General features: G+C 42.7%; 1 protein-coding gene across 1 annotated transcript; it reads left to right on the forward strand.

The window, feature by feature from the left end:
• The first annotated feature begins 23215 nt into the window (after positions 1–23215).
• eef1e1 (eukaryotic translation elongation factor 1 epsilon 1) lies at positions 23216–49803 on the forward strand. Its single transcript, XM_041189140.1, has 4 exons — positions 23216–23328; positions 35431–35631; positions 37305–37400; positions 48664–49803. The coding sequence occupies exons 1-4, from the start codon at positions 23233–23235 to the stop codon at positions 48802–48804; spliced, it is 534 nt and encodes a 177-aa protein (XP_041045074.1). The 5' UTR covers positions 23216–23232; the 3' UTR covers positions 48805–49803.
• Positions 49804–67301: the final 17498 nt, after the last annotated feature.

Raw genomic sequence — 67301 nt, forward strand, 5'->3', positions numbered from 1 at the left:
TGAAACATTTTCTCAACATCTATCCTATGGCCCTCTCTGGTCATTTTATTGCACTTGATTCTTACACTTATCGCAATTAGTTTCAACTGTGGCCCTTGATGTTTGAAACCATCACTAGAATAAATAGTTTGCCTGGATCTAAATCTGTCAATCCCTTCATAATCTAGAAAGCCACCATTAGATCATCTTCGTGTTGCTTCTGGTTTTAAACACACTGGCCCATACACTGCGGTTATGCTTTCAGTGAATGATGCCGCTACCATTTTCACAGTAGGCTATAAGGCAAGAATGGCACCACACCATGCCAAAGGTTGAAGGGTGTATGACTAAAAATCCAGGCAAGTTTCTTCTTTTTTAGACAAAATATATAGAAAACCAGGACAATAATTGTTGCAAAACCTGCCAAATGCCCAGAACCAAGAAAGTTGCAGGTCTGCACAGGAATAAAATTATACCCATCATAACTTATCTCATTCACCCTTGCTGTCTCATTGACTTTTTAATCTTCTATTTCCATTCAATTGTCAGCCTATGACCTTTACGTGAACCCATGAATAAAAACTTAAGACTGACAATAACCATAAGTGATTGTTTCGGACAGTTAGAGTGGTATTTTGAGACTAATAACTGCAGAGGAATCATACGTTTTCTATCCAATCTGTCGTGATGGGGCCAGGATGGCAGACAGCAGTGAGTCAGGCAAAAAACAGATTGTGTTTGTAAACTTTTAGTCATTTTTTTTTCAACGTGGATCAACCTTTCATTTCCCCGCATAAATAAGATGACATTTGAGAGTATCTCCCATACCCTGTAGAAAACTAGGATTTCAAAAAATAAAACCTCGACTTTGTAATGATGTTGAGAATATACTTTGGAACTGAGGCCAACACAGACTGCCGCTGAGAATCTAAACAAAATGGAAATTAACATCAGTGAGCTCCGGTGCTGGCTGCGTCCGGATCCAAGCTAGACATTGTGTCCGTGCCGCTTCACATAGGCTATTTGTCAAAATACCACACACTGTTTATTAACTTAATGAAGAAGGAAGACCAGTCTTGCCATACAGGCTGATGCTTTCCTTTGACAGCCTATCAGAAATACTTCAAAACGTGTTATGGACCTTCCACAAGTACATATGGAAGCACATGGGGAATATACAAAGGCCTGTGGTAAGGTTTATGTAATTTATAATAATGTAGCGTGGGTTTTATTTCTTATGGCTTGAGGGGGAAACTCTGGAATGGAAAGCAACAAAAAGTGATCACTTGGAGCTATTAAAATGACTTGAGTATTGTTAGTGCACAATGCAATTAGGTCTGAAATTGTCATCCTGGATCCTCTTCAATTCTATATCAAGAATTTGCAGTATGTTTACAATTTATCCCACAGAATTCTGACATATTTTTGGAATATGTATTTTGTGATATTTATCCATAAACTGATGTATTCAAAGCGAGCAGTTGGCTTTCTGTGTGGTTAAGGAAAAAAATGTGTACATTGCTTGAACTATTTCCTGCCAGTTAATGTCAAAGTGCTTTAATCAACAAGGATCAAATTAAAAGTTACTGCCCTCTGGCCTCCTGTAACAGAGAGCATAGCTGGCATTCTACTGCTGCCCTGGTCAGCCAGCAATCTATCCAGCCATTGAAGTGGATGGGTCAAAGACCATGAAGTGCGCAAGTTGAAAGTCCAGCCTCACTGCACACATATCACTACACCGGGCAGCTTGCATCAAAAGGGGAGGCCTTGTTTCAATATCCTCCCATTTTTACTGAGTGGAAAGATATAGCAAGCTACTTAAATGGGTGAATTTCTTGTTTCTTTTTACCCATTCATAACTTAAAGCATTACAAAGGTATCTTTTGGTGCTTATACATTCAGGGTGAAAGCTGAGTGGTTTCAACTGGCAAAATAGAAGTCCGGGAACTTATAAGTGGATTACCAAGAAAACCCGATGCACTACATCGGAAATGATTGAATTCAGCTTTTTGCACTAGGCAATAGAAGCCATCCTCTACCTATAACCCATTCGTTCACTCGTCTCACCCTCTCCACCACCCACCACCCCCGCCCACCTAACTATAGCAAAACAGTGTTTTAGTGAAGGAAAGTTTTTTTTTTACACAGAAGTGTTAAAGAAGCTTTCAGTGTGTACCTCTTTTCCCAAGCGTCAAAACTAATCAATCAGATTAACAATGCCACGGCACTTTAATTGTTGCTTTCAGTATTTCTAGCAGGCTGCACTCACATTACCCCATAAGTAAGGAATCCTTGCACTCGGCAATTTGGAATAATTGACGGCTAAGGTTACAGTCGGAGTTAAGGTGAGATTGTTTGTAACCCGGACCCTCTATCAGTCAGCATTGACAAGTGGGGATGCAACCAGACAGGGAGGCTTGTCATGATCCTGACTCTGTGACTGGCAACTGGCAGCAGGTGTGTTTTTACAAAAAAGTATCTTTTTCCCAATCTGCAAAGTTATCGGAGATGAAAATTATTTGTTGCGTGAAGGAATGCCTCCGATAAGCCCCTTGGACTCAAGGATGAAAATTAAAGAGCACTGGAGTTTCCTCACTTATGTTCTGTCTTTCACTTCCCCCGTTTTCCTCAAGATGTGAGATAAGCATCAAGTGCTGAGACTTCAGTGAAAACCTCGAAAGAAAAAAAAATGATTTGTATCATGAGACGTTAAACTAATTCAAATGATGCCAAACAGAAATGTAGCCCAGAGATGGCAAACAGTTAAAGCGGCTAAAGTCACAATGTGTAATCTTTGCAATGAAATGCAGATTTTTTTATACGATATCAGGGCTGGGTATAACATCACTGAACTTTGAACAAGCTACAGCTCAGCTTCATGTTTTTTTAGTGTCATGCATTTGGCCCAGAGGCTGATTTACACACCACCATCTCCCAACACCACCCCCCATCACCCACACAACCCCCACCCCAACTCCCTCCCTGTCCTGTCTTTGTACGGCCTGTGAAATAAGTCAAAGCATTATTTAGCATGAGCATAGAAGCACCAGAAAGTACAGAACTATAACAAAAAGTTCACATGCGGCCAGTCTCCTCTCAATTACACCCTCCCCTAAACATCTATTCATTGCTACACTCTCTGCCTTTATGATGTCCCACGCATTCAACACGCCCTACCTCAAATTAAATATGAACAATCCCCCTTCTAACCTGACCCCTGGTCCTGTGGGTTTGTGCCAGTCTCTAACATATTAGTTTATCTATTCTCCTAAGAGATTTGAATGCTTAATTGAGCACTTCCCTGAATCACCTTTTCTCCGGAGTGAATAATTGCAAGTCATCCAATCCCTACTCACTGCCTCAGATGCAGTTAGCTGCTTTTCAGGTTGGGTTAGACTTTTTTCTGCACTGAGGTCCCCCGAGCCTGGATATCCTTACTGTAGCACCACAGTGGCAGACAGTACTGTGATGGGGCCGAATACCTCCTCCTGTATCATAAATGACTCTATGTGGTAATACTGGAGTCCACACTCATCAGGGTTGACATTCGCCTGGGGTGACACACAAAATGGACGATATCAAATTGACTGCCCTACCATACACTCTGTACGATTTTCCATTCCATTAGGTCAGGCAGGGTGTACAATAACTGGCCCATACAATACTGCCCATATTGCACCACATGCCCCAGGCAACTTTCCACTACATTGTTATCTCCTGGGATCATTTTTTTTCTTGATCATACCCAATGTCTCTGGCTAATGTTTCCATGATTCAGTTAACTTCCCACGTGCCGCTGCAGACCACTGTACTGTTGGGATGAAATCATGACAGCCGGAAGGATTTGGACAGGTTGGGAGAATGGGCAAAGAAGTGGCAGATGGAATACAATGTGGGGAAGTGTGAGGTCATGCACTTTGGTAGGAAGAATAGAGGCATAGACTATTTTCTAAATAGGGAGAGAATTCAGAAATCTGGAGTGCAAAGGGACTTAGGAGTCCTAGTCCAGGATTCTCTTAAAGTTAACTTGCAGGTTGAGTCAGTAGTTAGGAAGGCAAATGCAATGTTGGCATTTATTTCAAGAGGACTAGAATATAAAAGCAGGGATGTGCTGCTGAGGCTTTATAAGGCTCTGGTCAGACCACATTTAGAATATCGTGGGCAATTTTGGGCCCAGTATCTCAGGAAGGATGTGCTGGCCCTGGAGAGGGTCCAGAGGAGGTTCACGAGAATGATCCCAGGAATGAAAGGCTTAACATATGAGGAACGTTTGAGGACTCTGGGTCTATACTTGATAGAGTTTAGAAGGTTGAGGGGGAATTGAAATTTACAGAATACTGAAAGGCCTGGATAGAGTGGATGTGGGGAAGATGTTTCCATTAGTAGGAAAGACTAGGACCTGAGGGCACAGCCTCAGAGTAAAGGGAAGATCTTTTAGGATAGAGATAAGGAGAAACTTCTTTAGCCAGAAAGTGGTGAATCTATGGAATTCATTGCCACAGAAGGCAGTGGAGGCCAAGTCATTGAGTGTATTTAAGACCGAAATAGATAGGCTCTTGACTGGTAAGGGGATCAAAGGTTACGGAGAGAAGGCGGGAGAATGGGGTTGAGAAACTTATCAGCCATGATTGAATGGCGGAGCAGACTCGATCGGCTGAATGGCCTAATTTCTGCTCCTATGTCTTATGGTCTTATGGGTTTCCCAAGGCCTGCAAAACCAACACCCCACAGGCCTCAGAGAGCAGGCTGGCTACCTGCCCCTTGTCCTGCCTCCCTGAAACCTGGAAGTGGGAAGGATGGAGCCAGGTTCCAGATTTTTAAGGCTTTTGCGTTTCACCCAACATCAACCCAGCCAGAGGTTAAGATTCAGCCCTGGCAATTGTTTGACAGCCTCCACAGCCCTCTCCTGCCATCTCGAAGCTGCTGTGGGGAACAAAATGTTTGCAGTTCCATAGATAAAATTAAGAGTTCAACAATTATTTGAAATCAGCCTGAAAAAAAAATCCTTTGCGGTTCTTGAGTGACCAATCCCTGTTGTGATCAGATTATACTTGCCGATGCCATTCCTGTACTTGTGACATTATCTGACTCCGTGTATAACCCTGTCGATTTGATTGTCTGAGTTGTAACCTCTCTGTACAGCTCACATATGCACTTGCATATGGAGTTAGACAGCCATGCATTGAGCCATATTGTCCTGGACCTGTATCATAATGTGACCCATCTGATCAACCTAGCTCCTCATTAATCAACAGTGCATGCTCGGTTGGCAGTGGCTTATAGGGATATTGGTTCCTCATAGTGGCATGTAAATGAGGGAAGGGATATGATTGCCTCGATAGACTAGGACCTTTTGGGTACATTCAGTGCCAACAAGAACGGTGCATTAGACAGCGTGCAGCTTTAGGGGCAGCCAATAAAATAAATAAGAGTATTTTTTCAGCAAATCCTTAGCAGCGAGCAATGTCCAAGTTCATCTCCTGAAAATATCGAAGTTAATAAGCGAGTTTCTATCTGACGGCTTGAATAATGGTTACTGTTAAAGTCTTGCCAGCAAACAGGAGGGAAAGTAAGCAATGAGGACCTACTGCTGGGGTATTATAAGACCTGTATTTCTAGAGCGTCTTTCACAACCTCAGGATGCCCCAAAGCTCTTGTGGAAAACGCGGGAAGCCAGATTGCACGCGAGATCCCGCAAACAGCAGCGAGCAGGTCATCTGCGCTTCAGTGATGTTAGCTGAGGGATACACGTTTGGCGCAGGGCACCAGGAAGAACTTGCCTGCCCTTCCTCAAAAGAGGTCATCGATTGGGCTACCCCTCAACGCACTGGCCAACTGCTGCCTGTTGAATTGTGACGTGAAGGGTTAAATAAACTTAAATTCGTTCAGAAAAGTGCCCGAGAACAAATAAACCCTTTGCCGCATTATAAATGAGACTTGAAACAACTGAGATTGGAAAGGGTAAATAAAAAGATGAGGCGACCTATGCCTAGGAGTTAGCATTTGATTTTGGATACAAACTGCGCAAAACTCGCAGGAAATTTGTGCTATGAACACAATGACTAGAAAGATATCAAATTGGTCTAAATTCTTGTTAATTTTAATGCCTTTCAAATTTGCCCCATTACAGGTCTCAGTGCCCCACTTGGGGCCTAGCCATGTGGGTGCACCAAACATTTCTCACTCCTGGGTTAGGTTCGGGGAATGGATCATAAATAATGCTTTTTAACACGGTGCGAGTGTATTTTCTGTCATAATGCACATCTGACGTTTTAATTAATTTAATTTGCAAAATGTTGCTCCTACCAAACACTTACAATTTTCCCTCAGCTTGTTTTAATTGTGTGTATGATCAGGTTTAGTAAATTCTCGTCTATACATAAAAGGCTGTAATAATGAAAGATATGATAAATAAGATGATTAATTAGCCTGCATCCATCATTTGATTGTTTTAATTAATTTAAGATGTATTCTCGTGTACCAAAATTAAAATATGTTCTTCTACAAACTTGTCGTTGCTGTTTTTCACAATTATCTATCTGATCCCCTTCCACCACACGCCCCCAACCCACCGTTTATTTCCCTGCTTTATTTTGTTCAGTATGTATGTTTGTCTGATACCACAGTGACATCCATTGGCTTTATTGTGTATTGCAACCCTGATTAAATATTCACAATCTCAAAGCCAGGTCAGTAAAATTACTGATTCTATGTACTGGCCATTTTTCGACAAGGGGAAGAAAGACCCAGTGTTGCCGAAGCCAAAATCTTTGGAAAACATTTGCCCTCTCCTGAAACACACAGGAAAAAGTTACATTTTCTCCAAAAGAGAGACGACTCACAAGATTGCATCTTTTAAGTTAATAAAACAGTCAAAGGGGAAATAATAAAAAAGAATCATTGAACAGCTCTGCCAATAAGGCATCACAGGCCTGATGGGTCGAATGGCCTCCTCTCATGCTGTCTCCGTGACTCTCGTTTATGGTTGCCGGCTCTGGTTGTATGTACTCCTGATGGCTTCATCACAAGACCTCCAGCCTCCAACTGCCCCCCCACTTTTGGCCATCTGATCTGTCCATCTCAGCGCTGTCCCACTTTCCCAGGCCAAGTGCAGTGGTTTCCCACCTTTCATTTGGTTAAGGGATCCTATAATATATATTGAGAAATTCTGTGGAACCCCAACCCCCTCTCCCTCCTCCCCTATAGGTAGTGTTCCCACGCATCTGCCTCCCTTGTCCTTCTAGGTGGTAGAGGTTGCGGGTTTGGAAGGTGCTGTCGAAGGACCCTTGGTGAGTTGCTGCAGTGCATTTTGTAAATGACACACATTGCTGCCACCGTGCACTGGTGGTGGAGGGAGTGAATGTTGAAGGTGGTAGATGAGATATCGATCAAGCGGGCTGGACGGTGTCAAGCTTCTTGAGTGCTGTTGGAGCTGCACTTATCCAGGCAAAACACTCCTGACTTGTGGCTTGTAGATGGCAGACAGGCTTTGGGGAGTCAGGAGATGAGTTACTCGCTGCAGAATTCCCAGCCTCTGACCTGCTCCTGTAACCACAGCATTTATACGGCTGGTCCAGTTCGGTTTCTGGTCAATGGTAATCCCCAGGATGTTGATAGTGGGGAATTCGGCAATGGGAATGCCATTGAATGTCAAGGGGGGTGGTTGGATTCTCTTTGTTTAAGGTGGGCATTGTCTGGCACCTGTGTGGCACAAATCTTACTCACCACTTATCAGCCCAATGTTGCACAGTTTCAGTCAATATGAGGAGTTTTTCAACTGTCCAGTGAGACAAATTCTGCAGTAACTTTAAAGCCCTGGGTGAACTGAATGACATCAGGGACAGAGTTCTGCTGGTGAGTGGTGAGGTCACTTTATTTAGCTTTCACACCAACTGCAATATAACTGCAGTGTTAAAAAATCTTAGGGAGAGAATAGCCAGAAAGCATATTTAGAAACATTGCTGTTGCAAGGACAATTAAGCAAGCATCTTATACAGGATTGATTGTGCAACATTAATTTAGGGATGTCTTCATTATCTGACACAGAATAAATAATGGGCGGACTTGCCCCAGATTTACATTTTACCCACCAGCCACAATGGCTGCTTCTCACGCCGTATCATCCCAAACCCACTGCATTAATTATGCATTCCCAGGAAACATGCCGTTTCCATGGTGGGTGGGCTCTCATTCGCCCACCATGCCATCGCTTCATCACACCGGGCACCATGTTTAAAGTCCAGCCGCGCGCACACACATCTCAGTGCTTCCAGCCCACCACTGCTGCAAAGAAGACATGGCCCTGAAAGGCAAGAGGATTGCAGGCCCCAGGTTCAATGTTGCGTCCCTCGAGCGCCTTTTGGATGCAGTGGAAGCTCACCGTGATGTCCTCTACCCCCCGTTCTGGCTGCAGGATGGGCAGCAACATTACTATTCTGGCTTGGGAGATGGTGGCAGCGGTGGTCAGTGCCAATGTCCTGCAAAAGAGGACACACACCCAATGCTGCAAAAGAATGAATGACCTCTTCCATTCCACCCGGGTAAGTAACTCTTCTCAACACTCTCATCACAGCTCTCACACTCACAAACCCATCACACATCCACAGGGCCCTCACTCACTGTCAGTTCAAGGAACATCACCTTTCACTCTCTCACACACAACTTCACTGTCCTCATCCTGTCCATGGGACCACTCACCACCCACACTTGCCAAGCATACTTATCATCTGGCCTGGCAGGCATCCTGCTTACATTCTCCCCATCACTATTTATGCAGGACAAGCTGGCACATAACAACAGGGAGAGGTTGCAGACGGACGGAGGAATGCCTGAAATCAAGGTCCCCACGGATTTAAAAACAGAGCCATCCAGCTGGCCAGTGAGGATCTGGACCGGTCCTGTGCTGACGATGAGGTCATCGGTGCTCTACTAAGTGAGGATCCAACAGTGCAACATCCATCAGACAACCATGCTGTGAGTGGTGTGTACTCTTTCACAGCCAACTGCCATGCACTAATTATCTCTCCTTGTTTTCAAAGGCACTTCTGCCAAACAGCCAACAAAGTCCATGACCCAGGGCCTCCAATCAAACCCCAAAGAAACCTCTGAAGAGAAACCTGGAGGCACCCTCCCTGAAGTCCCGCCACAGCGTTCACCCACACCCTCCACCAGCGCAGAGACACACACCTCGGTGGGACCTAGCTTTACTGTAGCCTTGGGATCACAATCTGGTGAGAACATCGCACATTCTGATACACAGCAGACGGTGGCAGGGACTTCCCAGGATTGTGGATTTGGAGGACTGCTGGATACCAGAAATTTGCTGAGTCCGAGTCAGATGATGAGCCTCTGGACCTCAGTTGCTGGACCTGCAAAGGCAAGCTTGGGAACACCAGGAAGGGATGTCCGCACTCCTCAGATTGCAAAGCATGATGGAGGAGTCCGTCTGCCTTCAGGCTGAGGCGATAGCACCAGCATTGCAATGCATCGAGGTCATCACTAGTAGGATGGTGGCCGCCAAGGAGACCTTGGTCTAGAACGTCACTCCTGCATTGCTGCGCAGACTGAACTCTATCGCTGACACCATGTTTGGCCTCCAACAGTGTGTAAACAAGAGGGATGCGGGGCAACTCGATCTCACTCCAGCTACCCCTTCTCCTCAAGGAGTCAGCCAGAGGCCCTGGGGCATCCATGGGGGAAAGATCAGCAGGTGCACATCCCAGGGCCATCTACCGGGGTGACACCAAATCCCCTCTTCCTGTGACCTCAGCAGCTTCAGCTCCACAGGCTGAGGAGGGCGCCACTGCCACACAGCAGGACCTGAAAGCAAGCAAGAGCCCTTCAGGTCTCTGCCCTCCAGACGATGCCCGACATGGTCATCACAGACAGGACATAGCAGTCAGCAGGCAGTCTCCACCTCCACTATGGATGTCCAGGGAGCACCAAGATATAGAGGCAGGGTTAGGAAGGTTAAGAAGATGTAATTGCACAGCCTGGGCATGGGTGTTCATCACTTGTACATAATATTCACTATTGTCAATAAACTCCCAAGAATGTCTCCCTGCCTATTGCTCCTTGTTCTGATGAGCAGTGTTCTTATCAGTCAGATATGAAATCTTTCTACACAAGATAAAGCAGGTGTCTCAGTCCAGGGCCTCTCCCCCTCTGCTTCGTGCAGCCTTCAGACCAAAGTGATGGTCCAGCCTCACACTCACTGGACATATTTGTGATGCCTGCACCTCTACAATGCTGGTCATTACTGCCAGAAAGTCATGTGCAGGCGTTACAGGGTTCCATCATTCTCTCTGTGTGCTCTCAGCACCTTTAAGGTGGGTCTGGCCCTCATCTCTTCAGCATCTGTGACCAGTGATACTGTGCACCACCTCCTGAAGGGCTCAGGTGCTGAAGGCAGACAAAGGATCAAGTGCATTTAATGTTTCATGGCTGCATCTCTATGATATGACCCTGAACACAGAGCACAAGTGAGCTGCCCTCAGCCAGACAGGAGTCAGACATTCTCAGAGGCCATGTGAAGATCTATGGAGTGTCTTCACTGCATGTTGTCATCATCCTCCTGCAACTGAGCAACTATTAGTGTCTCCAATTCATCTACATGACAGGAGCATTATCACAGAGGGTATGTGTGCTGCCATCAGCCAGACTGGAGTCAAACGTTCACAGATGCAATGTGAGGATCAATGGTGCCTCCTCACTGCAAGTTGCCATCATCCTCCACAAATCTAGCAGCTATGAGGGCCTCCTAAGCCCGCTTGCCTCATCTGGCCAGTGCCAGGGCCTCATCGCCGTCATCGTCGTCATCGTCACTTTCAGGGACCTCCTCACCCTCATCCTCGGCTTCTCCATCTCCTCCTCAGCCAACTCCTCTTCCCATTGCAGCGCCAGGTTGTAAAGGGTGCAGCAGGCGGCTACGATGCTTGACACCCTCTGTGGAATGTATTGCAGGGCTCCACCAGACCGGTCCAGGCACCGGAACCTCATTTTCAGCATCCCAATGGTTTGCTCCACCAAGTTGCGAGTTGCAGCAAGAGTCTCATTATACCCTCGCTCTTCTGCAGTCTGAGGCTGCCGCATGGATGTCATCAGCCACATCCTCTTCTGATAGCCCTTGTCGCCAAGGAGCCAACCCTACAGCTTCTGTGTACCCTGGAAGACAGCAGAGATCTGTGACCAACTGAGAATGTTGGAATCATGCACACTGTCTAGGAACCATTGCAGTGGTCGCACACCAGCTTCACATTCAGTGAATGGAAGATCCTGCATTGACATAGTTGATCACATGTTGCGACGGAGATCTGAAAACCACCTGAACGCAGTCGATGGCAGCCTACACCTGTGGGAAACCCAAGATCTGGGCAAATCCAATCGCTCTTTCGTTCAGGCTATGGTGAGAGGCAAGTTTGGTCAAAGGAGTGTGAAAATAATACTAGCAGGTCCTCCCAGTAGGAAAGTATCATAAAGCATCAAATACCTTGTGCAAATTCCTAAAACATTGTCAAAATATTCATTCAACCAAAACCATAGCCAATGCTGATTTTTGTTCCGCCATCTATTTGACTCTGTGTGCTGTAAATATTGTACTGAAGAAATAAAATAAATTGCATATTTAGTCTTCATCACATTATTTCATTTACTTATAAATTTGCTTTAAAATTGTAATTACTGGAATTGCAATAATCATAATTCTGGTACAGTTTAATCACAAGACAAATGCAATAATCAAAAGAGCTTTCTCTCTCTTTCTTGGATGCATTAATCTGGTGATTTGGGGTCTGGGTTGACACTAAGGGGTCTAAATTTATTTGCTATTGTGGCTAATTCAAGCAGCAGAATGGAGAGGCCCAGAGCACTATCCTAAATTCATCCTCAGGGCTCCAGCCTTGTAATTTATGTGTGGCTGACTGGATCGGGGCCTGATCATTTTTTAACTGGTTCTAATGCCTACAAGTATCTGAGAGATGAGGAGACAATGTGAAGGAGGGACCAAGGGCTAAACCATGGTTGGTTTATGGACCCAGGAGGAGCAGCCTGCGCTCTTACCAAAAAGATTTTCCAAATGTTTTGAGGCCAATTTTTGAACCAATGCCACTTCAGGAAGTAGAGGCCAGCCTTTCTGATAATGCACCATCACTCAATCAGAACCTCTGCAAGCACCAGGTCAGAGATTGGCACCACATGTACTTGAGAGGGTGGACTAGAGGGTAAGTCTTCACACGGTATCATCACTGGCCACCAGTGTTATGGAGTTGGGGTAGAGAGTAGTAGTCAACTCGCTGCAGGGCAAGATCACAGAACTCAGAAACTAATTTTAAGGGCCAGAGTGTTGAAGAAAGTTGAAATGGATACACATTGATTCTCTGAGCAGCCTGCCTCCAGCTGGTGAACAAAGTCACTGAGAATGGAGGAGTCCAGTGCCAATTTGTGTCGAGGTTTACGCAGAGTAGGAAGACCATCCTGTCCAACATATGAAAGTTGTCAGATCCATGAACACAACAGTGGCTTCCACCATTGAAGCCTCTGGTGACAGCTTATGTACATATAACGCTGCTGCCTTGGATGCCCAGACTGCTGCCATCTTGGCTTTGGGAACCTGCATTGAAAAAGCATTATATTACTCCTGCACTCAGTTCGTGTGCAGGATGGTAAGAATGCTGAAACACAGTTTCAGGAGAGTGTCTAGGTGTAAGGTACCTGCTGCCCTTTCCTAGGATGGCAGCATGCTTGCTCTGGTGACACCTATCTCCCTTCTTAGTGCCACACTCTGGCCTAGACGAGATGCTTTAGCCTGGACCTCACCCCTCAAGACCCAGAGTTGCTCTCAGATCCACACAGCAGTCATTTGAAGTATCTGTGAAGTTGTTGCAACAGAAACAGTTATATATTCAGCCAGAGACATTTGGAATTAGAACTGCATGAGCTGTTAAACATGGATCCTTTATTATCTGTTCCCAGAGACTCCCTCTGCTGGTACATGTGTTTGGGGGAGCTTCAAGTAGACAAAATGCACATTGCAATTTTCCATACGCTAGCGTCCTGAATGAAAACTCAGCTACTTTCCTCTTCCCAAGCTGTAGCCATTGGGTAAACACTTAGTAGGAGCTGTAGGATAAATAAACAAGTACACTAGATGGGCAGTAAGGATTTGCAAAAGGCTGAGTCACAATTGTTTCTATTAGATAGGGATGGAATTGCGTTTTAGATCAATTTGTTTTTTGATCCAGATTTGGTGTTGCTGTTTTATATTTGTGGTGAAGTTCAATGAAGACCCATTTGCATGTAGCAGATGGCCACAAATCTGGATACCCAGAGCTTGACTGTGAAACTTTCCCCTAACAGTCCAGGCAATGGCAACTATGATTGAGCATGACCAATTTCCTGCTCATTGACATTTTTGCTGGCAGATTAGTGAGGGACAATGTCAGCCACTCTCCCTGTGCATGACCATTATTCAATCACCTGGAGAGTGCAGGGCGAGAATCAACAGCTCAGAACATTGATTGGGCATGGGGGGAGAGGAGCGGGGGGGTTGGTTGATGGCTCAGTGGCAATGTCACACAAAAATAATGTAGATGCCCCAGGTTAATGCTCTGGGGGCATGGGTTCAACTCCCACCACAGTAGCTGGTGGAATTTAAATTCAATGAATAAAAATCTGAAATTGAAAGCTAGTCTCAGTAATAGTGAGCATGAAACTATTATCAATTGTTGTAAAAACCCATCTGGTTCACGAATGTCCTTGAGGGAAGGAAAGCTGCCATCCTTACCTGGTCTGGCATACACGTGACTCTAGACCCATGATAATGTGATTGACTCTTAACTGCCCTCTGAAATAGCCCAGTGAGCCACTCAATTTAAGAGTAATTAGGGATGAGCAACAAATGCTGACCTTGCTGTGACATTCACATACTATGAAAGAACAAAAGAAAATTGAAGATATATAAACCAGTACATGAATTCACTTTTCTCTCAGCTCACACAGGAGATCGATTGTCCATTCTGGGAGACAGCCTGGCTATCCAGGAGGATTGGTACCCCTGGGATACAGGATTGGTGAATGATTAGACGTGGGAGGAAAGCGAGATCTGGAATATAGAAACTTAGAAGCTACAGGAAGAATTTTGAGCACTCTGGTGCAATAGGCCAAGCAGAGTGGGTGAGGCAGGGTTGGGGGAGGAAAATAGAATGGGGTTCAGGGGCCGAGGTTCGTGGTGTTAGAAAAATTAAAATCATCAGCTATATAGATTTAGTCTATTTTAATTATTTGTTGTTAATTTCATATATCACATATATTCTGTGCATTTATATTGATTAGCGTTAGCTAAGGGATGGCTCACCACACTAAGAGTTGGGGTTGGCAGGGCAACAGGGCAGGATGTGGTATTGGCGAAGGTGGCCATATTGGGAGCAAGAGTCACAATCATGGACGAAGCAAGGAGCAGGTTTGAGGGGATAGAGAAAAAAAAGGGAAAATGGCAGAGATGATGTTATGCATATTTCACCTCAGTGTATATTATCCATATTTCATCGAGTTGATTACACAAGACCTTGTGGGAAAATCACTCTCAGGGTGATGTTTTGGCAGGAGTCGACCACTCATGGATTATTTCCTTTTCCACGCCTGTTGGTTATGCCTCTTCTTCCCCTCTGCAAGAAGGAACTTATATCTTCAGCATCTAACTGTCTCCAGCACCCATCTCAGATTTTCCAGGATTGTCCCATAATTCGGCTTTACATCCTGTGTCCCAGGGTCAGCACTTCCCGGTAATGGGTTCTGGCCCGGATTTCTTACGTACCTGCAGGCATTATTTCTGCCTATGCATTGACCATGCCAGGTCGATGCATTGTGTTCAGCGCTGTCCAGCGGCTGTCCAGAGGGGATGGGATCAGAACCAGCGTAATCAGACACGGGGCAGGAGCGACAGTGGTCATCTCCTGCACAAGTCAAGGACCGATTCCTCCTCACCCGCCACTCCCAAAGTCTCGCCAGCATTTCCCCCCAACTCCCAACCACTGCTCCCAAAGTCTTGCTGCAGCCATTTTGACCACTGCCAGGTCCAATCTGTGATTGGACAGGAAAGCCGGAATCAGAATGGCAAGGCCAGGACTCAGTTAAACTTTTAACACTTTAACGATCGGGTTCCGGACCCTTTGCCTGGATTCCCTCCAACTGCAAGTGGTTCAGTTCAAATAAAATTCCATCCCATCTATCTAATGGCCCCTTCTCTCTTCCAGTGATCAAAAAAAGGCATGCATCTCCTAGGATTCCTTCAAGCATCTTCCCTCTGATGGATTTCAGGCTGATAGGCCTGTTAGTCCCCTGGCATTTGTCCCCTTTTTATATAAGCTGCCTCATGCAGAAATTACTGTATGCAATATGAACTCCTAGCATGTATGTGTGACCTCCTTTTTTGCCTTATTTTAAAGGGTAGGGTAATCTCATGAACATGCTAAACATTTGTGTTATAATATTCATGCCACTTCTAAGTCTACGTATAACCTCAGCGGTTGTTGAATTAATTGCTTACAATTTATCTGTATATTTTCTGAATAAATTAGACTGCATTCAGTAAGCAGTTTATTTTCCTTGTTGCTTAAAAGCCTAATAGTTTAATAGATTAGATTTTACTTGTTGATAGTACAAATGCTGCAAATTGAGTTTTTTTTTTGCAGCCTTCAGCCATTTAATTGCCAAATAATCATATTGAGTTTCATCTAAATTTGGATTTCTATATTGCTGCGATAAATGAACAGGAGAGCTGATTCGTGCTGCTATGGAGCATAGAAACCAATTACCCCAAACCATGTTTTCATTTTTAAAGTAATTTTTGGTAGAATTGATTTTCTGAAAACGCCATAGATACTGTTCAACATACCTGTAATTGAAAAGACAAGCAAGAATTAAAACATTGCACGCAATACAAAATACATTTCGCCACTGAAGGGTTTTGTTGGCCTTGTGGATCTAATATTTCCACGCAAAGGCACATTTAGATTCTTAATCACGAGATCAGTGGTGGTTATCTTCATTGCAATGTGAAAAGAAGGGGAATAGAGACTAATGTTTTTTGCCCTGATAGTGCTACTGCAAATGATACACAGCATAGTGGTTATGTTACTGGCTTAGTAAGCCAGAAGCCTGAGTTAATGTGCTATGCTATGCATTCAAATCCCATCAGGCCAGGTTTTAAATTTAATTATATAAACCTGGAATAAAAAGTGAACATAAGAGCATAAGAAATTGGAGCAAGGCTTGGCCATACAGTTCCTTAAGCCTGTTCCCTCACTCAATACAATCATGGCTGATCTTCTGCCTCAACCCCATTTTCCCACCCTCTCCCCATATCACTTCATTCAGTGACCATCAATCCGTCTGTCTCAGCGTTGAATATACCCAATGGTGGAACATTCACAACCCTCTGGGGTAAAGAGTTCCAAAGATTCGCAACCCTTTGAAGAAATTTTCTTTTCATCTCAGTCCTAAATCATCGGTCCTTCAAACTGTGCCCCGATGTTCTAGGTTCACCAACCAGGGGAAACAGTGTCTCTGTATCTACCCTGTCAGGCCCCTTCAGAATCTACTGTGTTTCAATAAGGTTACCTTTCATTCTTAAAAACTCTGAAGAGTATAGACCCAACTTACACAGCCTTTCATCACAGGACAACCCTTTGCCCCTAAAGCAAGTTTATCGTGACTTAAATATGGAGTCCAAAACCGTGCACATTCCTCCACATGTGGTCTCATCAACACCCTGTACAAGTCTAGCAAGACTTCCTTCTTCCTGTACATCTACCTCTTGCAATAAAGGCCAACATGCTATTTGCCTTCCTAATTGCTCGCTGTGCTAGCATACTAACTTTCTATATACCTTGTACAAGTAAACTAAAGTCCCTCTGAACATCAACATTTAAGTTTCAAGCCTTTTAAAAAATATTCTGCTTTTCTATTCTTACTACCGAAGTGAATAACCTCATACTTCCCTATATTATCCACTATCTGCCACCTGGTTGCCCACTTAACTTATCAATATTTCTTTGCAACCTCTTTGTGTCCTCCTCACAACCTACCTAGCTTTGTATCACCAGCAAACTTAGTTACTTTACCCTCTATTTCTACTATCAAGCCATTAATACTATCAGGCCACAGCACTGATCCTTACAGCACTCCACTAGGCACAGCCTGCTGATTTGAAAATGCTCTATTTATCCCTACTATTTGTTTTGTGTCTGTTTACCAATCCTCTTTCCATGCTAAAATATTACCCCCAACTCCATGAGTCCTTATCTTGCATATTATCCTTTTGTGTGGAACTTTATTGAATGCCTTTTGGAAATCCAAATATACGACATACAGTCTCCCTCCTTTCTTGAATAGTGGTGTTACATTTGCTAACTTCCAATCTGCTGTGACCATTCTAGAGCCCTGGGGAATTTTGGAAAATCCTAATTAGTGCATCCACTATCTCTGCAGCTACTTATCTTAAACCCCTAGGGTGCAGGCAAACAAGACGTGGGGATTTGTTGGCTTTTAGTCCCTATGTTTCTCCAATATCCTTTCCTCACCTGAAATGTTTGTTCTTACCTGCATGCACAATTCTTTTCCCCTTTGGGGAATAGCAGGGAAATGATGGAAGGGTTAGCAGGCTAATTATCAACCAGTTTGAACCACATCATGAACATTCTTTCCATGATTAACAAGTCCTGGAGCGGGACTTGAACCTGAAGCTTCTGGTTCAGAGCCATGAGACCTCCTCAACTGAAATTAATTACCTCGTTAGCCCGTAAGTTGCTCTCCATTTGCGCTATGTAATTTGTGTCTTCCTATGTGAAGATAGAAACCAAATATTTGTTCAATGTCTCTGCCATTTTCTTATTCTCATGATAATTTCCCCTGTCCCTGTCTCTTTTCTTTCCAACATTATAATCTTTTAATCTAATATTATGCTTAATCTTTTAATCTAATATTATGCTTAATTTCCCTAGTAAACCAGGGATGGATCTTTCTTTGTTTTCTAATGGAGTGCATTTTTGTTGAACATTTCGAATTGTTTCTTTAAATGTTTATTGTCATACCTTTTAATCTGTTTACACAATCAACCTTAATCAACTCTCCCCTCATACCATGTAATTGGCTTTGTTTAAATTTAGGATTCATATTTGGGATGGGAGTACATCACTTTCAAACTTAATATGGAATTCAATTGTATTATGATCACTATTTTCAAGTGGATCTTTTACTATGACATTACTAATTAACCCTGCCTTATTGCACAATACCAGATCTAAAGTAGTTTTATCTCCACAATGCATTGTTCCAGGAAAAGCATTTAACAAACTCAGCTTTCAGACCACCTTTGCCAATTTGATTGGTCCATTCTTTATGAATTAAAGTGCCACCCCCCCCCCCCCCAATTATTACATTGTCTTTGTTACAAGGTCCAATTATTTCTTGCTTAATGCTCTGTCCAATAGTATAACTACTATTAGGAAGTTTACAAATTTCTACCATCAGCATTTTCTGACCCTTGATATTCCTAATCTCCACCCATGCTGATTCTACTCAAAAAAAAAACAGAAACAGAAATACCTGGAAAAACTCAGCAGGTCTGGCAGCATCGGCGGAGAAGAGCACAGTTGACATTTCGAATCCTCATGACCCTTTAACAGAACTAAGTAAAACTAGGAGAGGGGTGAAATATAAGCTGGTTTAAGGGGGTGGGGAGAGAAGGGGGTGTGGTGGTTGTTGGGACAAGCAAGCAGTGATAGGAGGAGATAACCAAAAGATGTCACAGACAAAAGAACAAAGAGGTGTTGAAGATGGTGATATTATCTAAAAGAATGTGCTAATTAAGAGTGGAGAGCGGGACAAGCAAGGTACAGATAGCTCTAGTAGGGGTGGGGTGAAATGAGACTAAAAAGGCATAAAAGGTATCGATAAATGATGGATGGAATACATTTAAAAATAACGGAAGTAGGTGGGAAAAGAAAAATCTATATAAATTATTGGAAAAAACAAAGAGGAGGGTGAAGAAATGGAAAGGGGGTGGGGATGGAGGAGAGAGTTCATGATCTAAAATTGTTGAACTCAATATTCAGTCCGGAAGGCTGTAAAGTGCCTAGTCGGAAGATGAGGTGCTGTTCCTCCAGTTTGCGTTGAGCTTCACTGGAACAATGCAGCAAGCCAAGGACAGACATGTGCGCAAGAGAGCAGGGTGGAGTGTTAAAATAGCAAGCGACAGGGAGGTCTGGGTGATGCTTGCAGACAGACCAAAGGTGTTCTGCAAAGCGGTCACCCAGTCTGCATTTGGTCTCTCCAATGTAGAGGAAACCGCATTGGGAGCAACGAATGCAGTAGACTAAGTTGAGGGAAGTTCAAGTGAAATGCTGCTTCACTTGAAAGGAGTGTTTGAGTCCTTGGACGGTGAGGAGAGAGGAAATGAAGGGGCAGGTGTTGCATATCTTGCAACACTGATTCTACTTCAAGATCTTCTGAGCCAAGGTCCTTTACTCACTACTGTCTATATGTCACTCTTTATTATGTTTGTCTTTTCGAAATGTTGCATACCCTGGAATATTTATTCGCCAAACCTGGTCACTTTGTGACCCTGTCTCATCCCATGAATGATTTTTTAATAATATGATGGTAAAACTATTTTTGTTAATTATGCCCATTAAAATGAAATTTCTGTGAAGATCGATGTTTTGAATATTATGATTAACGACTACCTTGGCAAAGAAACATGTTTTGTTTTCGATGCCAAGGCTATATTTTAACTAGTTATGCCTTATCCTGTTAAACCTTTCCACCCTGTTTGAGGACTATCACTTTTGTTTGATGTATTTGTCAACATTCTCACTTAAACTTTGTTGTTATAAAGGAACACTAACAACAACAGCAACAACTTGTATTTATGTAGGGCCTTTAATGTGGTAAAATGCTCCAGGGCTCTATCAAAATTTTAGCTCACGTTTAGGGAGGGTGAGTGGTGGGAGGGCAGTAAGGAGAGCATTGGAATAGTCGGTTCTGGGGGCTACAGTGACACAAATGAGGGGTGAAGACACACAATGCTACAGAGATACATGCAGGTGACCCTGGTGAGGGGGCGGATATGAGGTCGAAAGCTCTTCTTGGGGTCAAACGTAGCAGCAAGGTTATATCTTAACTAGCTACACCTTATCCTGTTAAACCTTTCCTCCGTGTTTGAGGACTATCACTTTTGTTTAATGTATTCATCTATATTCTCACTAAACTTTGTTGTTACAGTCAGGTTCAGCCTCAGATAGTTGCCAAAGAGAGGGATTGATTTGGTAGCTAAGGAATAAAATTTGTCACAGGGGCCGGAAGCAATGGCTTCAATTTAGTTGGAGGAAATTTCTACTCATCCAATACTGGATGACAGACAAGCAGTGTGACAACTCAGAGGTTGCAGAGGGGCTGAGGTGGAGGTGGTCAAGTAGAGCTGGATGGCGCCTGCTTGCAGGTGGAACCTGACATGCACTTACAGATGATGATGTCACCAAGGGGCATCATGGAGATAAGTAATGATACCCTTACTTTCCCTTCAGCTGCCCTGGCCTTTCTCCTATGGTTTATACATTAGGGAGCTCTTCCAGGGTTGGATGAACACTGTAACAACATCATTCGTTCTTAGTACAGTTGATAATTCATGGGGCCCACAGAATTGGCAAGGCACAGTAAGCACATTAATAGCCACTTCCAGCAGGATAGATGTTACTGAGTTATTTCATTAGAGAGTCACAGAAAGCTTCAGGTTCTTTATGATCCTAACACCAGGTGCTTGCCAAAGGGGAAACTTGCACAAAATGGAAGCATTATGATCACTTAAAGGTGAGCAGCCTGCAAAGGTTGAGAGAGGAAAAAGTTAGAGATAATTTTTAACAGATAGAAATTTCCTCCTGTGTATGTTTCAGCCTTTGCAAATGTTGATGAGGGTGTAAAAGGTGTCAGGAAAAAACCCAAACCTTTATAATAAATATGGAAGCAGGGTCTGGGGTCTGTGGAAAAGCAATGGAATGTTGCAGTACCAAAACTCCCTTCTCCCCGGGGAAGGGGGAGATGCTATTGCATGAGGTGAAGACAGGAACTATCGGCCTAACTGGCACTCCAAGCCACTCTGCCAAAATGATAACAGTGCCGTATGCTTGACAGGAGATGATGGCAAAGAATTTGAGGGAAGAGGTGACCTTGACTGTCACTGGCATGCCGCCCGTAACAGTACAGGTTGTCAGGAAGTGTGCTTGCAGCAGACAATAAAGAAGGGGAAAAAAAGACTTGCATTCATATGGCGCCTCTCATGTCCCAAATTGCTTTCCAGCAAAAAAGTACTTTTGAAGCATAGTTACTGCTGGGATGTGTCAACAACAGCAGCCAAATTTCACACAGCAAGCTCCCACAATGTGATAGTGACCAGATAATCTGTTTCTTTATGCTAATTGAGGGATAAATATCAGCCAGAACTCCTCTGGTTCAAATAGTGTCATGAGATCTTTCACGTCTATCTGAAAGGGCAGACTTAGATTAACATCTCATCTTGAAAGAGGACACCACCAACAGGTCAGCACCTCCTCAATGTTGCAGTAGAACATCAGCCTAGATTTTGTGCTCCGGTCTGCAGAGTAGAGCTTGAACCCAAACTTTCTGACTCAGAAGCATGAACTCTGCCATCTGAGCCACAGGTAACACTCTAAACAGGAGGTGGAGTCTGTTCCATATGGTTATTGGCAAATGTGTGTGCCTGATCTGCAAATAAGAATGGTGGCACAATGATAGATAAAGATGATCCGGCTCCGATGATTGCAGATCTCCTTGGCATGCCTCCTTCCATCTTGGATCACTTCAACTTTGTGTATTTACATACATGGATTGTGATCCTGTCTTTGCATTCTCCGTAGTCCACCTTAGTCCACTCCTTTCTAATATTTCTCTATAACCGCTCAACACTCTCGGCTTTTGCACCCTAGTCCTCCTTTCTACTTCTAAATGCTGGTGGCTATCCCCCTGACAACTTAGTTTTAACGCTTCCCAAAGTACAGCAAAGAAAATATAAGGATAAAGAGTTTTGGGCCCTCATGAATCTTAATGGCCCATTCCAAATGTGCAAAGTACATCCAACTATGACTGAAGTAGATAGAAATTTATGGGTGGTTTTGTTTCGAAACAAATTGATATTAAAACAAAATTGTAGCCAAACTAAAATATCTGCTGTAAAATCATGTTTTGCAAGAAAATGGTGTAGCAGGTCACATAACAGATTTTCTTCCCCTCCAAGTGTCTATTCTAATCAGGTGCTGCTGGATTTATGGCCAGAACATCCACCCTACTAAGCAAAAAGGTCTCAGCTATGATAGCTCAACTGATCCAAACCAGAGGAACGTTAATATGCAATAATTGGCCTCAGTACCACTGAGCTCATTAATGGGGTAAGGATCCATGGTTCAAGAGCTTGGTCAAAGAGGTAGGCATTATAGAGAGAATTCAGCAAAGGAGATAGACAGATGGGGACATTCGGGAGGAGGAATGCCAGCGTTTAGGGCCTAGGCCAATACTTATCCCTCAATCAGCATCATGAAACAGATTATCTGGCCATTACTATTTTGCTGTTTGTGGGAGTTTGCTGTGTGCAAATTGGTTGCTGCAGTTCCTACATTACAGCAGTGACTACACTTCAAAAATACTTCGTTGGCTGTAAAGCACTTTGAGATATGGGGGGGGGTGGGGGTTGTGAAGCTTTGCTCAGTTGGTAGCATCATGAAGCTGAGACAAGATTCTCGAAATTATGGGGTATATGATCAGGCTGAAGGGTGTCCTCTCCCTCTTTCCACTGTCTTTAAACCTCTTATCTTTCTTCAGTTCTGATGAAAGGTCATCGACCTGAAACGTCAGCTCTGCTTTTCGCCATGGATACTGCCTGACCTGCTGATTTTTCTTTCCAGCTTTTTCCTTTTGTTCTTACTTCAGGTGTCCTGCACTTGTGATCACTATGGGAGGGGGATGGTTTTTCCTTAAGTCAGTGAGTGGGTGCACTTCCAGCTCTGTCCGCTGGCGGTGGTGTCGGTGCACTGGGCCCCTCCCCCTCCCCCCGCCCCCCCCTCCCCCCCCCAAGACCAGGAGGCAGGGGGCGGAGCCTATCCCCAGGCGGGCCAATCGCGGGCGCCGTTTGATGCCGGTCCGCGGAAAGCTGCGAGCCAATGGGAGCGGCGCTCTGTCAGAGCGGCAAAGATGGCGGCGGCGCCGCTGCTGGAGTTGGAGTCGCTGGAGAAGACGCTGGGGCTGCGGGGACGGAGCAAACTGGGGCACGGCCAGAGCGGTAGCACGGTGAGTCAGCGATCAGCCCCGGGCAGGCGCCGTGTGTGAGGGGGGGGAGAGCTGGGCCGTCGGGAAAGCGGCTTAAACCTGGAGGAGGGGCTCGAGTTCGCCTGGTGGCCGTGGCGAGTGACGGCGGTTAAATCGGGCGGGGTTCACGCCCGCCCGGCGTGAGCAGCAATCTCGCTGCACCTGCCTTCAGCTCAAATACACGTGTCCATGCGGGAAGGGGAGGCCTGAAGGAAACTATTATTTTCATTTGTGAGCTATTTTTAGGATAGTCGTTGCCTCCAAGTGATTATTTGTGAACCTCACATTGGCATAAAATGTGGGAGATAATTGGCATTGATATTGGGGCCTGATAAATCCCCATAAAATACTTCCTGGCCTCTGAGGGCAGCCAGCCAAGAATGGAAATGGGTGGAGAAAGATTGTTCATCGTGCGGGCAAAGTGAGATGAAAGGCAGACAACGCCCACCTTCACATGTTGGCTAAAACCTTTAGTGGTCCAAGAAACTAGAAACAATCCTCGTGTCCTTTATTAAGGAAGAAATAGCAGGACATTTAGAAACCCGCCGTGTTCATTCTTTGGCTGTGGGCCTGACTGCCAAGGTCGTCATCATTCATTGCTCTTGAAATGCCTTGCTAGAGCATTTCAGCGCCCCCTCCCCCCCTCTCATTTAAAAGTCAATTATGTTGTTGCGGGTCTAGGAGGCACATATGGGTCAGACCAGGTCAGGATGGCAGATTTCCTTCTCTGAAGGGCATTAGCGAGCCAGATGGGATTTTACATCAATCTGGGAACTTTCATGCCACCCCCCCCCCCCCCCAATATTAATACTACATTTTTTACTTCTGATTTATTTCATTAACTGAAGTTAAATTCATCTGCTGAGGTGGGATTTGAACTCATCTCCCTGGTTCGTTAGTCCAGGCCTCTGGATTACTGGTCAAGTAATATAATAACTAGGCTACTTATCACTTGGATGATGTTTGACTAATTAAAATAAATTAATTTTATGCAGCTAAATCATAAATTCTATCAACTGTTCCCTTATCTTTCTGCAGTTCTCACTCATCAGAAACTTTGAAGTTTGTAGCACAGGAGGTCATTCACCCACTGTTTTTGTGCGATGCAATGATCTGTGCCACAACCAACAAAAAAAGTGAAGTTTGAATTCTGAATTTTTTTTTTTTACCCCAAGTCAGCTAGTGTGGAGACCCATCACTGACTCTCCAACCCAAGCAACTGATCAGTTCACAGAAATAAAATGTCTGATGAAAGATTGTTGACCTGAAATGTTAACTTGGCTCTCTCTCCACTGATGCTGCCAGACTTGCTGAGTATTTCCAGCATTTTCTGTCTTTTTCAGATTTCCAACATCCACAATGTTTTGCTTTTGTAACATTTCTGTTTGTCTGCTGCAAAGTGATATTCTTTCTCTGCTTACCCAAGTGCTTAAGTTTCCATTGGCCAAACACAACTTAGGGGTGCCCTGCCCTGCCCCCCACTGAAAGTGTATTGCTGGTGTTTAATAAAAATTGAGAAGTGTCAGTGTCTTGAAACAAAAAGGAGCTCTTCTGGACCAATCTTTTATTTCATTACCTGTTCTGTTATCATCTCCCGTTGCCTTGTAGCATCATCCCTTTTGTCATTTAATCACTCCTGCCTTCCACTGTATCACATTCCTTCCCTCATTTTCTGTTTATATTTCAGATTTTCAGCATCTGCAATATTTTGCCTTTTTTTCAATTGATGTTTATAGGGATAATTATAGACTTCATACGTCTCAGGACACAATGATTCTGTGCTGCTGGGAGTGAGGATATTTCTTTGAGCAGATCAAATGGGTTAAGTAGGCTCCGTAAAAGGAAAAATGCTGCATGGCCGGTGAAGCACTGAGGCTGATGGGCATTGTTCGGTGTTTTTTGTGTGTGGTTAACTCACCACCTCGATGCTACATGTTCATTGTGAATAGAAGTAAGGTTACATGTTGTAGACAGAGAGAAGTGGCGTCACTAAACAAATGAGAAAACCCTGGATCATTTACTAGCAGAAAATCAGTTCCAGGTCACATAACAAATTGCACCCCACTCCCATATATTGTACAGCTGCAAGCAGCAGAGTGTTATTTCTTTGTATGGAAAGAGTTGTCAGCACTTAAGACTTAAAGAAAAAAAGAACCACTTTTTGAAGATGATTTTAAGGCTGTATTTAATTTGGGTATTCTCCAAACAGGAGCAAAGTTTGAGCAGCTCATCATCTGAACCGGCAGACAGTTGTCTTGTAATTTCTAGAAGGGGTTCATTATCTCCTCCATACTGTTTAAGATGGACTGTGATTGTCCAAAAATCTGTAAATGATTCCCACATCCACCTTAATGAGAAGTAGGCTGAGAAGTGGTTGGGACCAATCATGAATGAATGAATCTTCCCCCCCCACCCCCACCACCAATGATATTGAAAACGTTTTCCATCAGAGAAGATTTTTTTGTTGTTATTGAAAGTGACAATCCCATTTGTACCCAGCCAGAGCATGTTTTTCACACCTGGAGTAGTGTGCGTCATTTTGGTCTCCTTACCCAAGGAAAGATGTACTTGCCATAGAGAGAATGCAACAAAGGTTCACTAAATTAATTTGTGGGATGGGAGGAATTGTCCTAGGAGGGGCGATTAAATAGACTGGGCCTTTATTCTCTAGATTTGAGAAGAATGAGAGGTGATCGCATTCAAACATGCAAAATTCTTACAGGACTCGACAGGGTAGGCGCAGGAAGGATGTTTCCCCTGGCTATGGGGGCAGGGGGTTTCAAGAGCCAGGGGGATACAGTCTCAGAATAAGGGCCTAGTTACTTCGGACTGAGATGAGGAGGAATTTTTTTCACTCGGAGAATGGTGAATCTGAAATTATCTGCCCCAGGGGGCTCTGGAGGTTCAATCTTTGAATATGTTCAAGACTGAGATCAATAGATTTCTACATATTAAAAACATCAAGGGATATGGGGATAAATGCAGGAAAATGATGATAAAGTAGAAGATCAGCCATGGTTTCATTGAATGGTGGAGCAGGCTCAGTGGGCTGCTTGGCCTACTCCTAATTGTTATGTTCAAAACCCCTTCATTGGCCTTCCAGAAGGTGGGCATCACTGCCCACATTACAATCGGTGGTCTCATTCTGGGGAGTAACAAAGTATCCTCTTGTCTGTGAAATCATCAAAGAAGCAGCAGCAATGGTTTGTCGGTTGGGGGGAGGAGCGGGTAAAGATTTGACAAACTGAGCTAAGTATGTCCATATACATAACAGGGCACTATTAGGGAGGGAGTTCCAGGATGAATTCTCTTCTCCTCCCCCATTCCTCATGACTTCCCTTCCCCTTTAGTGCTGCCTTGAAACAGTTAAAATAATGTAAAAGTTCCTGTGTGTGCTCCTTTAATTAACACTTAATTCGAAGTTCCCCGTCTAATGTTTCATCCTTGCAGTGTAATGGTCAGTGAGGTTTTCCAGTGTAATTGAGTTTGGTGTAAATAAATCACACAGCTTAAGTTTTAGGTGCATAACTTCTGAAAGAATTGTTATTGAAATAAATATAACATCTATAATTAATGAAATATAAAATACAGGTACAGCAATTCCTCACTGAGCATCCTAGTTGTGTTCCTGACAAGTGCAACTTTAAGTGAAACATTGTTAAGCAAATCAGATTTTCCCATAAGAACTAACCTATAAACTAGAGTAAGGTTCTTTTAAATGCTTTAATGGTATGTGAGCATTGCTGGCTAGGCCAGCATTTGTTGCTCATCTCTAATTGCCTTTGAGAAGGTGAGCCACCTTCTTAAATGCTGCAGTCCACGTGGTGTAGGTACACCCACAGTACTATTAGGGAGGGAGTTCCAGGATTTTGATCCCATGGCTGTGAAGGAATGACGACATAGTTCCAAGTCACGATGGTGTGTGGCTTGGGGAGGAACTTCAGCTGCTGGTGTTCCCAAGCGTCTGCTAACCTCGTCTTTCCAGGCAGTGGAGATCATGGGTTTGGAAGGTGCTGTCGAAGGAACTTTGAGTTGCTGCAGTGCACCTTGTAGATGGTACACACTGCTGCCATTGTGTGTTGGTGATGAAAGTAGTGAATGTTTAAGGTGGATAAAAACATAAGAAATAGGAGTAGACCATTCAGCCCCCTCGAGCCTACTCCACCATTCAATAAGACCATGGCTGATCATCTTGTATTTCGATTTCCACATTCCCAACTAACCTCGATGAGTTTTGATTCCCTTAACAAGAATCTATCTACCTCTGCCTTAAACATATTCACTGACCCCGCTTCCAACTACTTCTGAGGCAGAGTTCCAAAGTCACACAACCCTCTGAGTGAAAAAAGTTCTCATCTCTGTCCTAAAAGGGCGACCCCTAATTTTAAAACAGTGGACGGAGGACTAATCAAGTGAGCTGCATTGTTCAGGATGGCATTGAGCTTCATGAGTGTTGTTGGAGCTGCACTCCAGGCAAGTGGAGAATTTTGGGGAGATGGTGGCATAGTGGTAATCAGACATCCAGGTTAAAACTCTGGGGCCATGGGTTCAAATCCCACCACAGCAGCTGGTGGAATTTCAATTCAATTCCAATTTCAATCAGTTGAATCTGGAATTGAGAGCTAGTATCAGTAATGGTGACCATGAAACTATTGTTGATTGTTATAAAAACCCATCTGGATCACTAATGTCCTTTAGGGAAGGAAATCTGCCGTCCTTGCCTGGCCTACATGTGACTCCGGATCCACACCAGTGTGGTTGACACTAAACTCTCTAGAGCAATTGGAGATGGGCAACAAATGCTGGCCTTACCAGTGACACCCACAATCCAGGAAAGAATATCAAAGGGTATTCCATCACACTCCTCACTTGTCCCTTGGAGGTGGTGGGCAGGGGTCACCAACATGTCGATTGTGAGTGACTGGTAGCTTGTCGCCTGCCAATGAGTAGCTCACATTAAGATTTGCCCATTACAGGATTCAAGTCACATAATTATTTTTCCGCCGCAAGCTAACTCGTTTTCCAACTTCTGTAAATGACACTGGTGTAAGTGTGGGTCCGACTGCCGTAAGTAATAAAATGGGTGTAGTTGTGACTTGTGTGGTGGAGGACCGACATAAGTCGAGGACCATCTGTACTAGCACAACTCTGCTAGCTAGCATGCGGCAGGAAAAATAAGCTGCTCTTGTTGACATCATGGATGCAGAGGCAGGTCCACCCCAAAAAAAGGCAGAAGACATACTATTTCCATCAAGAGTGGGAGAATGATTATTTTGTTTCAGCATTAAGGACAAGTGTGTCTGTTTAATCTGCAGTGTCAGAGTTGCAGTGGGGAAAAAAAGTGTAATGTCGAGAGGCATTTTGGAACAGTGCGCAAGCATTTTGAGAGGAATTTTCCCACAAGAAGCAGTCTGCGGTCACAAAAAGTAAGTGAACTAAAAGCTGCAGTGCAGAGACAACAATCTTTTTTTTACAAAACTAATCAAGAAAGCTAATGCAGCAACAGAGGCATCTTTCAAAATTGCTCATTATTTGACCAAAAACAAGGCAACGTTTACAGACTCAAGGGCGCAATGACTCTGGCCAAGTCCCAATTCAGAGATTTCAAAAACAGCCCTGAAATTGTCTGCCATTTCAGGCCTGTAGTTAGGAGCAAACGCCATGGCAAGAATGGTATCTGCATTATCAGCCGATGTGCTGGAGCAGCTAGGGATTAAAATACATGTAAGTGGTTTTCTATTCAATGTGATGAATCGGCTGACACAAGCAGTCATGGTAGTGTTCATTCGAATGGTGTTTGAAGACTTCACCATTAAAGAGGAATTGCCACTGAAATCCACAACCAGGGGAGTTGATATCTACAACGAGGTCAAGAATTATTTCAGAAAGAAGAACGTGCCACTGGAGAAACTAGTGGCAAGAACGACCGATGGCGCGCCAGCAGTGACTGGGCGTCATACCAGGTTTGTTGCAAGTTGTAAAGCAGACCCCGATTTCCCTCGTTTCTTGATTGCATCATCCATCAACAGGCAATTAGTGACAAAGTAATGGGGTTTGATCATGTTATGTCTCCTGTTATTAGAATTATTAATTCAATTTGTGCAAAAGCCAAACTTCAAGTCATTTCTCGATGAACTCTCAGCCGAGTATGACCATCTTTTGCTGCACATTGAAAACCGGTGGCTTAGCAGGGGAAAAATACTGCATCGATTTCTTTCACTTTTTGCAAGAAACCAAAGCTTTCATCGACTCAAGAAATGAAGATACTGCAAAGTTATCAAACGTTGCGTGGCTGCTTGATTTGGCATTTCTAACTGATGTGACAGAGAAATTGAACACCCTGAACTATGATTCGCAAGAGAAAGAAAAGACAGTTGCCGACATGATTAGTGCAGTGAAAGCTTTCAAAGTTAAACCTTAACCTTTTGGTACAGCAAGTGCAGAAGAGGAAAATGCAACATTTTCCTTCTGTGCTCCAAACACTGGCAGAAAATGAAGCTGCTGCTGGGCTCCTGGACATGACGAGTACAGTGACTTCCTGACCAGGCTTGGCCCAAGAGTTCAACGACAGATTTAGTGATTTTGAGCAGCTGGAGGCCTGCATCATGTTTACGTCAAACCCCTCCACGGAAGTAGATGTTGGTGACATTTCTGAACAAATTAGTGTACTGTTAACCTTGATTACGTAACTGTGGAAATGGAGATTGGCAGCCTTCAAGATGATATTCAGTTAAAATTAAGGCAACCTGCCACTAATCTCTGGAGTCTCGGGGGATCCGAGAAGCACAGTAACATCCGCACTGCAGCAATGAAAGTGGCTTCCCTGTTTGGTTCCACCTATCTTTGCAAATCTACCTTTTCTGGCATGAGCTTCATCAAATCCAAATTTCAGACGCACCTGACCGATGAACATCTGAATGACCCCGTCAGATTTGCCCCCTCAGGATACATACCAGATTACATAGCACTGGCGGACGCCATGCAGTGTCAAGTTTCACATTGGAAATGAGGGTTAAGAATCAGTTTTCTTCATTTTCAATATATATTTTTGTAATGCAACTGTAATAACTTAATGCGTACCCTTATCAATCAATATATTTTCAGTATATGTTTTAGTAGCTCGTATTATGACGCAGCGGACGGTAAAGGCTGAATTGTCCAAATCCCAGGGGGAAACTTGAAATAATGTCATAACCTATTTTTGCAATTTGTGTGTTTCGAGAGGCTTTGAATTCAGTAGTAATAAGACACCGAGTCTTTATTATAAAACTAAATTAAACATTTATTAATAAAAGATTGTAAACACATGTCTACAAAATTACTACTATAATAACTACAAATGCCCCCTAATTAATCTGACTCTCAGTTACACCCCCGTTATGACAACAGTAAAACATACAGATTTAAGCAGACCCCTGGCAAAGCACACCCTGGACAGTCACATTCAAAATGAGTTTCTTTCAGCTCAGGTCCTTGCCTACAGACTTGTGGCTTACAGGTTGGAGACTTTAGATCTTGGAATCCCTCCTCCTTTTACCCAATAGCCTTCTCTTGCTTATGTATATTTTCCCTTTTGAATGTAAACTCTCATTGTCACTAAGTTTTTTTTAAACTTTAAATATTCTTACAATAAAGCCCTTTCACAATACCCACTTTACTAGTAAGCTTTGAAAAAAAGTAAACACATTGTTTCTGAGCTTCACCTGGTTAGGTGTAATATTTCACCCGCTCTTTTGAATGGTCTATTTAAAAATGCAAATTGCCCCCTTTACACCTCACCTATTTCTCTGTTTACCTAATTACCATTTCAAACCTACTTCCCTTCTAAACATAAAAGCTTCTAGACCAGCTGGCTTTAATCCAATTAGACACCCTTAAATTCTATTAAAATAATATCCAATAATATTATTATCTTTTTGACACTCGGGATAGTTTTCATTAATCAGAAGTAGTTCTCGTTAAAGAAAAGGTTGGTGACCCCTGTTTTAGGTAGTAAGGTGAGTTACTTGCTTCAACTGCCAGCCTCTGATCTTGTAGCATTCTTCTTAGTACTTATACGGCTGGCCCAATTCAGTTTCTGGTCAATGGTAACCCTTAGGATTTGATTCAGCAATTGTAATGCCATTGAATGTCATGGGGAGATGGTTAGATTCTCTCTTGTTGGAGTAGATCATTGCCTGGCACTCGTGTGTTGTGAAAGTTACTTGCTTTTTATTAGCCCAAGCCTGAATGTTGTCAGGTCTTGCTGCATATGGACATGAGCTGCTTCAGTTTCTGAGGAGTCGTGAATGGTGCTGAACATTGTGCAATGATCAAAGAACATCCCCACTTCTAACCATATGATTGAGGGAAGGTCATTGATGAAGCGGTGGCAGGTTGGGCCTAGGACACTACCCTGAGGAACTTCTGCAGCCATGTTCTGGAATGGAGATGATTGACCTCTAACAATCACAACCATCGTCCTTTGTGCTAGGTATGACTCCAACCAGTGGAGAGTTTTCCCCCGGTTCCCATTGGCTTCAATTTTGGTAGGGCTTCTTGGTGCACACTTGGTCAAATGCTACCTTGATGTCAAGGGCAGTCACTCACTTCACCTCTGGAGTTGAGCTCTTTTGTCCATGTTTGAACCAAGGCTGTGACGAGGTCAGGAACTAAGTGGCCCTGGCGAAACCCAAATTGAGCATCAATGAGTAGGCTATTGCTGTGTAAATGCCATTTGATAGCACTGTCGACGACCTCTTCCATCACTCTGCTGATGACGATTGAGAGTGGACTGATGGGGCAGGTTGGATTTGCCCTGCCTTTTGTGTAAAAGACACACCTGGACAATTTTCCACATTGCCAGATAGATGCCAGTGTTGCAGCTGTTCTGGAGCAACTTGGCTAGGGGCGGAGCTAGTTCTGGAGCACGAGTCTTCAGTACTATTGCCAGAATGTTGTCACGGCCCATAAGTCCTTGCAATATTCAGTGTCTTCAACTGTTTCTTGATATGGAGTGAATCAAATTGGCTGAAGACTGGCATCCTTGATGCTGGGGATATCAGGAGGAAACAGAATTGGATCATTTACCTGGCACTTCTGACTGAAGATGGTTGCAAATCCTTCAGCCTTGCCTTTTGCACTGTGATGGGCTCCCCCATCTTTTGAGGATAGGGATATTTGTGGTGTCTGCTCCTCCAGTGAGTTGTTTAATTGCTCAACACCAATCATGACCAGATGTGGCAAGATTGCAGAGTTTTGATCTGACCCTTTGGTTATGCGATAGCTTAGCTCTGTCTATCACAGGCTGCTTCCACTGTTTAGCATGCAAATAGTCCTTTGTTGTAGCTTCACATGGTTGACACCTCTTTCAGGTATGCCTGTGCAACTTGAGGGATGGAAGGAGCAGGAAGGACAGACAGAGATGGAGAGTGCACGAAACAGTGGCATGAAAAATTCACCATGCCAAAGTGTTCAGAACAATATGATAAACTGGGACAGTTGAAGTTATTAGGTAGTGGTCTGTTTGGGTGGGTTTTATTGTTGGCCTCCATCTGTGTTTATCCCTGTCAGCTCCTTAGTCTGTTTTGCAGGAAGTCCCTTTTCACTTACAGACTGAATAAATAAAAGTACTAGAATCAGTTATTCATTGGTCATTCATGATTTAAATACAATGTTTTAAAATCTCGGTGATGACTGAATTCAATAAAGTGAGGCTGGTTTCGTCAATACGTTTAAATTCTCCTCAATGTGGCCTGCTGGCAAGTGGTGTAATAGTGAACTTTGCAAAGTTTAAGGGATATATGTTGCCTATTGTAGACATTATAACGAAACAATGTTAAGCGAGGAATCCCTGTTATTTGCCTATCGTTATAAGTCCAAGTCTTGGCAATTAGTTGATGTTTATGAACAGCTTCAACTCTTTACTGATGGTTCCTGAGCTGTTCTAAACCCCTCCGATTAGATTACACCAGTTATCTCTGAAGTACATGCACTTTCAAAAGGCAATTGATAAAACACCAAACACAAGACTTATTTGGAAAATAAACGTCTACGGAATTAAAGATTCTGAAGGATTCTGGATGATGTGAAAGGGTTAGTCTGGAATTGAATCAGAAAGGGGAAGCTATGCTAAATGGAACAGTGGGAGAGTACTCATCAGGATTGAAATCCAGCAATTGTAGTGAATAATTAAACCACCAGAGTACTTGGCCTCATAAGCACAGTGTTGGTTTTGTAAAGGGATAAAATGCAAAGGAAATGAGATGTTGTTAAGGCTTTGGTCAGACCATACACAGGGAGCTGTGTGCAGCCCTGGTTGCAAATCATGGCAGCAGTATTACTGCCCTTGGAAAAAGACACAGAGGAGCATCAAAGGTTAAGAATGTTGGGCTGTTTTCTTTAGAAAGGAGTAGATTTAAGTGATCTAATTGTTTTTAAAGCTAATTTATTTTTCCTAATTGTGAAGGGATTAGGTAAAGTTAATCCAAGATGGTATAATTGGGTGAATCAAAGAAATCGCCTCTTATACTAAGAGACAGTTGGATGCATTTCAAAGCAGCTTGAACTTCGGGAGAAGAACAAAAAGAAAGAGGAGATTTATGTCGTCCTTTGCCCCCAAAAAAATTGTGTATCTTTGCAATCATTGTAATCATTTAGAGTTTAGTTCTAAGTTCCTATTCTAGAACTGGCTACCGACATTTGGGATATGTGGGTGGAGTTTACTCGAGGCAGCTGTGGTAGAGACAGTGACTTTTCTCCCCACACAACCTTGTTTTCATGGCTACACAATCTCATTGGTAGAACTGAAAATACAGGTATATGCCAAATCATAGAAATCTGTACTGTGTGACAATGCACAAACAGCATCTTGTCTCTTGCTGGTACACGTTCTTCTTACAAGTTATTTAACTAGGTTTGGAAACAGCAGAGTGCTTTGACTCACGTACTGACTTCATTCATTCCGTGAAGATGAATAAGAGAAGTACATTCCAATAGTTATATTAGCAGATGCAGAAGACACCTGTTGTACCACAGACTCCTGTGGCTAACCTGGAAACTGAGTTTCTGTGGTGCCTTTTTTTCCCCTTTCCCTCCCTTCACCAGAAACTAAGCCTGTCTGAACCCCACCCAAGAAAAAATGTGACAACATCCATTCTATTTCCTACGTTGTGGCACTACTCGAGCAAGAAGAAAAATAAATTGCCTGCTTTCCAGTAACAGTCTCTGTTTGTCTCTCTCCTCCCTGTCACATAGGCACACTTACACTGACATTCAAATTTATAATTCTGTATTCTGTCCAATTATATGTGAAGGGCAGATTGTAGCCTTGAAATGGTTGGTATTTTTAAAGAAATAATGCATGTATACTGTTCCTATTTTGTGTTTCTCATCCATGAGCTGCTATCTTTTAAATGATCTGAAACCCATGCAGTACTAAATGCTGTTTAAGTATGATTTTAATGACTTAATAGTTCTCGAGTAAGCGCTGAAACAATGATTAAGCACTGAAGAATCTCAAGTCATTCATGATATATAGCTTGTTCACTGAATTGGTGCTATCTCTAGAGTTTCATAAAAACCAATCTTAGCCATGTAAAGTTTCTTGAACTATTTTTTTTAAAGCCCAATATTACAATTACAGCTTTTGTCTTTCTTAGGGCGAAATATTGATGGCATGAGAAATTTGAGGTGATGCCTTATTAAACCATTTCATTTCTTCCCTTTTCCACCACACCCCCAGCAAAAAATTGCATATAGTTCCAGAATATAATAGAAAGAAGTTGTTATCCAGTGTTTTAAGTCTAATTTTGTTCTTCCATTAGTATTTTGATATGAAGGTGATCAATAAACCCTAGTGGCACCAATGAATATATTAAATTCAATGTCCTATGTGGTTCAACAGGCACCTATTCCTAAAAGATTGGTTTGATCTTTTCACTATAAATTATCCACCTGATTTCTATATCAGCTGTCATTGTCTTGAGACATTTTGTGGTGATTTACTTGACTCTAAACCTTCCTTTTTACTTTCATTTCTAAATGGTTGTTCTATTATTGCACAGTAGGAAGATCCTTCATTACCTGTTCTTTCTAACTTCACAGATCCCTGTGCTACAGACCAATAATGGACCTAGTTTAGTGGGGTTGACTACCATAGCATCCCATCTCGTAAAAGTGGCCAAAAAGGAGGCCCTCTTGGGAAGTACGGCAGAGAAGAGCGCTATAGTTCATCAATGGCTCGAATATAGAATCACTCAAATAGATAGGTGTAATAGTCAAGAGGATGCAAGGATGGTTTTAAAGGTAAGGTTAACTTCATTTCTGAAGACCTGGCTGTAAATGAAATATTTCTGAGGGTTCTGTTTAATTTGTAAGATATTTTGACTGCCTCATTGGACTCGCTGAGCCACAAGTCATTTGTACCCATGAGGTCAACTGATCTAACCAAGATCTGACTGAGTCTGTAGCCACTTGGGAATAATGGCCTGAGTTTGACTATCCCCTCTTCCTCATATTACCTTCCATACTAGCAACCTTTACTCAGTGCTGTCTATGGACCATAATTTGGTAACTGGTACCTGACTCCTAAACTTGGGGGTAAATCAAACAAAATACTGTGCTGCTGCTGTGCACTCTACTGTGTTAAACTTAGCGTAATATGATTTCCCTTTTCTCTTGGAACCAGCAGACTGTGCACCACAATGTTATATGACTAGTTTTGCAACAAACTTGTTAGAGTAGAGTAAATGTTGGTGAAAAGACAATGTAGCCACTTTTAGTAAATACCCAAATAATGGGATGGTGCATCCCATTATCTGCATATTGCGGTTTATTTAATCCATTCCTTTGCAGGAGAAAAGCGGTGTTTTATTTGGCTAATTATGTTATGGGTCGAATATTGCACTGATGACTCAGTTTCTAAACCACTCTTTGCTCTGTAGTTTCCTTAAGAAAGCCCAGATAACTCGTGCCTTTGCTGTGAGACTAGCTAAATCCTAACTAAGGATCTTGCATTTAGCTGCCGTCCAACCAAAATATTTACTGCTTTTTGCAGATGAGCTTTCTCTTGTTTTAAGGCACTTTGTTCTTGACTATGCAGAATTCATTATGGGGGTGCGGGAGAGGTTGGGGAAGTCATTCTGATGCTGGAATTTGACATGGGTTGTTCTAGATAATAAATCTGTGCCAGTGTGTATTACTGAGGTGACCTCAACCTACCAGATATAACAGGATTACTGTTATCATTAAATGATTTAGCAGAACTGTTCTGAGGAAAAACTACAAAATTTTAGACGTGCCTTAACTGAACCTAATTTTTTATTTTACTCTTCCTCCATAACAATTCTTCAGTATTTATGTTGATCTAAGGCCTACGCAGCTATTATATTTTGCAATATTTGCACAGTACAGCTGCTGCTGATGTGAATGCCATGGTTGTTATACTGTTAAGGCCCTGTTGGGGGAACTGCAGTGCTATTTCATGGTCATAATTCTAAGCAGCAACAGCACCACCAGCGCAAACTTGCAGACTGGGATTCCAAATATTTAGATGCTTTTACATTGCAACCAGAGCAATTTTTAACCCCAGTTTTATTTGATCCATCCCTTAGAACGGTTCTTAATTTTGTCAACATAGTGTTGCATGGCCAGGCCACACCAGTGAGGAGCTACTGTAATCCTTCTCTGGCTTGGGTGACTAAGTGAAGTTCAAAAGGGTTCACTGCTAACTGTTGGAGATTGTCATGTATGTAGAATCATGGAATTGTTACGGTATAAAAGGAGGCCATTCAGCCCATCGTGTCTGCACCGGCTCTGAGCATTTTAACTTAGTGCCAATCTCCTGCCTTTTCACCATGATCCAGCGCATGGTTTCTATTTAAATAATCATCCAAAGCTCTCTTGACTGTCTCAATTGAACCTGCCTCCATCACATCAATCATACCTCGCTACACTCCAATTTCTTTTTGTTTATCTAGGAACTCAATTGCTACCTTGAAGATAAAGTATACCTGGCTGGAAACAGTTTGACGTTAGCAGATATCATGGTGTACAATGGTCTTCATCATATTGTGGTGAGTGATTTGTAGAACCTTAGAAACTTGACTCTTAGAATCATAGAATGGTTACACACAAGAAGGCCATTCAGCTCATCGAGTCTGTGCTGGCTCTCTAGAAGAATAATTCACTTAATGTCATTCCCCTGCCTTCTCCTTATAGTCCTGTATATTATTCCTTTACAGAGAGCACCCAATTTCGTCATGAATGCCTCAATTGAACCTGCCTCCACCACACTCTCAGGCAATGCATTCAGCCCCTAACCACTCAGTGGGTAAAAAATGCTTTTCCTCATTTCGTTATTGCCTTTTCTTTCTCTTGTACTAAACTCCCTGAGTGAAAGATTATAAGGATTCTGCTTAACTATTGTAGAATATTGAATTATTTTAACAAAATTCAGTCATTTAAAAAAAATCTACATGGGATCATAAGGAATAGGAACAGAAGGAGGCCATTCAGCCCATTGAGCCTGCTCAGCAATTCAATAAGATCAGGGTTGATCTGTTTGTGACCATAACTCCACTTTTCTGCCTGCCCGTATAACCCTTGACTCCCTTATTGTGCACTCTTGTTTTGCACTGTAAATGTTAAATATTTACACAACTTCAAGCATTTTAATGCACTAAAAACATCCAGGAACCCTTATCTCGGCCCAGTTAAAATGGTGGAATCTGACTGGACGTGATCAGTGACCTCCATTTCACATTTTGAATGCTTTCTGCTGTCACTTGATTTGGAATCCAGCATTGTTATCGAACTGTGGTTTTAAAAATCTCCAGGCAAACGCGCTGTGAATATTAACATTCCCAGGGCCCACTGTTCTAACTTCAAACAGCAGTGTCACTGCAGGAAAAGCCTCCACATGTCACAACTAAAGTAGCACACTATGAATTATAGAAATCTGATGTTGCAACGATCTTTCTGCAACCCCTCCAGTTAAATCACTTAGCTGACTACGCCCTTGTTTTAACCATTTGTAGACCCACCCCTGCAGGTACAGCTGATAATATATCCATAATACGGACTGCAGTGGATCAAGAAGGCAGCTTACCCCACCACCTCCTCAAGGGCAATGAGGGATGGGTGATAAATGCTTACCTAGCCAGTGACACCTCAATCCCTTGAGAGAATAAATAAAAATATGCTCTACGGGTTAATTATACCACCGATTGTGTACGCTAGAGGAATGTGGAACAGTTTATCCAAAACATAGCTATGTGTATTGGTTACCTGTGTAGATGTGAAATGTGAAGGTGTCATTTAGCTGAAAGTTTTCAAATTATCTTGAGGCTACCTTGTACAGCAAACTATATCAGGTTCGATATGTTGTATTAACAACAAGACAAAATTGGAAGATATATGTTTATATACTCAAAGTTGGATTCCCCTCCAGTGGATTTACCTCAAGACATTATCAGAGAATCTATGCGTAAAATGAATATCCATACATCATAAGAGGAGGTTATACCTTTAGATAGTATTGGTATAACATGGAGGCAGCTTGTAGCCTATAGTACTGGAATGTCTCAAATTTTTAATACATTGCAGTATTTTATACTCTTTATCAAGTATTTTGAAGCTTGAAGTATGAGCAGCGCTTAATTTTATTAATGACACACTTCTTTGTTCTAAATATTATACAGTAGAATTAAATACCTGTGCAGAACCATGAAATGCTTCATTTACAGGATTCCTGGCATTAAAAATAAGTCATCCTGTTCAAATTTTGATTTTCCTTAGGTAGAATTAGGCCACTTCCCATTTTCCACATTGGGGCTATCCTAGAGATCCAGTTGGGATTGACAATTTAGTGGCGGTTAGCTTTGAGTTATGGGGCAGCTGTGCTTCTGTGCAACTTTAACCACAAGGGATGAGGGACTTCAGTTACGTGGATAAATTGGAGAAGTGGGCTGGTTCTTTTAGGTGATTGGCAAAAAAACGAAAGACGTGGAGGGAAAATAACTTTTATGCAGCAAATGGTTAGGATCTGGATTGCACTGGCTCAGAGGGTGGTGGCGGTAGATTCAACTGTGGTTTGCAAAAAGGAATTGGATAATTATCTGAAGAGAGAGAACTTGCAGGGCTATAGGGAAAGGGCCAATGTGTTGTCCCTAGCAAAATTGCTCTTGCAGTTTAGATTGGTGGAATGATGACTGTTTGTTTGTGCTGTAGTCACACTCAAATTCTAAGAGCCTGATAGTTACACTCAGCTGATAGAAACAGGAGCCGTTCAAACGCCTGCTTGATAGTACACTTTAGAGCCTGTGAGCAGTGGTTAATCAAGTGGCAGCAGCCACACCCATAAACGTTGGTGACATGAGAAAATAGTAACTATGACACAAGTGGTTTTTATTTAAGAATCGTTAAATTTAGTTTTCATCGCCAATTTTAAAATTCTTTTTAGAGGGTTTCTTCTGTTTAAAAATGATGAAGAAATGGGGTGGGTAAATTCAAAGAAAAGCAGTGTTTAATTTGGAGCTTAACTCAAGGAAACAAAAAGGGACTAAATAGACAAGCCAAGTGACAACCCATCATAGGTTGTGTAGTTAACATACCCTCTCTTTCTGGGCCACAAACACAGTTTAGAAAGTTCAAGAAGCATCAGTGAGGTTAACCATTTACCAAGATATGTTTGTCTAGAATGCTGTGCACAGCTGAGTCGGTTTTCTTGGCATCGTTTGGGACTTTGACAATGTGCAAAATTCTCTCTCGTGTCCCTTTTTCCAAAACTTAATAGATGTGTTATTGTCTGGAGCCGACATGGCCAGACGTGTGTGCAGTTCACCTTTTAATTTTGCTGTGGCTTCATCTTAAAAGACAAAATCACACAAATACTCAGTGAATTCAGCAGATGGGACCAGAATGGGAATCAAACACCTTCCACAATTAGTATTTCAATGTTGAGCACAGTTTCATTCCACTTTTGATTTCTAACAATCAGGCTGCAATTCTCATTTTTTTCTCTCTCACAGCACATGAAAAATGTTCATTCTGGAATTTGTGCAGTTCTGCGATGGTGTCTTGAGTTCAGCCGAGCCTTTGATAGAATGCAATAAATGTGTTTGTGAGCATTGTGTCTACAGAGGAAGGAGGGGATTCCAGTACCTAATGCATCACGAGCCCAAGCTTCCAGTCACCTGCCTTTCTAATTCTCTGCTCCACTCCCCCTCTAACCCCACTGTCCTCACTCGAGGCACAGCACCTCATCTTTCTTTTGGGCACTTTAGAGCCTTCTGGATCAAACATTGAGTTCAACTTCAGATCACAGCCCCTGCCAATATATTTCAGATGGTAACTGCTTGTGATGATTCTGCTGTTCCTACTAACGTCTCTAGAGTCATCTTTTGTTTCTTTTACTTGTCCTTTATTTACCATCTCCTTTTGCCTTGCACCATCATCCCCTTTGTCGTTTATAGAGTGATAGAGTTTTACAGCCCATCATGTCTGTACCAGTCATCAAGCCCCTATCTACCCTAATACTATTTTCCAGCACTTGACCCGAGGCTTGTATGCAGTGGCGTTTTAAGTGTTCATCTAAATACTCCTTAAATGTTGAGGGTTTCCACTTCTACCACCCTCTCAGGCATTAAGTTCCAGATACCCGCCCCATCCTCTAGGTGAAAAAAAAATTTCTCAAATCCTCTCTAAACCTCCTGCCCCTTTCCTTAAATCTATGCCGCCTAGTTATTGACCCCTCCACTGAAGGGAAAAGTTTCTTCCTACCGACCCTATCAATTCCCCTCATAATTTTGTATTCCTCAATCAGGTACCCCCTCAGCCTTCTCTGCTCTAAGGAAAACACTCCAGCCTATCCAGTCTCTCTTCATAGCTGAAACCTCCAGCCCAGGCAACGCCTTGGTGAATCTCCTCTGGACTCTCTCCAGTGTAGTCACATCCTTCCTATAGAGTGGCGACCTGAACTGCACACACTACTCCAGATGTGGCCTAACTAACACTTTATACAGCTCTATCATAACCTCCTTACTTTTGTGTTCAACGCCTCGACTAATTAAGGCAAGTATCCCATATGCCGCCTTAACCACCTTATCTACTTGTCCTGCTGCCTTCAAGGATCTATGGACATGCACGCCAAGGCCCCTCTGATCCTCTGTACTTCCTAGGGTCCTACCATTCATCGTGTACTCCCTTGTCTTGTTAGTCCTCCCAAAATGCATCACCTCACATTTTTCAGGATTAACTTCCATTTGCCACTGTTTTGCCCATCTGACCAGCCGGTCTAGATCGTCCTGTAGTCTAAGGCTTTCCTCCCCTCTATTTACCACACCACCAATTTTCGTGGCAGCTGCGAACTTACTGATCGTACCTCCTACATTCATGTCTGGATCATTAGTGTACACTACAAACAGCAAGGGACCCAGCACCAAACCCTGCAGTACTTTACTGGACAGAGGCTTCCAGTGACAATAACAACCTTCGACCATCACCCTCTGCCTCCTGCCACTAAGCCAATTTTGGATCCAGTTTACCAAATTGCCCTGGATCCCATGGGCTCATACCTCCTTGACCAGTCTCCCATGCAAGTCCATGTAGACTAGATCAACTGCACTACCCTCATCTACACACCTAGTTACCTCCTCGAAAAATTCAATCAAATTTGTTAGACACGATCTCTCTCTGACAAAGCCATGCTGACTATCTTTGATTAATCCTTGCCTCTCCAAGTGGAGATTAATTCTGCCCTTAGTTTTTTTCCAAAAGTTTCCCTACCACTGATGTTAAACGCACTGGCCTTTAATTACCCTTTTGTTCTTACCACCACTTTCCCTGCCTTTGTACTTAAAACCTGTTAAATCTGTAACATTTTCCAGTTCTGAAGGGTCATTAACGTAATTTTTTTTGAAGGATGAAGGTCTACCAATGAGACAAGGTCAGCACTCCAAGAACATACTCAACGGTCTCCAACAGGGCTGTGTCCTGGCACCCACGCTTTTTAACATCTACGTTAGCGACATGACCGCCACATTATCACAAAAATGCATTTATATCGACACTAAACCTTGATAAGTCAGGCAAAATCTTTCTGGGATATGGAAGCCTCACTAAATTCTGATTGGTCAAAAATGGCTGAATATTTCCAAAAGTAGAATCTGCTGCCAAGTCCATTGTATCTACATTCCAGTTTGAAAACTGCAAGGCACACAACACCCTAAATGTCACCTTCCGTGGAGAAAAAATGCAGTATGACCTATCTTCCAGTGACTGTTGCCTGCTCCTTAACCTATCATCACCACCTCCAAAAGACTGCCAAAAAGACCAAAACACAAGAGAATATCATCCACAAGCTGGGTTGCAAAATCTTCCATCCTTCACACTCCTCCTATAGCTGAGTACTGTGCACCAGTATAGGCCTCAAGTCATCACACCAAACTCATTGACACACTACCTCACTCAGTAATAGGATAATCTCTGGAACTCTGAGTGCAGTTGCAACCCAGTGGTTACCAGTCCTCAAAAGTATCGCCCCTCCCTCCATTTGGTGGAATGCAGGAACACGCAGGGAACATATTAGCAGGAATTTGGACTTCCCCGTGCACAGAGACCTTCAAGACCCTCCCAACTTGCCACTTGGCTCTGCAAAACCCCCTCTGGACGTGAATTGAACATCTCCAACTCCATAAGGATCTGAAGGCAATAGGTGCTGCAAAGGTTATGGGCCCTGACAACATTCCAGCAATAGTACTGAAGACTTGTGCTCCAGAACTAGCCACGCTCCTAGCCAAATTGCAATTGCAACACTGGCATCCACCCAGCAATGTGGAAAATTGCCCATGTATGTCCTGTGCACAAAAAAGCAGGACAAGTCCAAAACGGCCAATTACCACTTTCTACTTTTGATAATCAGTAAAGTGATGGATAGTGTCAACGACAGTGCTTTCAAGCAGTATTTACTCAGCAATAACCTGCTCAGTTTGGATTCTGCCAGGGTCACTCAGTTCCTGACCTCATTACAGCCTTGGTTCAAACATGGACAAAAAGAGCTGCATTCAAGAATGATTGTCCTTAACATCAAGGCAGTATTTGAGTGAGTATGGCAATAAGGAGCCCTGTCAAAACTGGAGTCAATGGGGTTAAGAGGGAAAGCTTTCCACTGGTTGGAGTCATAGCTAGCACAAAGGAAGATGGTTGTGGCTGTTGGAGGTCTCAGTCCTAGGACATCACTGCAGGAGTTCTCAGGGTAGTGCCCTAGGCCCAATCATCAGCTGCTTCATCAATGACCTTCCCTCCATCATAAGGTCAGAAGTGGGGATGCTCGCTGATTGTGCAGTGTTCACCATTCTTGACTCCTCAGATACTGAAGCAGTCCATGACCATATGCAGCAAAACCTGGACAACATTCAAGCTTAGGGTGATAAGCGGCAAGCAACATTCGTGCCACACAAGTGCCAGGCAATGACCATCTCTAACAAGAATCTGGTTGGACTTGTCCTGCTTTTTGTGGACAGGACACACCTGGGCAATTTTCCCCATTGCTGGGTAGATGCCTGTGTGGTGACTGTACTGAAACAACGTGCCAAAGAGCACAGTTAGTTCTGGAGCACAAGTCAGCACTATTGTCGGGATGTTGTCAGGGCCCAGAACCTTGATATTCAATGGCATTACCATCACTGAATCCCTCAGTAACAACATTCTGGGGTTACCATTGACCAGAAACTGAACTGGATACAGCCATATAAATACTGTGGCTACAAGAGCAGGTCAGAGGCTAGGAATTTTGCGGAGAGTAACTCAAGTCCTGACTCCTCAAAGCCTGCCACTATCTACAAGGCACAAGTCAGGAGCATGATGGAATATTCTTCACTTGCATAGATGAGTGCAACTTCAACAACATTCAAGAAGCTCGATAGTATTTCAGGACAAAGCAGCCCGCTGGATTGGCACCACATCCATCACCTTCCACATCCAGTCCCTCCACCACTGACACACAGTAACAGCAGTGTGTACCATCTACAAGATGAATTGCAGAAACTCACCAAAGCTCTTCTGACAGCACCTTCCAAACCAAACCCGCAACCTCTACCACCTAGAAGAATAAGGGCAACTGATGCATGGAACACCACCACCTACAAGTTCCCCTCCAAGCCACACATCATCTCGCCTTGGAAATATATCACCGTTCTTTCACTATTGCTTGGTCAAAATGCTGGAACTCCCTAACAGCACTGTGGGTGTACCTACACCACATAGACTGCAGTGGTTCAAGGCAGCAGCTTATCAGCACCACCTCAAGGGCAATTAGGGATGGGCAATAAATGTTGGCCTAGCTAGCGATGCCCAAATCTCATGAAAGGAATTTAAAGAAAAAACACAAACCTGGAGGAAGACTTGGGAAGAAAACACCCTTCCAAATATACACGTTGTCTTCGACCCAACATCTCAACAACCAGGCTTCAGTCCCCCCTGGAGCATTTGGACAATCCTCAATAGAATACAGACTGGACATGTCCAATGTGGCCACTATGCCTGACTGTGACTGTGGTAACCCTGACCAAACCATGGAGCACATAATAGCACCTGGCCCCAACTCAAGTTTGAGGCTGACATACTGGGGTTACACTTGCACTCCAGTAGGGCATTGGACTGGTTAGGGAACTTGACATTAAAACTAACAACAGCTTCTGCTCCTAAAACTGTACAAAAGATGGACCTGAAATATTAACTCTTTCTTTCTTCACAGATGGTTGCTTAACCTGCTGAATATGTGCTGCATTTTTTTAAAATTTCAAATTAAAACGCACTATGTCTTTTGAACAATCTCTGCAGCGAAATACAATCCGAACCATCTTGTGGATACCACAGCTTTTAGCAGGCCTCGTGCTATGTGGGTCTCTTTGCAACCAACATAAAGCACTTTTCCCAATCTGTCCACATTCTTGAGCTAGTAATGATGAACTGCTTCATAGTCAGCATTTCAGAACTACCTTGCATGAGACTCTGGTCTGCAGGAGCTGAGCTGGACATAAAACAGATATGGATCATCATTTAGCTGCACACTACAAACAAACCAAGTTTCATTTCACAGTTGTTTGTTCATGCCAAGCAAGACTGCCATAACTACACATCTGGCAACTGGGACCAGCAGTGATGAAACCCAGACCAGCCAACACAAGTGCAGGCTTCTTCACAACCAGATCATAAAAGGCAAATTATATCACTGGATGGTCAAGAATATCAAGTAATTCATCAAAAATTAAGGAACTTGCAATATTTCTGACCAACCATAATTTGTCACTGTCATCATTCATTGTCCCCTAAATATTTTCTGCTGAGGTTGGTGGACTTGATTTTGCTATTGGGCAAAATGTCCTGAGAAAATTAGCCAACAGACTTTCTGCAAGGCTCACTAGTTGACCTGAATTCCCTGTTTTTCTGCTCATGAATATGTAGAAGTGCTGCATTCAGCATTTTTGCCCCTGCTGTTCTACTTATCTCCAATACTTCCACGCCCCTTTTTATCCCAGTGCTCTCTTATGTCGCTGTCCAAGCATCTTTTGTATTTGCAGAACAGACACTCCACCTGATGATCCTCTGCCTTTAGCATTTTGCTCACCTCAGCTCATAATCTGTCAAATATCCTTTATCTGTAAATCCAAAAACAGCACCTTTTTTTTTAACCTCATCGACCTTTAGTGCAGGAAGTCTAGTTGTTTGCACTGTTGACCTTGTGATTTTTGTGGTGAACAGGTCAAAAGAAACTTATTACAGGTACACTGTATTTAGTATTCAGTACATCTTACTTTTCTGGCCATTTTATTTGCTTTAGATTATAGGTAGCCTAGGCTTCGGCTATTGTGTTGTAAGTTTATACGCAGTATCCATAAATTGAAATCATCAGAAATCCAAATGCAGTCGGTCCCAAGGGTTTTAGATAAAGGATAGTTGACCTGTACTAATTCAATTTTTCTGTTTTGTTATTGAGCAGCACAATATAATCGTACTTAGCATTTCTCCTGCCTCCCATGTGCAACTTACAGCTTGAACCACAATTCAGAAAGTTGCTTGGACAGAAAATACAGATCTCCTTTTTTTAAAATAAAAAAATACAATAAATACCAGTTGCAAGCTTCCTTTTCTCCATGCAGAACATCAGACCCAGTGATGCATGCTGACATCATGGACACAACGCATGCACCTTGCTGGAAACGGCTTTTGGTAACTTGCCCAACTAATGAGAAATTGGGGGTGGAGAGGTGCAGTTAATGGCTTAGGAAGAAAAAATATATAGTGAAGAAACTAATTTAAATCTTATTTATTGTTTTTAGTGAATAGCACTGTAATGCCCACATATATTTAAAACATTATGATCCTAGTAGAGACTGATAATCTTTTTTTAAAAAACTCAAGCTTTCAAGTGAATGACTGAAAGAATCACATGATTTCAAGTGTTAAGACATTTATTGTAACAGACTAAAATCAATATTGACTGAACACTAGTAGGCAACCTGTACTCTAAACTACAAAAAAGTTTCCTATTAATTTTTTTTAATTACTGAAAACTCTCTGCCACCATTTTATACTTGACTCTGTCCTTTAAACGGACACTTCATTCTCTCAGAACCAGTCCAAAATGATTCTTAGCTCCTGAAGGCTTGTTTCCTTTCTCTTCATTCCCAGGTTGGCAATTCCTAATCCCAAAACTGACTTTCACAGTGAGGGACAAATTGGAGATTCTCCCCTCTACCCAAAGCTAGGTGAATCTTCCAACTTCATTTAAACCCTTATGAACTTAGTCTGTTCAATCTGAGAGTGAGCTCCCACCAGCATCCTGCCTGGTGAGCAATAGAGACTTGCTGGCTATATCTCTCGCACTCATTCTTTCAGACTGATTGTGTCTGAGGTTCAGGGATCTTTTAGGAAAACCTGCAACCCAATCCTACAATAGATTCCTATGGACCTCTCTTCCCCTCCTAAAGCCATGTCCATGACAACATGAATCACATTGGCCCTGTACCCAGATAGAAATGCAAATTAGCTGTTGTCTAGACCCCCCCCCCCGCCCTCCTCCCCAAACTCAATTCTATCTTGGATTAAATAGTTTAAAGTATAACCATTTACAAAACCTGACATTCCTACACCTGTTTGTGGCTCAGTCTATCCATCATCAGCACAGCTGCCCTGGTCATTGTTTGCAGGTATAATACCATGCATAGACATAGAAAATTAACAACAGGAAATGACCAGCTGGTCCATCAAGCCTGCCCCACACTCATGGTGCCAGGTGCATCATGTGGACACTCCCTCCTCTGTAATTCAGGGTGAAGAATTAATGCCTCCTTCATTTTAGTGACAGCTGGAGGGGATAAACACACCAGTGCCAATGATCCCTTCAATTTTTCTTTGTTGAGTGTAGCTTGTTTATAGCTTTGTTGCACTGGGCAATCCATTTAAGTTTGCTGTGTGGCCCAGTTGTACTGTGCATTACCTTCCAGATTACTGCGTGGCCCACATACCTGTGCAGCTTAGTGGGAACATTAACCAGTGCTACCTGCTTTTTTTCAGACATGCAGTTAATTTTAATGTGCCTTACAATTTGCGCTATGGACATGAAAATGATGGGAGTACAGATCACTTGTGCACAGTATGTCTGTATTTATGGGTTGCCTTCACATTTGGCCACTCTTAAGCATAAATCATAAACTCAGCTTTTTGTACTATACCTACTTCACTATACATACCTGAACCTTTTTATTGATAAAAGCTTTCCTTTGCATATAAACACACACTCCAGCTTTTGCTGATTTACTTCTATCTCATCTTCCTGCTGATTATTTTTGATCTTTCCTTCTGAATGTGCCCAGCCACCTTGCAGCTCATCCAAAGACCTTTGTAAGCACTCAGACAGTAAATTTTAGCAAGCAGTTCAACTGTGAGTGCATCACAGGTGAACACAATTCCATGTTCTCTTGATGAGTTTTTAAAACTGGGATCACGAGGTAATTAGGAGCCAAAACCCTAGCTGTTATCTTCCTTGCCACCCACTTCTTCCTCAACCCCCCAAGGATTGAAATAGTTTAAGCTGATTTGTGAGCACATAACTAATTCTAGCATACACAGGAGCAATATGTTACCCTGTGCCACATCCTCAACTGGTCAGTTAATTCAGCACTGAGCGTGTATCATCAAACTTGGACGTTTTCTAGTCTGAGAGATTCTGTCTTGCACCATATTCATTTGACTATTGACCCAGTTTGGTTAGAAGATGTCTCATTATGTAAAGCGGCTTCTCTTGTTCTTATCTACTTTTGACATGTTTATTTCTAGGCCGAACTAACCCACGAAGAGAGAGAGAAATACATGAATGTGTCTCGGTGGTTCAATCATATCCAACACTATCCAGGAGTCCGACAGCACTCTGCCGCTGTCATCTTCATGAAGAATAGACTCTATTCTACCGTCCACTAGGAAAGCTGCATACAGTCTTCATGAGTCATGCTGAATCTGAACATCTGCTTGTCAGCATTGAAATAGTGAGGGTTGACGGCACATTTGCTGATTCCAGCACAGAGGAATGGGCCTCTTGTTCTTTTGTCTGCCTGTTGTGTCTGCTTTTGGTGAAAATGTAATGCACAGCAAATTATTTTTTAAACTCCATTTTTTTTCTTATTTAACTCCAAAATCAGGTAGCGTGTCAATGTTACAGGCTTTGTCTGCTTTCTGTACTAACTCATGTTAAAATGGCTATGCAAAGTTAACATGAGTCTTATTTCTGACCAGAACCTTCCACTTCGGATGGTGCAGTGAGCTAGAATTGTCAAGCTTATTCGTTTTATAAAGGGCGTTTTTAGTGTAATTCAATCACTAAAGGAGTCTAGCGGTTCACATTGTGAAAGGGAAATGGCTGGAAGTAGATTGGACTGTTATTTTAATAAATAAATGCCACTTGCTGGTGGTTAACAATGTGGTCTCACACTGTGCATGTCATTGGGGAAAGATTCTTTAACTACTGTACCTAATGCTGGTGATGAATTGGGCCGTGATATTACACTAACCCTTTGCTCTGGAGCATTATATCTAACTGCTTTAAATGAAAGGGTGCTGTTGAACTTGCTTTCCTAAATATTTCAACCAGCTAACAGCTTGCTTTCTTGTTAATTACGGCTCAAATTCCATAACCAACCTATCTTGTGTAGTTTTACATTATTAAATTATATATTGTTTACATCATTTTTAATTTGAGATTGGTGAAGAAATGCCAATTTGGAAGGACTTGTCAAAGGATGCCAGCAACCTTAGCTCAACTGTGAAGATCCTTAACTTCTGATTGCACCATTTGACGCAGTTTTACAATGGTAATTTCAAAGTAAGTGTATGCAGTGTTCATTTGACAGTAAATGATCAATATTTATTGGTGTCTGGAACGCATACTAATGTACATGAAAATAAATCATAAATTTGAACAAATCTGGTGCATTATGTATGAGAAAGATATGAATGTCTCAATACTCAGCACAAACCTGAGACTATTTATTTTAATACTGAATACCATGTTTAATGCTTTGTCTTGTGAATGAACTGATGCTAAGTAAGCTTTGAATTTAAAAATCTAACTAGCCATTATCCACATACTTACAGTTCTTTCATGGATGGTGTTATCAGTTGAGAGCAACCATTCAAGTGTTGACAGCCTGAGACAAAGAGCAGAACAACTGTTAAACAGCCATTGCCGAAGCTTGTTACTTCATAGCTTTTTTGAGGTTTACTGTTTTGCGGAGGCCAGAACAGGCATTCATTTCTGTTCTCTCTTCTTCCCCCCCCGCCCCCACCCCAAACAACCATTACTAGCCAGTAAAAGAAAGCCAGATAGGATTATATAGTAATAAAAGCAAAATACTGTGGATGCTGGAAATCTGAAACAAAAATAGTTGGAAAAACTCAGCAGGTCTGACAGCACCTGCGGAGATGAATACAGTTAACGTTTTGAGTCCGTATGACTCTTCATCAGTTCTGTTTATATAGTGTGTACACAACAGAAGCAGGCCATTTGTCCTAACTGTTCTATGCCAGTGTTTTATCTTACAAACATACGAAATAGGAGCAGAAGTAGGCCATTTGACCCTCCAGCCTGCTCAGCCATTTGATAAGACCATGGCTGATCTGTTTGTGTTTCGAATTATGCATTCCCACCTACCCCTGATAACCTTTGATTCCCTTGCTTAACAAGAATCTATCTACCTCTGTCTTTAAAATATTCAATGACCCCTGCCTCCACCTCCTCCTGAGGCGGAGTGTTCCAAAGTCATACAACCCTCTGAGAAAAAAATTCTCATCTCTGTCCTAAAAGGGCGACCCTAATTTTAAAACAGTGCCCCCTTGTTCTGGACTCGCCCACAAGAGGACACATCCACCCTGTCAATCCCATTCAGGATCTTGTATTACTTCAAAGCACCCCTCACACTTCTAAACTCCAGTGGAAATAAGCCCAGTCTGTCTAACCTTTCCTCACAAGGCAACACACTCATTCCAGGTATCAATCTAGTAAACCTCTGAACTGCCTCCAATGCATTTACATCCTTAAATAAGGAGACAAAAACTGCACACAATATTCGTGATGTGGTCTCACCAATGCCCTATTCAATCGAAGCATAACATCCTGACTTTAATGTTCAGTTCCTCTCACAATAAAGGATAGCATTCCATTAGCCTTCTTAATTACTTGCTGCACTTGCATACTAACTTTTTGTGACTAGAACACCTAGATCCTGCTGCACCTTAGAATCCCGCAGCTATTCTCCATTTAATTAGCACGCTGTTTTTTAATTCCTGCCAATGTGAACAACTTCACATTTTCCCACATTATACCATCTGCCAGATTTTTGCCCACTCACTCAACTTATGTCCACCTGCAACCTTCTTCTGTCCTCTTCACAAATACTTTCCTATGTATCTTTGTGTCATCTGCAAACTTAGCTATCATGCCTTCACTTCCTTCAACTAAGTCATTGATATAAATTGTAAAAGATTGAGGGCCCAGCACAGACCCCTGGGGAACTCCACTCTTCACATCCTGCCAATCAGAAAAATACCCATTTATGCATACTCTGTTTTCTGCTGTTATCCTGTACACAATGAGCTTTTATTTTCCACAATAACGTTTGGTGTGGCACCTTATCAAATGCCTTCTGGAAATCCAAGTACAGCACGTCTACATGCTCCCCTTTATCCACAGTGCATGTTACGCCTTCAAGGAACTCCAATAAATTGATTAAACATGATTTCCCTTTCTCACAAAACCATGCTGACCCTTCCCAATTACCTTCAGTTTTTCTAAGTGCCCAGCCATAACCTCCTTAATGATCAATTCTAACACCTTCCTCACTTTAGACATCAACTAACTGGCCTATATTTTCCTGTTTTCTGACTCCCCTTCTTGAATAAGAGGGGTTATATTTGCTACTTTCCAGTCTGATGGAATCTTTCAAGAATCTAGCAAATTTTATCTACGCATCTACTACCTCATTTGCCATCTTTGATAACCCTAGGTTGAAGTCCATTAGGACCCAGAAATCTCAGTCCACAGCTCCATCAGTTTGCTCAGAACTGCTACCCTAGTGATTGTAATTTCACCAAGTTCCCTTCTCCCTTCCACCACCTGATTTACAGCTATTATTGGAATGTTTTTGTTCCCTCTATAGTGAAGATGGAAGCAAAATATTTGTTCATTTCATCCACCATTTCCTTATTATCTACTATTAACTCCCCATTGTCACTCTCTAGAGGACTAACACTACTTTTCCTTTTAAAACACCGGTAGAAACTCTTGCTATCCATATTCACATTTCTAGCTAGCTTCCTCTCATTCTAATTTCTTTCTCCTGATTAACCTTTTAGTCATTCTCTGCCATTCTTTATTTTCTGACCAATTATCTGATCTGCCACTCATCTTTGCATAATTATATGCTTTTTCCTTAAGTTTGTTGCTTTCCTTAACTTCTTAGTTAACCACTGGGTCCTCCCCTTAGAATTTTTCTTTACAGCAGGAATATACTTTTCCTGAGTATTCTGAAATATCCCCTTAAATATCTGCCACTGCTCCTCTATTGACCTGTCTTCTAGCCTAGTATCCCGGTTCACTTCAGCTGGCTCAGCTTTCGTGCCCACGATTGCCCTTATTTAAGCTTTAAAGTACTAGTCTTAGACCCACTCTTCTCCCCTTCAAACTGGATGTAAAATTCAATCATATTGTGCTTGCTGCTACCTAGGGGTGCCTTCCCTCTGAGGTCATTAATTAATCCTGTCACATTGCACAATACCAAGTCTAATATTACCTGCTCTCTGGTTCCAGAACGTGCTGCTGTAAAAAAAAACTATCTTGAAAGCATTCTATGAACTCATCCAGGCTACTACTGCCAGTCTGATTTTTCCAGTTTATATGTAGATTAAAATCACCCATGATTATTACTGTCCCCTTATCACACACACCTAATATATATTTCTTGTATACTTTGTCCTCCATTGTGGTTACTGTTAGGGAGCCTGTGGACCGCTCCCACTAGTGACTTCTCTCCCCTACTATTCCTCATTTCCACCCAAACTGATGCAATATCCTTATCTCCTGAAACAAGGGGCAGAATTTTCTGCCTGTCGGGCGGGCAGAGCAGGAGTGGGCGTGGACCCAATAGGTGCCTGCGATTGGGGCCGTGCTGTCGTTTTGCGTGGGCAGGCCAATTAAGGCCTGCCCAGCGCATTTCCGACTCCCTTGAATAGCGGGAGTGTGCGGGCTGTGGTGGGCGTGCACAGACCACCGGGTCTAATGGCAACCCGGCAGTCTGTTTAAAGGAAGGCCTGGCAGACTTCTGTAGGCTGTTCACAATGGCCACGTCAAGGTCACACAACAAGGGGTCTGCTGAGCAGGGCACACTGGAGGGAAGGGCAGAGGAGCAGGGCAGGCCAGTGGGGGGCCCACTGTGCTCTTCCATTTTCTGCTGACTGCCTTGCTGCCCTCCTCAAGGAGGTGGCAGCAGAGTGGGAGGTTTGGGTCCCCCAGGATGGAAGGAGGAGGTGGTGAGCTCCCGCGATCTGTAACGCACCTGGATCCAGTGCCGTAAGCGCTTCAACAATTTGTTGCACTCTGGAAGGGTGAGTATTATGTTGGCATTGGGCATTTAACCCAGCAGGTAGCCTTAGCCTTTGAGGGTCCCCCTCCCCCCATAGTCTTACTGTCGTGACTGCATTGAATCATGTTGGGCATTTCTCGTACACTGGGTGGACAAGCAGATAGTGCCCATGCTTTTTTCAGCCTGACTGGTACATGAGGAGATGAGATCTTCCCCGCACCATGTGTTGCTCTTAGTCACATGACTATTCTGGGGGCAACCTGCTGGAAATGCAGCTAGGCGCAAACTCAGAACTCCAACACGTCTTATTCACAGTGATGAGATTGTGGAAGGGGAGCCTCGAGGTCTCGTTGCCAAGAGCCATCTGCTGCCCTTGACGCTGCACGTAGTTGCGCCTCCTTGCTATGGGAGCTAACACCGTGTTTCCTAAAGTGATGAATGCAGAATGTGTGGCCATTGGGAGGGTTTGGGAGCAGGCATACTATCTTTGTGACTGATCAGTAATAGCGGGGAGAGGAGGTACTGGAGGCCTGAGATGGGCCACTGTGGTTGGGGTGCGGTGTGCGCTTGCAGAGTCCACGTGCGATTAGCCGCAACGAATGGTCTCTTTTTTAGGAGAAGAATTCTCACAATGCGTCTGAGCGTTCGCGGACTGGAGACGGCCACGCCCAGCTCATGATTTTAAGCTGTTTCGAGCAGGAGGCCCTGGAGCTTGAGAGGTGCCATGCACCCAGGTCCACTTGTGTCAGTGAGGCTAAGGTGGAACGGCGAGGTATTTGAGGTCAACAGTGACATCTGCTCTGTCTTCCCACCATCCATAGCACTGATGAATGTTTGATTTGTTATTGTTGCATCATTGCTCATTCATAGACTGATAGAGTCAGAGGTGTGGGTCATAGACAAAGGTCCCTCAGCCCATCGAAGATGCGCATGACAAGCACCTTCCAAAGTCACCTTATCCCATTTCAAACCACAATCCCCATGGCCTTGTATACCATGGCATTGCAACTGCGCATCCAAATACTTATTACATCTTAGGAGGGTTTCTGTGTCCACCACCCTCTTGGGCAGTGCATACCACATTCCCAACACAGTGTGCAAAAGCTGCTCATCACATCACCTGTCAACCTCAAGCCCGTTACCTTAAATCAATGCCACCAGGTTACTTATCCCTCTGCCAAGGGGGAAAGTTCCTTTTTGTCAACTGTATCTATGCCCCTCATAATGTTATAAACCTCAATAATGTCACCCCTCAATCTCCTCTGCTCCAGCAGAAATAACCCCAATCTACGCTATGTCTCCTCATAAGTCAAACTCTCCAACCCAGCCAGCATCCTGATCAACGACCTCTGCGCTCTCTCCCCTCCAATCACATCCCTCCCGTGAAGTGCATATCACAACTGCACGCAGAACTATAAACTATAGCTGTGGCCTAGGCAGCGTTTTCTGCACTTGCAACATGATCTCCCTGTTCCTATATTCTATTCCTCGGCTAATAAAGGCAAGTATGGCGTTTACCTTCTTAAACATCTTATTTACCTGGCCTGCTACCTTAACCGGCCTGTCAACATCCCCAGCAAGGCACCTCTGGTCCTCCTTACATTCCAGGGTCCTACCATTCCTCATGCTTAGGCACAGCATGGGTTTTTCACTGGTGCTTTTGTGTTGGCCCAAGATTAGGGAATTATTATTTATGCTTGAAAAACATTTTGGTTTGACTTTCTGTGACCTAATGATGGTGAAAATTAAAACCAGATGTGTTACCATGGCTGAGGGTGGCTTCTTTGTTCTGCATTTTTATGTTTTACTGGAAAGCTACAGGCCTGATAAAGATTCTTGATTGCAGAGTGCTGAGCTGGAGGTTCAAAGTACACAGAAAGTTGCTGGAATTCATTCTGAACTGCTGCAGATCACACAGCTAAGTTTAAAACACTTTCTGCAATAAATACTTCACAGACCAGATTGACAACCCCACTGAGCCCTCTTACTCGCCTGTGGATGAGTTTTATTAAAAAGTCTCTTACCCGCCTGCCCACTGCGCCCGCGCACCAACCCAAAGGTCGCACAGGGGCCTGAAAATCGGTGTCGATTGACGGTTTAAGGGCCTTAACTAGCCCGTTAATTAATGGCAGGCGCACTTTGAACTTCATCGTGTGCCCACCAAGTGAAATATCCCGATGGTGCACGGTGACGTCGGGATGCTCACCCAACGTCACCACATGTCATCTTACGCACTGACATGGGCCCCCCAACCCCCGCATATCAAGCAGAAAATTCTGCCCAATGTCATCTCTAACTATTACACCAATGTCACCATTGATCAAGAGTGCTACTGCTCCACCTTTATCTAGCTTTCTATTCTTCTTGGATGTCATATACCTCTCAATATTCAGGACCCAATCCTTGTCATCCTGCAGCCACATCTCCATAATCGCTATCAGATCATATTTATTTACTTCAGTGGGCGCTATCAATTCATTTACCTTGTTATGAATGCTACATGCATTCAGATACTTTAGTTTTGTCTTTTTGTTATCTTTGTAACATGTCACCTTCACTATTGGTGCATCCTTAGGTTGTACCTCTCTGTCACTTCCTGCTATTCTATGATCCTCATTTCCTACATTACTCTTATGGTCTCCTGCCTTGACTTGCTACATGTACCCAAGCTTGGTCCCTCCCCCACCCCCACCCGTTAGTTTAAAGCCCTCTCAACTTCCTTAGTTATACGATTCACAGGTGTAGACCGTCCCAACAATACAACCCTCACTTTCCTCAGTACTGGTGCCAGTGCCACACGAACTGGAACCCAACTCTCCCATACCAATGTCTGAGCTATGCATTTATCTCTCTAATCTTATTTTCCCTTTGCCAATTTGCATATGGCTCAGGTAATAATTCAGACATTTTTATCTTTGAGATTCTGCTTCTTAATTTGGTATCTAGCTTCTCATACTGACTATGCAGAATCTCTTTCCTTGTCCTGCCTACGTTGTTGGTGCCTACATGGACCATGACAACTGTATCCTCCCCCTTCCACTGCAAGTTCCTCTCCAGCCCTGAGCAGATGTCCCAACTCCTGGCACCAAACAGGTAACACAGCCTTCTGGACTCTCGCTCATTGCTGCAGAGAACAGTGTCAATCCCCCTCACCATAGAGTCCCCCTACTACCACTACTTTCCTGTTTGCAACCCCCGCTTGAACGGCTTCCTGTGCCATGGTGCAATGGGGCCAGCCTGCTCATCCACCTTGCAAGCTTCACCTTCATCCATGCAAGTTGTGAGCACCTCAAACCTGTTTGACAATTGCAAAGTCTGAGGCTCCTTCACGACTGTTTCCTCAGTCCCTTTCTGTGCCTCACTCAAGGTCACATCCTCTTGCCCCTCACTGCTGACCAAAACTGGTGACCCTATTCTAAGAGATGTGACTGTCTTCTGAAACAAAGTGTCCAGGTATTTCTCCCCTTCCTAATGTTGCACAGTGCCTGCAGTTCAGCTTCCAGATCAATAATCCTGGTCTGGAATTCCTCTAGCTGCTTTACACTTTCTGTAGACGTATTTGTCATGGATTGCCTTGGAGACCAAAAATTCCCACATTCCACAGCTGCGACATAACGCCTGTCTTGCCATTGTTACTTATATTATTTAGTTAATTTAATTACTTAATTAACTTAGAATAATTCCTATGTATACTATGCCTCTTTCCTCTGCATTCCTACATGAACCTAATTCGCTACTGACTCATTCTCCACCTCACTCCAGCACAGTCACCTATCTCCTCTTGCGCCCTTTCCTGATCATGCAGTCTGGAAAGCCGATCTCTTTTATGGACCCTCTGATGAGTCACTAGCCAGTTTAGCTTCCTGCTACAATAATTAACACCACTTGAACTATCTGCTTTCAGGTGATTGACAGATAACTGCCACGCCAGGCAGTTCTCTACTTAACAAGCAAGCCTGACTTACTTGAAGGTCGGTACTATGTCAGATCTTGAAACTTAATCTATAGTTAAACCTGAAAAAGACTTACCAGAACTTAACCATGTGACCTAATTCACTACTCACTCGGTCTCTGTCTCTGCCCCTTACTGATCCCACTCCCATACCTCTTCACCCAACCCTACCATATCCTTCCATTCCTTTCCCTCACATACTTAACTTCCCCTTAAATATGCTATTATGCTTTTCAATAATATTAGGAGGCAAAGCTATCATAACATTCATCAAAAAAGAGAAGGCTAGAGGAGTAGATACTTCTTACCTCAGGGACAGTGTCACCTTCAATCAGTTTATGCCAAATTTGAAATCGGGAGCTCTTGTGTATGGGGAACTTCAGGTGTGACATGTCAAAGCATTCCAAGAGCAAAATATTTCCTTGGGCTAGTGGTCATTGGCAGGCATTTAGTGAAGAATATTGATTTAAAACAATAGCATTTCCTTGAGTGCTATAGTATAGGAATGTCTTCCATGCATAAGTGATGAGGAGTAGTTACACCTTTAAGAAGCTGTTCTGTTTGCAGTGCTTGATGGAATCTATTCTGCCTACATTCCCTGCTAATTATTCATTATTTCTCATTAAACTTAACAATCACCGTTGCCAATCCCTGAGTCTGACTGTTGCATTGCATTAATATTAGAGCCCCTGGTCAGTGCAATGGGGAGGTGATGATGAAGTGGTATTGTTGCTAGGCTAGTAATCCAGAGACCCAGGGTAATGCTCTGGGTACCTGGGTTCAAATCCTGCCATGCAGATGGTGGAATTTGAATTCAATAAAAAATCTGGAATTAAAAGTCTAATGATAATTGTGAAACCATTGTCAATTGTTGTAAAAACCCATCTGGTTCACTAATGTCCTTTAGGGAAGGAAATCTGCTGTCCTTACCTGTCTACCTATATGTGACTCCAGACCCACAGCAATGTGGTTGGCTCTTAAATGGTCTTGTTCTCTCTGAACAAGGGCAATGAGTGATGGGTAATAAATGCTGGCCTAGCCAGTGATGCCCACATTCCATGAATGAATTTTTTTAAAAATGATTATAAACTGAATGAAGCTTCAGTGGGCAACGATTTAAAAAAGAAGCCCTGGAAGAATTTCAAGGCTGGAATGTACTGACTTTCAACATTATATCACTTGAGCATTACGCAAGAAGTTTGCGACGTTATTACTTGATTAGATTACTCTGTGTTTGTGTTACAAACATATATACAAGCAATTCAAATATGCATCTATTTACTGCTTAAACTTTGCAGCTGCCTGTAACTGTTGGCTGAATAGAAGCTAACAATATGGCTGCTAGGTCAAGAGAACAAGTTTAGGGTCAGAAAGGTCGGAACCGTGCCTTCAAGGCAACACAGTTGTGTATCATGGAGCTTTGAAAGCCATGCGTAGAGTTTAACTCCAAGTTACCACAAATTTGCATAAGTCTCAAGTTGTCACCAATAATGAGTCTTTGATGGATAAATCCTAAATTAGGACCCAACGGGGCAACAGTGCTGAAGAGAAAGCTATCAAAATCTCCAGCCCCCCCAAAATAAAAACTAGACAATCACAACTCATAAAAATATCTAAACACAAATAGCACTGGTTTACCTGAGCTTTGACAGCTGGGATTGCCAAGACCCATAGCCCACAGCCTGGCTTACTTTTACTTTCCTGTGTATCAATAGGAGTTAATATGTAACACTCGAACCTTTATTATCAACGGGCTTACTGCAAAGTTACTTAGAAGGAAGAAACTTGAGACCTTAAGAAAGATGGGCTTTTTTTAACCACCTTATCAGATTTTTCAGGAGATGTGAAACAGCTTCACAAAAGTAGCAATGTAGATGAATGTGGTAAAAACAAAAAAAACTGCAGAAGCTGGAAATCCAAAACAAAAACAGAATTACCTGGAAAAACTCAGCAGGTCTGGCAGCATCGGCGGAGAAGAAAAGAGTTGACGTTTCGAGTCCTCATGACCCTTCAACAGAACTGGGTGAATCCAAGGAGAGGGGTGAAATATAAGCTGGTTTAAGGTGGGTGGGGGGGGGGGGGGGGGGGGGGAGAAGAGAAGTGGCCCCCCTCTACTTCTCTTTCCGCACCCCCCCCCCAACCCACCCCCCACCCCCACCTTAAACCAGTTTATATTTCACCCCTCTCCTTGGTAATTCTGTTCCTGTTTTAAATGAATGTGGTGGTCACTTTACAAGAGCAAGAGCCACAAGCTACAATAACTAGTTGATCTTTGTTGCGCTGATGCTGGTGAACTGGAAAATAGTGGCCAGAAACAAAAACCCTGCTCTTTTTTGAATAGTATTGTTTGATCCTCAGCAGCCACCTATCATGATTGATGGAGCTTTGATTCATGTCTCAGCTGAAAGACAGTGTGCTGCATTATCAGTGATGCTGCCATTACTATGCTGAAGTGTCTACATGAATTCTGCACCCAACTCTTAGAGTTGGACATGTTCCCATGGCTGATTAAGAGGCATAAGTTCCACCAACTGAGTTGATCTATACTTTGAAGTCACTCCATAATGTATGCCATTTAAAGGAGCCCTGAGTTACAGTGGAAAGGGACAAATGATGCCTCATTTTCCACATAATGACATGCACAAGCAACATAATAATGCATTTTGCATTAACTTACATTATCCCATTGATAGATTCCTGTGTGCTTGCTAACTATTTTTTGCAATGACAGCACTCTTCAAGTGGTGGATGATTGTGAGGATTTGGACTGTATGTTATTTAATTGAATCATAAAGGAAGGAATGCAATTAGCATAGACAATTCGGATCAGGTTATATCCATGATGATAATTGCACTAATTATTTTATTCATAGTAAAATTGCATCGTTATGTTATCATTAACCATGTGACGCTCAATCTACATCCTCTGCCAAAAGAGGTTTGCCTGTGTTTACGAGATGTCTTACAGTCAACTCTCCCAGCAGGGTGAAGGGATTAAATTACAACCCCGCAGTCACAGAAGTGTCTGTTAAGGTCCCCATCTCTTCAGGATTCATGCTGTAAACACTGAGGACACCAGGCAGGGATTCTACTGAAATGACACTGAGTCAACTATTCTTTCAAGGCAGGACTTTCAGCAGAGTTTGCTACAAAAACTGCATAACTTGATCTGATGCAGTCCATTATTTCAATGCTAAACATGCAGCTATATCAGCAGCAATGATTTGCATCCATTGATCACCAATGGCTCTTTCTGGTTACTAAGCAAAAAAATGGACAACAATGTCACCAATCCAGATATTTTTGGTCAATGCAAAATGTCAATACACCCATGCATATTATGATACTGAACAACAACTTGCATTTATATAGTGTCTTCGATGTCTTAAAACATCCCAAGGCTTTTCACAAGCTTTAATCAAACAAAATCAAACAAAAAACCCAGCCGCATAAGGCAATAGATCACCAAACATGTGATTGAAGAGGTGGGTTTTAAGGGACATCTTAAAGGAGGAAAGAGAGTTGGAGATGCTTAGGAAGGGAATTTCAGAGCTTGGGGACCAGATAGCTGAACGCACAGCTACCAATGGTGGAGCAAAGAAAATCGAGGAAGTGTAGGAGCGCAGGGATCTCAGGAGTTGTAGGACTGGAGGAGGTTTCAGAGATCGGGAGGGATGAGGCCATGGAGGGATTTGAAAATAAGGTGAGAAAACATTCACCAGGATGCCACATATTCATTACAGGCCTGCACACAAAACAAGCAATTTGTGACACTAGGAAGGCTGTTAGCTAAATTGGAAACTTTTTAACCTTTTATTCTAGTTAGTGGATGAGTTAACTAATAGTACTCAAGATGGGTAGGCTATTTTAGAAAAAAAACAGATAATGAAATCTGGGAGACAGTGGACATCAAGAGGCATAGATGCCAAATGTACAAAGGTGAGGCTCAGCTCCACGTTTCATTGTCAAAATCATCTTCGTAAGTGCTAGAGAAAAGTAAGACAATCCACCTTTCATTCAGGAAGCACACATATTTCTTAATGCTGTGCAGAACGGCAAAGGAACCCAAATTTGTGCCATTTATTATTGGAGAGAAAGAGTTAGATTGGTTAGTTAGGAAATTAGTGTGCACAAAAAGCTCTGTAAAGTTTTCTTTTAATAAGTGTAGTTTTCCTTCATTTTGCTGCAAGAGATGGATGCCCCTTATGGTCTTTCTCGAGAGGTTTGGCATCTGAGGCAAGCTATTTTCTAGCAGAGGACTAAATCACAGAATGTGATGGTAAATCCTGTCGCTTTCTATTTGTGCACATGGATTGCTTGATACTACATGGTCAGTATGTCTCTCAGAAATCTGATCAGATATTTTTGGAAAGAAAAATATTTGACTGGTTGAAATTAGTTAACTCAAGTGTTTTCACTACACTTATTCTGCAAAAGGTTGGCACTGTTCAATAAGGGTGCACCACAAACCAAGTGAAAAAATAGTGACATTGTAGATACCTTCAGATTTCTCCTTAAATCTGGTAAATCAGTGAAACTTTTATAACTGTCGCATTGGAACTCAAATAGTTTGGGAATCAGAACTTCACTTATACGATAAATGAAATGCAACTGTTCTCTAATAAATAACTGCATTGGAGAGGGTACTTGTAAAAAAAATCCGAGTTCCTGACATTTATTGATGGAGAATTTATCAAAATTATTTACAGGGCACTTTCATAGAGCTATGGGAAAAGAACAGGGGAAAGGGGCAAATTGGATAGCACGTTCAAAGAGCTGGCACAAGCAGGATGGGCCAAATAGCCTTCTGTGGTGTAAGATTCAACTATGACCCTTCTTGCACTTGAATATCAGATTCTCAATTTACATTGCTACTTCATAGATTAATATTATATCCTGGGACACTGAATCTGCTAGCGAGGCTTGAATGGCACTATTCATTATGAGAACTGGGGCAAAAGTTGGTTGCAGTGTTACAATTTTTGTCCCATGCTTTTTCTGGCAACATTCATAACAGGAAAACGTTGTCAGCAGTTTTCTATCACTCAGTAATTGTAGACTTCCCAGCATTACGTGGCTTTTATATAAAGATAAATAATACAAATTTGCCTAGTAATTTGTGGGGGGTTTTTTTTAGTTTTTAACCAGGATCTCTGCTTTTGCTGGGTATTTTTTGTCCATCACATGACTGTTTTTACTGTCTATTGCACTTATAAGTGTGGCACTTTTTAAAGAAATGTATGAAAAAACAAAAGCATTTGTTTGAAAGAGACAGAGAAACACTCCAGAACAGACACTACCGGAGAGAGCATGTAAAAAAGGACTTCAGTGTATATGTACATAAGTCATTGAAGGTGGCAGGGCATGTTGAGAGAGCAGTTAATAAAGCATATGGTATCCTAGGTTTTATTCATAGGGACATTGAGTACAAGAGTAAGAAGGTCATGTTAAGCATGTATACAGCACTAGTTAGGCCTCATCTGGAGTACTGCGTCCACTTCTGGGTGCCATACTTGAGGAAGGATGTGAAGGCGTGGAGACAATACAGAGGAGATTTACAAGAATGATCCTAGGGATGAACAACTGTAGCTATGAGGATAGATTGGAGAGGTTGGGCCTGTTTTCCTGAGAGAGGAGAAGGCTGAGAGGAGCTTGATAAAGGTATTCAAGATCCTGAGGGGTGTGGACAGGATAAATAGTGAGAAACTGTTCCCACTCAATAGAACTTCAAGAACTAGAAGGCACAGATTCAAAATAATTGGCAAAAGAGGTAGAAGTGATGTGAGGAAAAATTTCACCCAGAGGGTGGTTGGAGTCTGGAACGAACACCCTGAAAGGGTGATGGAGGCAGGTTCAATTGAAGCATTCAGAAGGGAATTGGATTGCTATCTGAAAAGAAAGAATATGCAAGGTTATGGGTATAAGGCAGGGGAGTGGGATTAGGTAGAATGCTCTTATCAAGCCAGTGCAGACTCGATGGGCCAAATGGTCTCCTTCTGCATTGTAAAGATTCTGTGAAAATGTTAATGTAAACTTTTATGATGTCCCCATCTCTGTAACCTCCTCTATAATACTTCCCCAGTTCTGTGCTTGACTGTATCTTGCCCCATCATAGCAAGCATGAGTCACATCACCTCACCTAGAGACAAATGATAACCAGGGTGTCATGATACCATTTAGGAATCTTGAAATTACAGTACTGCAAATTTACATTAATCCTTCCATTCTCACTGAAGATTTCACATTCATTGCTAAGCCAACTAAGCCTTTCAAAATTCTATTCACTTTTTTTTGCTGATATAAGCTCATTATCCTGGTTTACTGAAGAAAAGCAGGGCGTCCTTGGCGATGTCCTGGCTAATATTTACTCTCAACGGTGATGTCGTTAAAATAAATTACCTGGTCATGATCACATTGCTGTTTGTGGGAGCTTGCTGTGCACAAACTGGCTGATGCATTTCTTACATTACAACAGTGGCTGTACTTCAAAAGTACTTCATTGGCTGTGAAACACTTTGCAACATCCTGAGTTTATGAAAGGTATTAAATAAATGCAAACTCTTTCTTTTTACTGCTTTTACATCACGGAAGACATTTATCAACAAGATAACAGGTACCTAGGAGTATTTTACAAGGCTAGTTATCAGAAGGTTTGGGTACTATTGCACATTGCGGCAGTCAGCTTCTAATAAACCTCTGCTGGAGCACAAGATGTGCTACAGCCTTTTAACTGTTGCTTTGTATTCTATGTATTCTATAGTTTATACAAGACCTTTAAAGCTGGTGGTTCTGGCTCAGGACTTTAAAGATTAAAGGACATGAATCATTTTTCACTTCCTATCATGTAAAACACTTTTTACTTCCCACTTAAAACAAATTCTAGGCTAACAGTTCTGATAGTTATAGTTATATAGTTATAGAGAATACTCTTCTCCCCCATCCCCTTCAACAGTATGTAACCTTTGACTTTTCCACCTTCAAAAATGATCAACCAGCATTTTCAAATGATATAAGACAAACATCTGAAGATGAATCTTTCTATAAGATAAAAATGTTATGTATTGCCAGTCAGTGCTCAGTAAATGAATCTGCATCGGTGGGTTGAGTGGAATAGGAATGTTTAATCTGCTGGTTGCCAACAACTTTTCTAATGCCTGAAATTTTGAAGTCTGCAAACTAACAGAAAACCAATAGTGTTGTATTTCATGACTCAGAAATATACAGAGATGACACACCAGCTTATGTGTGTGTGACAGGAATTTATTTACAGTGCTTTAAAATGTTTGGTCGCTCATACCTCGAGCAGTTAGCTTTGTTTACTTTTGTCTGAATCCACACCCAGGCTTAAGTAATCAAGCACAGTGAGCATAGAACAATCAACAGACACACATAATTAAACAGAGAACAACTGAGTATCATAAATGGCAGAGAAGGGACCATTTGTCCCGTTGTGCCTGTGCCAGCTCGTTGGTAGAGTTATCCAAGCAATGTCACTCCCTTGCTCTTTCCCCAAAGCTCAGTAAACTTTTTCCCTTCAAGTATTTATCCAATTCTGTTCTCAGCGTTACTATTTAATCTGCTTCCACCATCCTTTCAGGTAATGCAAGCCAGATCACAACAACTTGCTGTAGAAATTTTTTTTCCTTGTGCCTCTTTCGATTCTTTTGCCAATCACCTTAAATCTGCATTCTCTGGTTCCGGTTCCTTCTGCCACTGGAATCAGTTTCTTCTTACTTACCCTATCAAACCATGCATAATTTTAAACACCTCCATCAATTCTCCTCCTAGCCTCCTCTGCTCTGAGAACAACTCCAATTTCTCCACGTAACTGAAGTCCCTCATCCCTGGTGCCATTCTAGTAAATCTTTTCTGCACCTTTTCTACAGGCCTTAATTGACATCCTTTGTAAAGCTGCATTTGCGAGGCCATAGGATCCATCCTTCACTGTCCTTGGGTCAAAATTCTGGGACTCCCTCCCTAACAGCACTGTGGTGTACCCACACTGCATGGACTGCAGCGGTTCAAGAAGGCATCTCACCACCACCTCCTCAAGGGCAATTAGAGATAAGCTATAAATATTGGCCTAGCCAGCAATACCCACATTCCGTGAATCCATGAAAGAATCAAAAAGATGACAGGTGCATAAAGATTAAAGCAAGAGCTACGATGATATAGATCTGGGGGCTAGATAGAACTATATGATCATAACTAAACGTACAGGCCGCAAACCCGAAAGCAGATTCAATAGTAACTTTTGAAAGTATGTACATTTTTCCAGTCTTGCCATGGTAACATTTTACTATACTGTACAGGAAAACTGTTGGAGACCAGCGTTGCCAAACCCCTACGAGCCCCCAGGCATTAAGATTAATCACTAGGACATCGCTGCAAGTAAACCAGGAAAAAAACGTCTTATGAGCATGAAGAAAAAGTGGTTTTCTTTCATTTCTTTTGAGCAGTTTTACACCTTAGATATAAAAGTATTCTAAACCGGAGCGCAAGGTGGTTTGACATGGTCTGAAACATCCAATAATGAAGTGTCTGTTTGTCGTCTAATTGGTGGGGGGAAGGTGTCGAACTGTGAGGATGGAACTTTTAGGTGCAGTGAGGAAGCATAGGGTGGGATGACTGGAGGCACCAGATTGTTTGAGGGAAGCTTCAGGAATATGTCCAAACACAGACAGCAACCCTACTGCAGACTGGTGATTTGTGACTTTTGAGCTCTGAAGAAAAGTCATATTGGACTCAACGTTAACTCGAGTTCTCTCGATCCACCTGCTGAGTTTTTCCAGCAGGTTTTGTTTTTATTGCAGACTGGTGAGGTTATGTTAAGCTGGTCATTTTATTATTGCATTACAATGCATTCTTCCTGAAACACTGAATTATTTTTGCCATCTTAGCGGGTTGAAGTGGTAGCCCTGTTAGAGCTTCAATAACATTGAGAGTATCTGTAGTGACCTAATACCTTGAGTAGTGGTGTAGAATGAGGGTGTAGAAACAGTCATCTTTGTGTGTGAAGTGACACAGGGAAATGATACCTCCTGTGTGATAGCCAGATGGCTTAAGACAACACCAATTAGATAGAGATTGAAGAGGTTTAGCTACCGCTTGTTAGAGCTGAGCTAGGATTAGAGGAACTCCTGACAACACTTCTGCACCCTGCTCAAGGTAACAATGGTTGGTCTGTAAGTACTGCAAATAAATATTTTTAACTTTAACCTCTCTGTGAACGCATTTGTATCTGGTGTCCGCAGTCACTGATTACATAAAAAAAGAATTATTCAAATTATGAATGGTTTTGAGAAAGTAAATATGGTGAAACAGTTTCCACTGGCAGAAGGGTCAGTAACCAGAGGACATGCATTTAAGTTAATTGACAAAAGAACCAGAGGGAAGATGAGGGAAATCATTTTTATGCAGTAACTTGTTCAGTACTTGAATTCATTCCCTGAAAACGCGTGCTGGAAGCAGATTCGATTGGAAGCGGAAAGATTTAATTGAAAAGAAAAAAAAATTGCAGGTCTCTAGGAAAAGAGCAGGAAAATGAGATTAATTTGACAGGTCTTTGAAAGAACCAGAAAAGCCAAAATGAGCCAGATGGCCTCCTTCAATGCTGTAAGATTCTATGATTCTATGAAGAACTAGCAGAGTCTACGATGGCGTATTGGACCATATCTGGACATACCAGCCCATCTTAACGCAGAGCATTAATCTTACTAGGATGTAGTAGAGAGTTACATGCGAAGAATGAATGACAGTCATTGGATTAAAGGGATAATTGCCCATGATAATAACTGATAACCTAAACTGAAGTTGCAAACCTCAAATGGGAAAGCCTGGGAACAGGAGGGAAAGTGGAAGAATGAATGTACGAGGTCTCCAGTGCGGGTCAT

This window comes from Carcharodon carcharias, chromosome 6 (genome assembly GCF_017639515.1).
Source record: "Carcharodon carcharias isolate sCarCar2 chromosome 6, sCarCar2.pri, whole genome shotgun sequence".
Taxonomy (NCBI): domain Eukaryota; kingdom Metazoa; phylum Chordata; class Chondrichthyes; order Lamniformes; family Lamnidae; genus Carcharodon; species Carcharodon carcharias.

What these genes read in the sequence shown, in the direction of transcription:
- eef1e1 (XM_041189140.1), top strand. Translation starts at nt 23,233, where the DNA reads ATGGCGGCGGCGCCGCTGCTGGAGTTGGAGTCGCTGGAGAAGACGCTG. An exon ending in ACGGCCAGAGCGGTAGCACG is followed by an intron (nt 23,329 to 35,430) that starts GTGAGTCAGCGA and finishes CTAACTTCACAG; the next exon opens with ATCCCTGTGCTACAGACCAA. An exon ending in ATGGTCTTCATCATATTGTG is followed by an intron (nt 37,401 to 48,663) that starts GTGAGTGATTTG and finishes GTTTATTTCTAG; the next exon opens with GCCGAACTAACCCACGAAGA.